Source organism: Silene latifolia, chromosome Y (assembly GCF_048544455.1).
Source record: "Silene latifolia isolate original U9 population chromosome Y, ASM4854445v1, whole genome shotgun sequence".
NCBI lineage: Eukaryota > Viridiplantae > Streptophyta > Magnoliopsida > Caryophyllales > Caryophyllaceae > Silene > Silene latifolia.
In genome coordinates, this window is record NC_133538.1 from 17,296,428 (window position 1) to 17,368,516 (window position 72,089).

The following is a 72,089-nucleotide window of genomic DNA, read 5'->3' on the forward strand; positions in this document are numbered from 1 at the left end:
TGAATGTTGTAAACGAGGTAGTTAAACATTCTCTTTATGCATAAGTGATTGCAAAACCGTGCAACAGTTCCTGTGACTGTTGCACCACGGTTTCTGGTACTAACGCATGGAGAATTTTCCGAAAAATTCATAAGTGTTTAAAATCCTTCAAAAGGTTTTATTGTTTTCTAAAAGATACCATTTTCCAAATCTGAAGAACAATTGAGAACATAAAGGATATTCTTCCAAGCTAAATTAAAGATGTCAATCCTATTAATGCAAGTGGATTTTCATGCTAAAAATGTGTTTTTTGCTTTTTCCATTTTGGGCGACATTGTGAGTTCCCATAAAACTTATGGGAAACACTCTTTGCTTTGCAAAAATGCAGCTGCCTTGAGCCTTGCAACCTGATTGTTTCTCTTTATTTTAAATGAAAATGCATATTACAAACCTATGGATATTAGATTAAAGAAGTGTTACGATCCTTCTCTTACACACTTCCTTTCTCTATAAATAGCCACTTCATTTATCATTTATTGTATGACTTTGAAAGAGCATTCATTGTAAACACTTTGCAAATCCTTTTAGCATTTAAAGCTTTGTTCTTCAATCATTTGCAAAACCGTTTTCTGTTTTTCAAAAGTCTTCAATTGTTTTTCAAAGCTGTAAAATCTCCAAGTATCAGTTCGCTTCACTGTTGCATAGAATATGTTCAATGATTCTCGTGTTTAGGTCTTAATTGCAATCTTCGTGTTCTTAAGTGAACCACTGAGATTCTGACTCTGTAAACCGTTGAGATAGAACCTTAAGTCTTGAAGCGGAGTAGCTTTGAGCAAGAAAAAGTCTTGAAGCGGAGTAGCTTTAAGCAATTGCAACCGGAGTAGGTTGGCGAGTTATTTTCCTTGTAATGGTTTAGTTAAGTTTGAGTAAATTTATAAACAAGACGGTTGGACGTAGGCTCCGGAGTAGGAGCTGAACCAATTTTTAAACATCGTATTGTTTGTTCATTTACTTTCATGTTTTCTTATCATTTCACTTTCATACGTTAATCTCGCTGCCAGTGTTGTGCAACAGTCTCTCATACTGTTGCATAGACCTGCTGTACCGTTTGTGAACTTATAATCCATTAAATTTCTCAAACTCGTACTCAACAGATCTTACTTGTGTTAGCCTTTAACCAAGTAAAAGAGAAAAAATTTAAAAGGTACACCTAATTCACCTCCTCCCTCTCTTAGGTGTTAATCGTTCTTAACTCTTCAAGTTCAGGTCAATTCAATTCAGCTCTATGTCGTTCAGTTCAGTTCAGTTTGGCTCTTCTCTTCACAAATTAATTTTTATTTCAATTCAGTTCAGTTCAGTTTAATTTATTTTAGTTCAGTTCAAATAGTTTCAATTCAAATGAATATGGTCTTAATAAAAGTTAACTTTATTTTTGTCCGTCTATTTCATTACCACCATTAATTAATTGACCTATTTTAGTCCGCACTATACTCAGTTGTCTATAGAGATAACACATTAACACATACGATAGAAATATCTAAAAAAACATGTGGAATTGCTAATATAAGAGTACGTTTACATCATCACAAATGCTGCAAAAATGGTCCAATTATTTATCACATTTACCATCTTTAGCTATCATAGTGATAATAGCTAACCACTAGTTGGAAAATAACATTAGCTTCTCATCAAAAGGTCGGTGGGAATTCAAGTACATACAAAAACAAAATGAAAACATCAACAAGTAACTAATCATATGATATTAACAAATTTATTTACATTCATAAATTATCATAACAATTATAAATATTGAAACACTTAGGCCTCATTTGGTTGCCCACCAAATTCATGAGAATTCTAAAATCCCATGAATTGTGGTTTTTGCAGGTTGTTTGGTTACTCCATTTTTTTGTAAAATTGGGAAGTTTCAAACTCCAAGGAGTTTCCAACTTCTGCATGATGAGGGAATTTAACTACCTTCCCCCCCCCCCCCCTCATGGTCATTGAAAACTCCTAGGAGAATAGAACTCCAACATGGCAACCAAACGGATTCTAGCTATTCATGTGAATTTTGATGTTGAAATTAAACTCCCGTGCATTGCAAATTAACACATGCATTTGATTCTCGTATGAACCAAACGAGGCCTTACAGAGTAATTTAAAAAAATTCAAAACCAGGTCACAATACGAGTATTCAAAAATTTATTTACATTTAAAGTATTACACTTGAATTTAAATTGTATCATATTTCAAAACCATGGTTAATTCTATGCGGAAAAAATAAGTTTGATATATTTAAAACAAATATAATTTCAAAACGTACAAACATTTTATTTTTATTTTGTAATTTGTCAAAAAGTACAAACATCTATGAATGTAATTTGTCCATTGATGATGTTTAAACTCAAATCTATTGCACATGTGCACAAATTATTATTAGATGAAATTTCATTATATAACTTTTAATTCATTAAATAAAATCACATAGGAAAAAATTACCAGGTTTTGTTTAAGACGGTCTTAAGTTAAAGACTTCTCACAATCCTTTTTTTTTTTTTTAACATTATTTAAATCGGTTGTGATTACGTCTTAACTTAAAACCGTCCGAAAAAAAATTTGTGAGAAAAAATAGATTATGGGTTAATATTAAAAGAATCCCCTATTTACTAAAAGAATAGGTGAAACTCCCACTTTTCCTGCCTAAAAGATATTTCTTAGAATAGTGCGTGGTATTTTTAACATATATTGTAGGTGTGGGCATGATAAGTTATAAATGGACATAATCTTTTGTATTTAAATATTTATATCATTTAATATTTCACATTCCGCACAAATTTATCTCCGGTCTTTTTAGGATAAGCAAATTCTTTTTTGAAAGAACCTAATGATAAAAATATATTGACTTTTTATGTTAAGAAGTTGCGGCTAAAAAATATGGTATTATTAAATATTTGTTAAAAATTCATTAACTTTTTATGAATTAACTTTTTATGATAAAAAGTTGCAGCTAAAAAATATGTTATTAGTAAATATTTGTAAATTAACATCATTAATTTCACGGTAAAAAAACAAAAAAAATACTTATTTAATTAATTCTTACGATCTAAATTTTTATTTATTTCTCCAATAAAAATACATTAAGGAGAAACATGAAAAATAAGTGAATTATCAATTTAACTTCTATAAATAATACACTAGAAAGTAAAACTGTATAAATATCGTGCATATATTGTACGAAGTTTATATTAGTAACTCTATAAATACCGCGTATTCATTGCGCGGGATCTAAACTAGTTAGAGATTAAATCTAAATAAAATGAAAAGTTAATCCAACTGTAACTCAACAACATATTTGAAGTTTAATTAACACCAAAATTTATAATAAAGTCGTTTTTTATTTCGCTTAATTTATAAAAGTAATCAACAAATTTGTCTGATCTATTTTGAGCTAATTATTAGCATATTTGTCAAATCAACTTTGAGAGTGAGCAGTTAATGTATTATACAACCGGTTGTATATACAACTTATTCAGTATTGTGGAGCTTTGTTATAAAGTTGTCGAGCTCTATTAACAAAACTATCGAGTTATGATACAAAGTTGTTGAGCTTAACAAAATAATTATTAAGCTCAATAACTTCGTAAAAAAGCTCAATAACTTGTAAAATAACTCAACAATTTTGTGTGAGAGCTCGATAACTTTGACGCGGTTGTACATAGCTCTTATACAACTAGTTGTAGGATAATATTTGTGGAGAGTGAGAGAGTTGCACTTTGATTTGTTCGTCTAAAATCATCAAGGGGACGTGGTAAAAGGATCACTAGGGTCAAGTTCGAGGTGAGTCATCAGTTTGACTCATGTCAGTTTTGGATTAATAATTATCATTAAATTGAGACGGATAGTGTCCGTCTAGAATAAGACAGATTGATCATTAAATTATTTTAGATCGAGTTATTTTTGGGTAATGGTGGATTTAATGAGGGAAGGTCGGGTAAATACTTTTTCTTAGCTAAAAAAACAGATTATTCAATTTATTTTAGTCTAGATTGATATTTGCGAAAAGGATGATTCGATCCATTTTTTTAGTATGAATAACAATTATCCTATGTTATATTATTCAACTAGTTCTCTTACCTGTGCGTTGCACGGATATTAAAATAATGTGTGATAAATTTCACAATAAAACGAAATATAGACATACAGTACATTGTTCATGTCTAAGATTTTATGTATGCCGCATGACCAACAAATAATTCCCGTTGATATAAGAATAAAAGAGTGTTTGATTAATAAAATACTTTTTTTTAGGAAAATAAAACCAATATGAAATTTAAATATATGATACTTGGACTGATAGTTTTTAGAAATTGTTCATTAATACCTGTTTGTTTTTCAATTCGTCAAGGCAAACAATAATATCTACTCTGCATAATCAACTCAATGATGCAACAAATCTCTTTCTTTCGAATAACAACCATAATTTAATCATTGTTGGATCAAATTATAATATGTAAAAACATTTAGAGGTAATTAGAATGTTATATCTCCCGATCAAACTATAGAAGTACGTTTGAATGTGAAGCAAATTCTACGCAATACTACATGGCTAGGGCTGCTTATGATCCCCCCCCCCCCCCTTCTCTCTATAGCAATAGTCTTGGCCTTTTGAAACAAAATATTTCACGCAGACCCCTATTTTTCTTCCCTATTCACACTACAAGGATAACACTGAATAGTGACGGACGAATCCGTCACTATATAGCATTTCCCGTCACAAAAAGCGGGTTTGTGACGGATTACCCGTCACAAACCGGCGTCACTGTATATGGTCACAAAAAGCGGGTTTGTGACGGCATTTCCGTCACAAATTCATCTGGGACGGATTTGTAACGGATTATCCGTCACACATTTTATCTGAAGTGCCACGTGTAGCCCGTCACAAAAATAGTAGTTTGTGACGGCTAATCCGTCACAAGTTTCTGAATTTGTGACGGATAATCCGTCACATATTTTGTCACAATATTCTTATTTGTGACGGATTATCCGTTGCAAATGGAAGTTTTGTGACGGAAAGTCCGTCACAAATAGAGGAAACTTGTGACGGATTTGTGACGGCTAATCCGTCACATACTGAAGCAGCATTTTTAAAAAACCAGGAGGTTTGCTGCTGGCCACAATGCACGTAGCATTGTTTCAGTAAAACCTACAATATACCACAACCCCGTCGACTGCAAAGCGGAAATTTATGTCAAGTCGACCGCAAAGCGGGAACCAATCAACAATACGTTTTAACTAACACCAACACCGAATCATAGAGATAAAGGTCGTCTTTTATAATAAAATCTAACATAATTAAGTTAGTGGTTTACATAAACTTCATCAAATCTACCAAGGTTCAATATTTGATTTTTATTTAAGAAACTAAGAGTTTACCTAATCGAGGTGACGTGCTGACTACCAAATGGATAACCGTCATCCGTGAAATCGTCTCTACGAAATGGAGGCGGGCCACCTGAGCACGTTGGGGGGGGGGGGGGGCGAAGGGGAGTCCATCCAAACTGGTCGTACAAGAACGCCTCCATGCTATCTCCTTTGTGGTTTTAGGTCGTCATCTCTCTATCCATCCTACCGATTTGCTCTCACAATTGTGAATTTTCCATTGTGACTCGAGAAAGCAAACTAGGTGAGTAAGAAGAAACCGAGTGACGGGCAATCCTATTAGCGGGAGGATCATACAACTCTGGTGCCGTTGATCCCATACCCCACACGCGTATCTTCTCATTATAGCCTCCACTGGCAGTATAGTAGGACTCGTTCGGATCTGGTTCCACTCCCTCGGACATTGGCTGGTTCATAAGTCGACGGTAACCAACCTGAAAAAGTAATAAGTAGGAAAAAAGTGTTAGTTAAAATTTAAATTGAATAATACCTTACTAATTTATAAAATAACATAAGAAGGCTAATTAAATCGATTTTTTCTAATTAAAGAAACTTACATCGGTCTCTTCTGCTCGAGGGTTAATCCAGTTGCCATGCTTATCTTTCTTGAACTTTTCCATGAGCTTGTACGGTGTGGCTTCAGCACCCTGAAAAAATTATATGAAAAAAATATTACTCCGTATTATAGATCGATAATCGTTAATTCTTTGTTATGAGAAAACTAAGTTATGATATACACTAAAAATAAATACTTAAATGAAATAAGAAATTTTATAAATTTGGGAACTCAAATGTACTTACCAATTCCTTAAAAGCCAAAACTGCATTCTTCCTTCCGAGAGTGTGGGTTGCTAATGCTTTCCCATCTTTCGATCCCGACCTTCTATTTACCTTATTTATTTCCGAAGTTTAGTAAATTCGGGATTCTCTATTGGTATTTTCATCAATTTCTCCCAATTTGTGACGGTAAGCCACTCCGGCTTTTTCTTTGCGGTGACGGCATGGGCGATACACTGGATAATACGCCTCTTGATCCGGCTCTCCCACTCAGTCCTAAGGGGATATCCTGGTTCGTCGGCCCGAACACTACCCTGAAATTAAAAAAAATGAATTGTTATTAGTAGATAAATAAATTTAATTATATTATTAAAGAATAAAAATATTATTAAAGAATTAAATTATTATTAGAATAAAAATATTATTAAATAATTAACCTCAAAATATTGCCACATCCTCTCTCGCTGCTCATGAGTCATCTCACTCCAATTGGTGACGTACTCCACGTACGTATGAGTGAGTGACTTGGTCAAATATTCGCGGATCGGCTTGTCCTCCCACCTTGAAATAAATGACATATATTAGATCAGGTGATTTAAAATGAAATTATTAAAGGAAAAATTGCAAAATATTACCTATTATAGTTAATATTTTTCAATATATCACATATTATACTTATATTTTTAAAGTATAATATATAGGATTTTGAAAAATATGGACTATAATGGGTAGTATTTTGAAATGCGTCATTATTTAAATAATATACAAGAAAGTCAATAAAAAATAAAAAGGGAAAGCATTACTTACCAGGATCCTATGGCAGGATTCTGTGATAGAACAACTCGCATGTTCTCTGGTTGCTGCTGCTGCTGCTGGTGCTGGTGTAGATGGCGGCGGCAGTCTTGACAGGTGACGGTGGCTGATGGGGTGAACAATGGTGGTGGTCGATATTTTGGGGTAAATAATTAGGGAAATTGATTTGGGGAAAATGAGAAAGGTAAAGGGGTCGCGGCTTTGTTTTCTCAGAAAAAGGTAACTTGTGACGGAATAGCCGTCACAAATTCCGTCTCAATCCCGTGTTTTTGAATTTTTGTGACGGAATATCCGTCACAAGTTTATACTTTTGTGACGGAATATCCGTCACAAGTTAATATTTATTCCGTCACATGTGTACTTTTTAGATTCCCTCTGCAAGAAGTGACGTGTGTCAGAAAAAGAAAATTTGTGACGGAATATCTGTCACAAATCCGTCCCATTCCCGTGTTTTAAATTGACTATATATGTGACGGATTTTCCGTCACAAGTTTACTTTTTCTTTGTAACGGAATATTCGTCCCATATAGTGGACTTGTGACGGAATATCCGTTGCAAATCCTTGTATTTGTGACGGACTTTTCGTCACAAGTTCCTCTTTTTGTGACGGGTAATCCGTCACAGCCTTTGGCGCCCTTGTTTTTGTCAACCCGCCAAATTCCTGTGACTGTATGTGACGGCTAGTCCGTCACAAATGTCAATCCGTCACAAAGCCGTCACAAGTCCGTCACAAACCCGTGTTTTGTGATGGGATTTTCATCCGTCTCTACTGTTCCGTCACTATGCCGTGTTATCCTTGTAGTGTCACACACATGATCTAAAACAATCTCATCCCTTGAAAGATCGATCGTTATCTCCGAAACTTATCTCAAATTTATCCAACCAAGTGAAAACCTAAACCCCTACTTCTAGAAAAATCCACCATCCAATGGAAACTAACTCTTGCTCTCGACAATGTTGTTTTTTTAGGAAAATAAAACCAATATGAAGTTTATATATATGATACGACTGAGAGTTTTTAGATTTTGTTCATTAATACCTGTTTGTTTTTCAATTCTTCAAGGAAAACAATAATATCTACTCTGCATAATCAACTCAATGATGCAACAAATATCCTTCTTTAGAATAACGACCTTAATTTAATCATTGTTGGGTCAAATGGTAGTTACGTAAAAACATTTACGGGTAGTCAGGTAGTTAAATGTTATATCTCTCGGAGTCTCGGTCAAATTATAGACGTACATTTGAATGTGCGTGAACCAAATTCCAACGCAATACTACATGGTTGGGCTTGCTTATGACACCCCCTATAATAATAGTCTTGCCCCCATCTTTTCATTTAAAACAAAATCCTTTACGCAGACTCCTATTTTTCTTTCCTATTCACACACATGATCTAAAACAATCTCATCCCTTGAAAGATCGATTCTTGTCTTTGAAACTTCTCTCAAATTTATCCAACCAAGTGAAAAACTAAACCCATACTTCTAGAAAAATCCACAATCCAATGGAATAACCCTTGCTCTCGACAATGTTGTTAGAATTAAGATTTTACTTTAATTTGGATTGATGGGTCAAGATTAAGTTTATCAGTATGATCTTTTGAGGTTTCTTATTATTATTCATGTTACCTATATGTTTTAATGCAAGCGATATTTTACTGATAAATAGCCTTATTTATTATCACTATCCTCATTAAACTCATCACCCTCCACAAATGCACTCTCCCTCCACCCCACTAATTTACCCGCGAAATAAAACATCAGCCACTGTGATTAGTTCTTAATACTTGAAACAACCTCCAATCAACTGCCACTATCACTACCTTTCTGCCATGTTTTATATCTAAGAAGTCATAAATCACATTCACCTTCATAAAACACCATTCTTTACTCCAGATGATATGGATCTTCGTCTCCCTTATCGAAGACAATTTATTTCTCCTTCAACAAAGAAAAGTTTAAGAAGCAATCTTCCCTCTTATCTCTCTCCCTTTCCCTTCCTAGTCTTTTTCTCGTCCCCTCCCCTACCTCCATTTCAGATACTTAAACAAAGTGTTTGGCTACTATATTTGTAAACTAAATAAATTTGAATATTATATATATACACGAACTTTGCTATTTATTTCATTTTGCATAAATAAATCTTACTACCTCCATCTCATTTTTATTGTCCTTTTTTCTTCAAATTTTATTATCTCATAATTATTATCCCCTTTCAAGATATAGTAAGGAAAAATTTTAGTCAACCAACTCGTCGCAATCAACCTCATTCCCGCTCAAAACAACCTTTAGCCTACTACTTAATCCCTTCGGTTCACACATAAAACAGTCTAAAATGCAAAGCTTTCATCTCTCTCTTGAAAAGTCCATCTAACTAACAGAAAACTAACCGTTACTTTCTGAACTTCGTCATTTTTACATCCCGTAAAGATTAAGTTGAACATGACAAAAAAACTTAAGTTTAGTTTGATAACGACAGATTGAACATTTTTTTTAGGATTTTCGGAGTTTTTACACTATTTAAATAAAAAATGTGCTATTTTGAGTGTTGATCATCGACATATTGAAATAGTAGATTGTGGTGTAGTTTTCTGTTTTACATTATGGCCTTTAATTAGTATATTATAAGAAAATAAAAATTGAGTTTTTTTATCTCCGACGAAATTAAAGATCAAACTTTATCTTTATCATATTTATAATTAATATTCTTCACTTAAAATATATAAATTTAAGCAAGTTCAAATAAGTTAGCTAAAAGCTATAAATCACAAATTGTACGAAATAGTATATCATTTTTTTTATTAATATGGATATTCTACATGGTACCCCTCAATTTTTCGACTTTCTACATGGTACCCCTACACTTTTTAAAACATACATGGTACCCCTAATTGTTGTCATTATCACTAAATCTACCCCTAAACTGTATTTTCCATCAATTAAACTCAGTTTTAGGCGTTAAGTGATTACTTGAACGCATAACCTATCTTGTCATTTATCATCCCATGACATAAGGACTCTATTAGGATAATAAATGACAAGTTTGGTTACGCGTCCAAGTCATTACCTAACGCCTAAAACGGAGTTTAATTGATGGAAAATAAAGTTTAGGGGTACACTTAGTGATAATGATAACAATTAGGGGTATCATGTATGTTTTAAAAAGTGTAGGGATACCATGTAGAAAGTCGAAAAATTGAGGGGTACCATGTAGAATATCCCTTATTAATATGAAATAAATGTCATAAACTTCATGAGAATATTAATGCGGTAGAAAACTATAGAAGAGTTGGCAAGACGTGACCCCCTTTTAGGTTTAAATTTTTTCATTTATTTTTATGTTTTTGCCTAAAGGTGGTTAAAGCATCGTATTATGCATGACGAATATGTCTCATCTTCCCCAATTTGTATCTCTCCCTAAATTATAGTGACGATGTGCTCAATTTACAAAAAAAAAAAAACATATATAGCATCAACAATAATTAGTTTGCTCTATGTATTTGAATAGTACCGTTTTTTATGCATGTAAATTTGTTAGAAGAAAAGTTTGAGAGAGACGTCTTCACTATGTTAGGGAAAGACTACTCTTACCCTTTTAGGTGTTTTTCATGACTTTTTTTTTAATGTTGATCGTTGCTTGAATTGAATCTTAACCTTATACATATTTCTATAATAAGTGTATCTAATTTACCTTCAAGCCTCATTCAAATCTATTTTATTACTCGTGGTACCATTTTTACTTTAAATTGTAAAGCAATTGCACAATAAAGTTTTTCAAAACATTTACTAATTTGTCATAACATGATATTTCGATTCGCAAATTAGCAGCAACTTTCTTTATCTTTTAATAGTCCTTGAAAAATAGATATCAAACTTTGTACTTATCAATAATTTGTGAATATCTTATTTAAATTTTGATTAATATAATTTTATATAATGACAAATGAATGTAAATAATATAATAATAAATTATCAATAGAAATTGAAGTGTATTGTGAGGGAAATAACTTTAAAATTAGTAGGAGAAATACATATGACATTTGAAAAATAAACTTCGTATTATGTATAATTAAATATGACAGAAATAACAAAAGACGTAGGGGCATATTTCAGCGTTCATTTTACTCTTTACATGAGTAAATTCCATGTAGTACGTATTATACATGCACATTTGTCACAACCCAGTTCGGCCTAGGGCCTTTTAGCCTCATAATACCTCATTTTTTTAATCGGAAGTTGTTATAAAATTGGATATTATAAATATATCAAAGATTTTTTTTCCTTCCAATTTAATAAAAAATGAACAAATACTAATGAATAATTTTTTAATATTAATAAATTGTAGATAATTAATTTATTTCCTGTTTCTAATAATAGAATTGTAAAATAATTAATTAATTCTCATTTCTAATAGAAAAATCATATTCCTAATTATAATAGAAAAAATTTAAATAATTATTATCTCCTAATTCTAATAGTATAATTATGAAAAAAAGCCTTAATAAATTGTTAATTTATTTCCTATTTCTATTAGGAAAATTGTAAAATAATTAATTAATTCTCATTTCTAATAAGAAAATTATATTCCTAATTATAATAGAAAAATTGTAAATGACTAAATATCTCCTAATTCTAATGCTAATAGTATAATTGGAAAAAAAGCCTCATTTAGTTATATATATTGATTGATTTGCAACGGTGAATTATTATGAAGTGGAATTCATCTGACTCGATAGTGTCATATTTTATCTTCATTTACAATAACTCTGAAACTATTAGTTTAACAATACATTACATTATTAAGAACCTGCCCTGGCAGGGAAATAACAGCTCGCAAAACAAAAAATAAGATTTTGTTTCTTTCTCTTGTTTCAAACAAATAAAAATTCTAGTAAGTCCTCCCTTTTCGAAGAAAAGGAGGATTCGGATCTGGACAAAATTGATGAGGGACGGAAAAGATCCGAGTGAATGGAAAGAACAAAACAAAGGATGAATTCCACCCCCGGGATCGATAAACCTTTTGGATCTTATTAAGCAAAGAGATAGTGTAAAGGATATTCTCGTCTCTTCCTCTATATCTCGTACATAACCTTTGTACCGTCTCTTTAGGAAATTATAATTATTTAGTTCGCTTTCCTTATTTCTTAGATTCGTTTCTTGTTCATAAAGTATAGAATAAATCTTGTATTCCTTAAGTCTTTGCCTCTGTTTCCCGTGGCTCTGACCTTACCCCGATCACAAGCTTGATCCCCGCTCCGCTCCATGTGTATTCCTAGGATATTCCAACACCCAATCTGCTTTCTACTGCCTTGAGCCCAAAACACTCGTGTCTATACTTTCCGACATGTTCGTTTTGTGGAAACCGAATTCCCAAATCACCAACTACTCGGCACCACACCCTCTGCCACTCTTTTCCCTGCCCAGTGGACCACCTTCCCGTCATCTCTGCCGGCACACCAGCCACCTCCACTAGTCCCACTCCAGTTACAACTGACACCACATCCCGTACACCTGCCACTCCCACTTCTACTTGTGGGATTTGTCTGTATGCATCCCTTTAACTTTAAGGATTATAACGAATTATTATGATGAAACTAGTCATAAAATAAATTGCATAAACAAAAGTAGAGAATGAAGAAACAACCTTCGGTCCTAGCAAAAACGGCCTAAGATCAATATCGCAATGATATTCACCTATCAGTTGCACCCAAGACGATATGAGATATGCCCTTTGCTTCTTGCTAGAATCGATCCCCGAATTTCAGTAAAAATATTAGGGTTTTTCGTTTTTGTGTTTTTAGATGAGAGGCAAGAATAGGTTAGAGAAAATTAGGTTAGAAAAAAATCTCCCCTCTCCCTTATAACCGTGTATTAGGGAGAATTAGGGTGTTTTTTTCTTTCCAAAATCTCGGCCCATACATCCAAAACAAGCATATCAGTCGATCGACTGACACACCCGGTCGATCGACCATGTATAAAATGTATTATTTATAAATTGTCATTTATATCATTCCGTATTAATAAGTCTACACACAACAGCTTGCAGTGGATTTATTAATGCCGGTCTGTGACAATATCGTATAATATATACTTTAACTTGCTGATTAAATATAACTGATTACATTTAATTATGAATTAACATATTAATTCGTCCAAACTTAACATTAATACATTAATGAAATATAACTTATTATATTCAATTTACGAATTGACCGTTAATTCGTCTCAGCTTATATTATTTAATCAACATTAAATAATCGTCTCATCAACACAGTGACTAATTGTTTAGTCATATAAGGCATCAATGTGATTACATTTACATAACCACATCTCTCAAATACATCCTTTAGGTGTGACATTTAGGGACCAGTTGATCACCGCCATCAGTATGATAATAACGTCAAACTTTCTAGCAAGCCAACCGTTATTAGGTAATCGTTAATCAACTGATAAAATACGAAGTATACCCTTGTGAACCTTTAAGAGATTTACAAATGTTATCACACTAATTTGTGGAGGACACAAGCTCTAACAAACTCCCACTTGTCCTAACAAGTTTATGTGCGATAACCGATTCTCATATCCTAAAATTTCTCCCACACAATGTAAAACAATTTGCAAAATTTGTATTCACAAAGGTCGTATTTTACAAGTGATCTGTATCAAGAGTGGTTTCCCCGACTAGAGAGTAACTTAACTGATAAACGAATCATCATTCGAGCATGGCCATGCATTTCAGTTACAACTCCTCGAGTGGCCCTGAGAAATAACTATAGCTGATAAAGGTTGGATATTTTCCTCAACTCGAATCCTGCAGATGTAAGCACAGTATGAAATGACCTAGAAAAAATCTACTTAGTCTCCAGTTACGGCAGACCGTGAGAAATAAACCAAAGTCACCCAAAAACTGCCTTAATCTTAAGAGACAGTCGATAGTCAAGAGAATAGACTCTAGGAACACAATGGATGTCCTATCCATGACCTGGAACCGAATGTTTTTAAACATTTAGGACTCCATTACGTTGTCTTTGTCCTACGACGTATTCGTTATAATCTCGCATCTGTGATCGATCAGTCAACCGTTTGACTTATGGCTCGTTGAACCCACCATCAATCGACTGCACAATATAATAGCCAGAGTTATCAGCTCATTAAGGCGATTACGGACCAAACAAAATATAATGTAATTCAGTTCACTTTGTGGTGTTCAATGTTGTCAGTACAATCCACATGAAAAACAAAATATTATAAAAACGATGAAATTATAAATAGTATATGAAAAAGATAATGTATCAAATCCATAATCAACTACTACAACTCAGGAACACGTTTAATTCCCATGGAAATAACGTGCCCTTCATGCTTATCAAAATTCAATGGTTTAGTGAGAGGGTCCGCGATGTTATCATCCGAAGCTATCTTGTCAATCACTATCTCTTCTTGCTCCACATAATCACGGATCAGGTGAGCTTTCCGATGTACATGTCTAGATTTGTTGCTAGACTTTGGCTCCTTAGCCTGGAAGATGGCACCTCTATTGTCACAATAGATGGTGATCGGGTCATTCGAACTAGGAACTATCGTAAGTCCTTGTAAGAATTGACGCATCCAAATCGCTTCCTTAGCTGCTTCCGAAGCGGCATAGTACTCGGATTCAGTTGTAGAATCTGCTACAACACTCTATTTGGAACTCTTCCAGCTGACCGCAGCACCATTAAGAGTGAAGACGAACCCGAACTGAGATTTTGAATCATCTCGATCCGTTTGGAAGCTAGCATCTGCGTAACCGATTGCGCATAGCTTAGTATCGCCTCCATAAGTCAATACCCTATCCTTAGTCCTCCGTAGGTACTTGAGGATGTTTTTAACAGCTATCCAGTGTGTTTCACCTGGATTCTTTTGGTACCGACTTGTCATACTCAATGCATATGCCACATCTGGACGTGTGCATATCATGGCATACATGATTGATCCTATTGCAGATGCATAAGGAACACGACTCATGCGCTCAATCCCTTCAGGCGTCGTGGGTGACTGAGACTTGCTCAACTGCATCCCAGACGTCATTGCAAGGTTCCCCTTTTTGGAGTTGGTCATGCTGAACTTCTCAAGAATCTTATCCAAATAAGACTCTTGATTAAGTGATAACGTCCGTCGTGATCTATCTCGGTAGATACGGATTCCCAAAATGAGTTGTGCCTTACCCAGATCTTTCATCTGGAAATGGTTTTTCAACCATTCTTTAACCGAAGATAAGAGAGGAATGTCATTCCCAATCAAGAGTATGTCATCAACATACAATATCAAGAATACAATCTTGCTCCCACTCGACTTGATATATAAGCATGGTTCCTCGACCGATCGAGTGAAACCATACTCTTTTATCACCTGGTCGAAACGATGATTCCAACTCCGAGAAGCTTGCTTAAGTCCATAAATGGAGCGCTTAAGCTTGCATACTTTCTTAGGATGTTCAGGATCTATGAAACCTTCGGGTTGCACCATGTACAACTCTTCCTCAAAATAACCGTTTAAGAAAGCGGTTTTCACATCCATTTGCCAAATTTCATAGTCATGAAATGCGGCAATCGCTAAGATTATCCGAATGGAACGTAGCATGACTACAGGTGCAAATATCTCATCATAATGCAATCCGTGCACTTGAGTGAAACCTTTTGCCACTAATCGTGCCTTATAGGTATCTGGTTGCGCGTCTATAGAACGCTTTATTTTGTAAAGCCATTTGCACTTTACAGGTTTTAACTTATTGGGTAAATTAACAAGATCCCATACGTCATTCTCATACATGGAGTCCATCTCGGATTGCATGGCTTCGAGTCATAGCTTTGAGTCGGAACAGGCCATAGCACCTTTATAGGTAGTGGGTTCATTACTCTCTAAGAGTTAAACGGCATTCTCCTCGACCATACCAATGTATCTGTCCGGAGGATGAGAGACTCTACCCGACCTCCTAGGTTCCTCAGGAATATTAACCGTATCATCAGTTGGAGGAACAACTTCCTCCATCTGTTCCTCGGTTGTTGGTTCTGGAATCTCCAACAGCTCAAAGGTTCTATTACTTGTCTTATTCTCGAGAAATTCTTTCTCTAAGAACGTCGCACTAGCCGCAACAAAAACTCGATGTTCGGTAGGCGAATAGAAGTAATGACCAAATGTTCCTTTTGGATAACCTATAAAGTATGTCTTGACCGATCGCGGGCCGAGCTTATCCTCGTGTCTCCACTTGACATAAGCCTCGCAGCCCCAAACCCGAATAAAGGACAAGTTGGAGACCGTTCCCTTCCACATTTCATATGGAGTCTTGTCGACAGCTTTAGTCGGACTTCGGTTAAGTATAAGAGCAAAATGACAAAGAGCAAAACCCCATAATGAATCAGGCACTACCGTGTGACTCATCATGGATCGAACCATATCAAGTAAGGTTCGATTTCTCCGTTCGGACACACCATTTAATTGAGGTGTTCCAGGTGGAGTTAACTGCAAAACGATTCCACAGTCTTTGAGGTGTTGATCAAACTCATTTGAAAGATATTCGCCACCCTGATCTGAATTGAGTGCTTTAACCTTTCTACCCAGTTGGTTCTCAACCTTGTTCTGGTATTCCTTGAATTTCTCAAAGGACTCACTTTTATGCTTCATCAAATAGACATATCCGTATCTACTCAAATCGTCCGTGAAAGTGATAAAATATCTATAGCCATCTCTAGCGGTAATTGACATAGGTCCACAAACATCAGTATGTATGAGTCCTAATAGGTCACTAGCGCGCATTCCAACACCTTTGAAGGAAATTCGAGTCATTTTGCCAATGAGACATGGTTCACACGTGCCATATGTAGAAAATTCGAATGCGGGAATGGTCCCATTATCGACGAGTTTCTTTACGCGTTTCTCATTTATGTGTCCCATTCGACAATGCCATAGATAGGTTTGATCTTTGTCACCAACCTTTAATTTCTTATTATTCACGTGTAATACTTCCGTGGTTTGATCTAAGATGTAAATTCCATTCATGGAAACTGCTTTGCCATAAATCATTTCATTGAAAGAGAAAATACAGCTATTATCCTTTATTAAAAATGAAAATCCGTCTTTATCAAGTACGGAAACTGAAATAATGTTCTTAGACAAACTGGGTACATAGTAACAGTTATTTAAAAATAACTCAAAACCACTAGGGAGTTGGATTACATATGTTCCCTTCGAGACAGCAGCAACTCTAGCTCCATTCCCGACTCGCAGGTCCACATCACCCTTTCCGAGAGGTGTGATGTTTCTTAGGCCCTGCAAATAATTACACAAATGAGAACCACAACCAGTATCAAGTACCCAAGTTCCGAATCTTGCATGGTTAATCTCAATCATATGAATATAAGATGACATACCAACAGGAACGACACGGCCTGCTTTTATGTCCTCACGGTACACGGGATAGTTCCTCCTCCAATGTCCAGTCTTGTGACAATAATGGCACTCAATGTCACCGCCCTTGCTCTTTGCCTTGCCCTGTGAGCCACTAGTCTCACCAGGTCCACTCTTACCGTTTCCTGGCTTCTTGAATTTTGGCTTACCTACAGTTAGGTCGCCTGGAGCTTTGCCCTTACCTTTACCCTTGTTGGAAATCGTGAGAACATCCTGCTTCATGCTCCCACTCAATTTTATATCCTTCTCGGTCTGTACGAGAAGGGAGTGTAGCTCATGAGGACTCTTTTTCAAGTCATTCATGTAGTAGTTCGCCCTGAAAAGGGCAAAACCATCGTGAAGATAATGAAGCATTCGATCAATGACAATGCTCTCACTGATTTTGCAATCAAGTGCCTCCAATTTCTCGACATTCTCAATCATGTTAAGAATGTGTGGGCTAACCGGTTGGCCCTTCTGGAGTTTCGCATCAAAGAAGCGACAGGTATACTCATAAGTAACGATTCTCGGTGCTTTTGAGAACTCGTTAGTGAGCATGGTGAAAATATTGTTCGCACCCTGGGCAATGAAGTGTCTCTGCAAATTGGTTTCCATTGCAAAGATGAGTACGTTATTTATCGCACCCGCTTCCATAACGAAATCACTATAAGCAAGTGACTCGTTAACTCCCGCATTGGGGCCTGGGTTTACCGGTATTGGCTCAGTTAAGTACTTGAGCTTACCGTCGGCAATGGCAGCATTCCGTAGTCTTGCCTCCCGATCCAAAGTTGGACCCATCATTCTTCGATCGCGTGTCTTGATTCATGTTGTCCATAAAAACTTTCAGCCAGGACTCGCGTCCAAGTGTGGCACTTGGCATTGGGATTTCGTTATTTCCAGCCATTTGTTGTAACAGTAAAATAAACGTGTTCTACACTGCGAAAAGAAGAATAAATAATAAGCATGTGCATCGATTTTAATTTAAGTCTAATGTAATATTGTTATAACGCGAAGACTCATGCATTTATACAATTGACCTTCCTCAAGAATTATATAAATGATCCCAAGACTCAATTATCTGTAAATTGATAAGCCAACCTTTTGGCTAATTCTACTGTTAGAATTCTTGGTCGATAAATTTCTGTAAATTCTATCTTTATTCCATCATAATCACGAGAAACTCTTCGGACTATAATGTTGAGATAAACTAAGTCAACACAAACTACTTACCCAACGTAAAAGGGGCCATATTATGCCTACCGACGAAGAAGGGATTCATAGTTGTTTGCCCTTATAAAGACTAATCTCAATTTCCGTTTTAGAGGAAGATCCCATCAACTTTATTTTAATTCATTTTAAGTGAACTAATATCTAGCATGCGTGAATGAATAAACTAAGTGATGGCTTAATAAACATGTGACATCTGTATGTCTATGAAAACTAACATACAACCTATATGTGTTAATTTTCATGCATTTTAGTAGGTGGTTTGGTTTTAGGCGGAATATGATGCATTAACTAGCATGTGAATGAAAAGCAATAAGAACGGTAAAACGTAAAACAAAATAAAGTCCTAGTGTGGCCTATCCTATCAAAATGAACATAAATACAACTTTGGAATCCATCCTTGGACCCGAGTAGCTTGTCTTGATGTTCCATCTTGATCCATGTAGCGGGAGTGAGCTCCAATCTCCATCTTTAGTCTTCTCAAAAATTACAATTTAAAAATTACATGATAAACCTATTTACATTCTAATTTCAAAACCGTAATAAATAAAGAAAACCAAAACGGAGATACGAGATCTCAAATTACATTAAAAATTATGTTCCCATCATTACGAAAACATAATTTGACTAAGGCCACACTAGGTATTACAAATTACAACCGATTGCAAAAATACGTAAATAAAACCATTCAACGATTCATTCAACTAAAAAAAACGCATCAACTAAAAAAAATTAAACATGCAAGACATAATTCTTTAATTATGTAGATTAATTTTATCCAAACCACCTATTTAATTGATCAAATTAAGTGACAATTCCTTAATTAATCACATTAATTTTAATCTTAATTCACATTAAACTTGTAATATGAATTTAATCCAATCATTATTTTAAACCTCTTTAAAATAATTAGGTATCTATGAATTATGAACCGCTTCACAATAATTAATTATACATTGTAAATTTAATGTATAATCTTTCTAGGCCAAAACAAACCAAGAAAAAAAAAAAAAATTTCTTTTGGTCTCGGCAAAACGAAGGAGAAAAAAAAACATAATTTTTTTTTTCCAGCTCGGCCGAAAAAACAGAAATCGAAAAAAAATTTCTTTCTTTCGGTAATTCTGCAAAAACCGAATCCAGTCCTTTTTTTTTTCTTTTTCTCGGCTGGATTAAAAAACAAAACACTAGCAGCCCTTTTCTTTATTCTCACGGCATTCTTGAAAAAAAAAACAGAAACATATTTTTTTTTCTTTTATGTACACGGCTGAAAAAAAACAAGAACCCTAATGCCCACCTTTTTTTTTTCTTGCGGCAAAAATGCCTTAAAACAAAAATTTAAGATGAACAAAATTGTTTATAGTTGCTATTAGAACAAGATTAGAATATGAATTAATGAAACATGATTAACCGTATATGCCAAAAACTATATAGCAAAAACAAATTTTTATATCATCAACATGACGATTCCCATTTACATTCTAACTTAATCTGCATTAAATCAAAACATCTACCAATTCTTCATATAATCATTCTAACTAATTAATACAACAATATGAAAAATTAAAATGGAAATTAAATCAACAAAAAAACGAAAACATCTTGGCTGACTAGTCGAGGCAGTCGGTCGACCATGACTACTGGTCGATCGACCACACCGTGAAACCAAATCAGCTACGGCTCAAAAAAAATTTACAGCCGAAACCCTAATTTTCCGAGACCAATTTTGTTTACATCCAATTTTATGAAAATCATCAAAATAAAATTCGTGGCCTTGGCTCTGATACCACTTGTGGGATTTATCTGTATGCATCCCTTTAATTTTAAGGATTATAATGAATTATTATGATGAAACTAGTCATAAAATAAATTGCATAAACAAAAGTAGAGAATGAAGAAACAACCTTCGGTCCTAGCAAAAACGGCCTAAGTACAATATCACAATGATATTCACCTATCAGTTGCACCCAAGACGATATGAGATATGCCCTTTGCTTCTTGTTAGAATCGATCCCCGAATTTCAGTAAAAATATTAGGGTTTTTCGTTTTTGTGTTTTTAGATGAGAGGCAAGAATAGGTTAGAGAAAATTAGGTTAGAAAAAAATCTCCCCTCTCCCTTATAACCGTGTATTAGGGAGAATTAGGGTGTTTTTTTCTTTCCAAAATCTCGGCCCATACATCCGAAACAGGAATATCAGTCGATCGACTGACACACCCGATCGATCGACCATGTATAAAATGTATTATTTATAAATTGTCATTTATATCATTCCGTATTAGTAAGTCTACACACAACAGCTTGCAGTGGATTTATTAATGCCGGTCTGTGACAATATCGTATAATATATACTTTAACTTGCTGATTAAATATAACTTATTACATTTAATTATGAATTAACATATTAATTCGTCCAAGCTTAACATTATTACATTAATTAAATATAACTTATTATATTCAATTTACGAATTGACCGTTAATTCTTCTCAGCTTATATTATTTAATCAGCATTAAATAATCGTCTCATCAACACAGTGACTAACTGTTTAGTCATATAAGGCATCAATGTGATTACATTTCCATAACCACATCTCTCAAACACATCCTTTAGGTGTGACCTTTAGGGACCAGTTGATCACCGCCATCAGTATGATAATAACGTCAAACTTTCTAGCAAGCCAACCGTTATTAGGTAATCGTTAATCAACTGATAAAATACGAAGTATACCCTTGTGAACCTTTAAGAGATTTACAAATGTTATCACACTAATTTGTGGAGGACACAAGCTCCAACACTACCCCTGTTTCTTCCCCTGCCTCTTCTCCCCGTGCCTTTGCCACCGATAACCTTACCTCCTCTCCCAGCTCCCCTTCGCCACCAACCCCTCCACCTCCTCCTCCTAAACGTCATGCTACTCGCCTTTCCCATAACATTGTTAAACCGAACCCCCTCTACTTCTCTCCCCCTCATAAATCTGCCCATACTACTTCCCTTCACACGCTTTACATCACTCCCGCCACAATAATTAAACAGGCCCTTGTCAACCCCCAATGGCATGAAGCCATGCTCGTTGAACATGAGGCCCTAACCCGAAATCAAAGTTGGACTCTTGTTCACCCTGACTCAACACGTAATGTTATAGGCTACAAGTGGATTTTTCGAATTAAATATAAAGGGTTTTAATCAGCGTCCTAGTATTGATTATTCTGAGACTTTTACTCCCATCATCAAACCTACTACGGTTCGTCTAATGCTCAGTATTGCTATCTCACATGGTTGGTCTCTTAGACAAATAGATATAAATAACGCATTTCTGTAAGGCCATTTGTCCGACGATGTCTACATGATTCAGCCTCCTGGATTTATTGACACGAATAATCCGACACATGTGTGCAAGTTATCTAAAGCCATATACGGTCTCAAGCCAACCTCCCGAGCGTGGTTCACTGAACTGCATAATTTTCTTATGTGTTATGGGTTTGTTAACTCTATCTCTGATTCTTCCTTATTTATTTTTAATAAAGATAACGTTCGTCTATTCGCTCTTGTTTATGTGGACGATATTATCGTCACTGGCTCGTCCATTGCTGCTATTAACGCATTTATTGAAGTTATTTCAAGTCGTTTTTCGCTCAAGGTTTTAGGACTTTTGTCGTATTTTATTGGTATTGAATTTACTCCGACGCAGCGTGGGTTACATCTCAATCAATCAAAATATATATCTGACATTTTGCTCCGGTACAATATGGCGGATTGTCGCCATGTATCTACTCTAATGTCCACGGATTTTCCTCTTCTCCGCCAACCAGATTTGCCAGTGCAAGATGAAGCGCAGTATCGTGCTCTAGTGGGTAGCCTTCAATATCTCTCGCTCACTAGGCCAGACATTTCCTTTACGGTCAACAGACTTGCTCAATTCCTCACGCATCTGACTGAGTCACATTGGACTGCTCTCAAACGGCTCCTCGGGTATCTTAAAGGTACTATTCACCTTGGTATTCATCTAAATTACTCCTCTTCGTTCGTTCTTCATGCTTATTGTGATGTTAACTGGGCGGGCGATAAAGACGACTATGTATCTAGCGGTGGTTATGTTGTTTTTCTTGGCTCCAATATCTTGGTCAGCGTGCTCTTTCTCGTTCATCAACTGAAGCGGAGTTCAAGGCTGTCTCCGACACCACGGCTGAACTTCTATGGCTACGTGCTCTTTTATCCGAGCTTGGGATGCCTATTAATACCCACGTTCCGACTGTCTACTGTGATAATTTGGGTGCCTCTCATTATTTCTCTAATCCGATATTCCACACGTGCATGAAGCATCTCGATCTGTCATTCCATTTCGTTCATGAACAGGTCCAACAAGGCTATCTTCGTGTTCAACACATAAATGGCTTTGATCAGATTGCTGATTTCTTAACAAGGCACTTCCTTGGTCACGCTTTGTCACGTTAACCTCCAAGACTGTTCTAACTCTTCGACCGACCGTCTTGCGGAAGCGTGTAAAGGATATTCCCGCCTCTTCCTCTATATCTCGTACATAATCTTTGTATCGTCTCTTTAGGAAATTGTAATTATTTTAGTTCTCTTTCCTTATTTCTTAGATTCGTTTCTTGTTCATAAAATATAGAATAGATCTTGTATTCTTAAGTCATTGTAATCGTATAAATACATATGAAATCAATAGTAGAAATTACAAATTCAATCCAAAATCTTAAAAATATGACTTTGCAGTGCGGGATAGAGCAGCTGGGGGTTGGGTGAGTGGATTATTAGCGGGGACTCGGCCTTGCCGGTAAAGAAAAATTCAGAAATTTTATTTAAAATTTTCGATTTTTTTTAAATTTACATTATATCATTACTTGTTCGTCCCCGGCTGAAATCCGATATATTGACATATATCAACATATGCTTTTAACTTAGAGACCATTATGGTTAGAACATTATTCAAAAGATATTCTTGTAGTTGTTTTAGCTATAAGCTTTCATAATTCATAAAATCACGTGCATGGACTAATATATTAAGTCGAATAATGAACCTCCTGTAAAACCTAACCATACTTGGTTACTGCATGATTACTCACTTTTAGCTTTCCTTTCTCTTCTTCTACTTCACTAATCACTTACATCACTAGAACAAATAATCTAACTACAAAAAAACATCAAAGATTATGATGGAAGATTATTATTGTACTCTAATCGGTATATCAATAGCTACTGTCATTATGTTATGGACATTGAATTTACTGAAATGGTCATGGTTCAAGCCCAAGGAACTCGAAACGAAATTGAGAGAACAGGGTTTCAAAGGCAACCCTTACAAATTCGTGTTTGGAGACTCGAAAGATGAAGCTAGGATGCGTCTTGAAGCTGCGTCGAAGCCAATGCCGACTTTCTCTAATGACTATCATCACAGGGTCAATCCCCTGTATGGCCATACTCTTAGTAAATACGGTAAATTTCCTTAAAAGTTCTTAATTTTTGGATAATATGGTCAATAATTTACATTTGTGTGGTCTCTGTATAATTTTCAATGACATAACCAATATTTAATTTTTACGAGTAATTTTGGGAGATGATTAAAAACACGACAATGTTACTTGGTAAATGATTTGCTATTTGCTAAAAAAAATTGAAATCATTTTAAAGAACAAAGACACGGAAAAAGTTTAGTCGAAAACTTAGAAAAGGGATCAACTAAAAGCTATTTCGGAAAAAAATACAAATTTTTGTTTAAGACGGTAGCACTTGAGTGTTTACAGTTAAGAATGGACAATTTATTTGGACAGGTGAGAAGATCCGGAAATGATCAAAAAGGTTTTGATGAAACCGAATGACTTCCAAAAGTTACAAATGCCTCCGGCATTAAAGCGGATATTTCATGGTTTGGCTCAATTGGAAGGCAAGGAATGGGTTCATCATCGGAATATTCTCAACCCTGCGTTTCGAATGGAAAAAATAAAGGTGGTTGAAGAAACTAAAGATACTGCAACAATGGTGGACTCGAGATGAACAAGTATTGATGATGAAGACGAAGAATAGAGAAGAATAGGAAAGCAAACTGTGTAACAATATTGTATAACTCTGAATCTTGAATTTGTTATTATTCAATTTTGTAATAATAAATTCTGTTACAATTTGTTGAGGCAATCCTCATATTTATAGCAACTGAATGACTTAATTACCAATGACTTGGTTAGTGTTTTGGTAAAAATTTACCGATTACGATTTAATTTTGTGAGTGATAGTGATTATTCTTAATGCCGATTATGGTCTAAATGCAATGACGAGAATAACAAAATAGAGACAAACAAAAAGAATAACACGGAGGATTTTTGGTGATGCGGAAAACCCGGTGTGGGAACAACCACGGGGGGAGTCGGAATCCCACCAACTTTGCACTATAATCGATATAAAATGCCCAAGTAAGGAAATACAAATGTTAAGTTGCTAGATAATTATCGTTGATTGTTGATGGATTTTTTGGGAATGAAGTGTTACTTGAGTTGAATGTTCCTCCCCTTGAGTGTTGATTACCTCGCCATTATATAGCCGCTGGAGTCAGAACTAGGGTTCTTCTGCTTCTGTTCCTGAATACCAGGTCAACTCCTAAAGAATAGAAAGTTGTTGGTTGACCTAGCAGATGACTTCTTTTGCACGTGTGCTTTTTTATGGACCAAAGTGTGTTTGTTTTCCTTTTAATCCCATGGTCCACATCTCGCCACTTCATCAATTCTATACTCTTCTCGTCCGCCAATCCTCGTGTGCCACGCGGCCAACCTTTTGCCATCCATTTCACCAGTGAAAAGTTGCCACGTCTTAGGTGTATAAAAGGTGATTTTTATCCATAACAATTGCCCCCAAATTTCCGTCTCAAATATTTTTTTTAGGCGGGAATTTCAGTTACCTTAGCCTTGATAACTTCCCTACCTCTCTCAACTGCCGTAATAACTCTCCCACTCTCCCACTAACTCTTCCTCTCTCTCCTTTATATCCCCTCGGTTTCCTCACTCCCTTCATCTTTCCCAACTTTTTTCATCATCACTCCCTCTTCCCTAACTTCCCCTCCATCAATCAGTAAAATTATTTCCGGTCGTTGCAGGTATTCCGTCTTCTTCCTTACTTCTCTTCTTTCTTTCTTTTCTTTCTTCGTATATAATGTCACAAAAATCTGATTCCTCGACCTCGGCCTCGGATCCGGTGATGCCACCTGATCTCTTCTCTCCTGGCGGTGTACTCTCCGCTAAGCACTCATGTGACTCCGATTTTACCCCGGAGGATCTTGCCTATAACAGGGAAACATTTGGTTTCTCCGATGATGTGGTGCTTCACATTCCAACCCCGGGCTAAAAAGCCGACTCAGTGAGGGCGGGGTGGATATGTTTATATGAATATGCTTTCCGTCTGGGTTTGAGGTTTCCTTTTCCTCCTCTGATACAAGAGTTTCTGAACTTGAATCACTTGGCTATTTGCCAAGTGGCTCCATATACTTGGCGGACCTTGCTTGCGATTGATGCTATGAATAACCGTTTTGGTTATGGGATTGGTCTTCCGGACCTTGCACACTGGTTTTCGGTCAGGTCCCTCAGTCGGGGTCAAGTGACCATTCGGGTTCGAGACGGGGAAAAGAATTGCATCATCTTCCCCGTGAAGCCGGATGACAGCAAGTGGTTTTCCCGCTTTATTTTCGTGAAAATTGACATTCTTCCTGCTCCTACTGACTACATTGTCAGTGTCTGGCGATCAACAGACGGTATTTGCATGCCCTTATTCCTGTGTATTTTTCTTTGATGCTTATATTTCCTTACTTGGTTTTTTGTGCAGATTTGTGCCCCTTGCCTTTGTCTCCTGACAGAACCGCATCTCTTTCAAAGCTATTCAGTCCACCTCCGGAAAATAGGACTTTCCCCAATCTGGTTCAGGATTCTGCTGCTGTGGTGAAGAAAACAGCTGCTGAGGAAAAAGATTCAATGTCGACTAGTGCGTTGTTCTTCCTTTTTTGACTAGGTTCTGTTTCTGGATATTTCATATATCTGGTTCGGACTTGATCTTTGCTACTTCCAGGTTCTGCAAAATCTAGAATTTCGCTGGACGATGTTCTGGCTCAGAAAGAAATGGAGCAGGTTGCGGTTGCCCCCAAGCCTGCTGAGAAAAGAAAGTCTACCCCTGCCCCTGGTTCTGGACCTCGTCCCAAGAGAAGGTCTCGCATCGTTAGCCGGGCCAAGGAGCAGACTCCTATCGAAGCTACTCCTCTAGCTGTGAGGCCTCCACTACCTGGACATGGGTCATCTGCTTCTGGGGGTCCCCCGGTCCCCAAGCCTATTCCTGCTTCTGTCCCAGCCAAGTCTGCTTCTGGCCCAATCCCAACGTCTGAAGCCATCCCTGCTTCCGGAGCTACCTCTCGCTTCGGGGCATCCCTACTGGGTCGCCTCTGGTTCCAAATCTGCTCCTGCTTCTGGGGTTATTGTCTTTACACTTCCAGACGATTTTGGAAAGGCTAGGTCTGCGAGTAACTTGGACTTAATGAACCAGATGCTTCTTCCAGCTCCTAGGTTTGCGTTGGATAGCAAACCTTTGCCTGACTTGGATCGTGCAGCTGAGCATTCTTTTGAGGTAAACGATCATTGGCTGCTGCCATTTTTTTTTTTAACACTTGGTTCTGGTGCACCAGTCCTTCCAGATGGCTCTGTATCTGCGGGAGAAGGTGTCTCTCTCCGGTAGCGAGAAAATGCGAAACTCCGTGTGGCGAAAGAAGTCAATGAGGATAGGCTTAAGACTCAGCCTGATCTAAACAAGTCCCAGAGTTTGCTGTTGGAGGAGGCCACTCAGAAGCAGAGTTTGCAGAACAGTCTTTCTATTGCTGAAGGGCGGATTTCTGGTGCTGAGAGGAAGGTTGTTGATGCTGAGAAGAAGGCTGCCGATGCTGAAAAGCGTGCCTCAGAAGCTGAGGGACGTACTTCTGAGGTGGACAAACGTGCTGCAGATGCTGAGAAACGTGCTTCAGATGCTGAGGCTCGTGTTGCTCAGATCCGGGAGGAGAAGGCTTCTAATGTGCAAGAGTTGAAAGAGACTTTGGTGAATGCTCTGTCCTATGCTACCTTGGAAACGAAGATCAAGTGTATAAAGACGTTTCAGAAGGGAGAGCATTTGGCCTGGGATTTAGGAGCTGAAGAGGGGAAGCTTGCTGCTGCTTTCCCTGATGGTCTGAATCTGTATGTGCTGGTTGGCTTAGTGGAACCTGGTGCTGCTTCCGTTGATAATCCAGGTGCTGAGGATGAGGTGAATTCACCCGCTCGACACTCGGGCAGTACATACAGTCGTGGAGCATATTAACATAGATTAGTTTTTCCCTGCACCTGAAAGACTTTTGCCATGCTTAGTTAGTTTTTGGCCCTACGGGGCATGACATCTTTATTTTGAATGGTTTATGTATTTTTGTCTGTTCGGTGCCGGCGTACTTTGCTTTTTGCAACTTAAGTATTTTCTAGTGGTTATCTCTTTGTGTCGTACCGTTTCCGGTGCTTTGATTTGTGCATGCACGTCGTTTGTTTGGCCATCGTTTGTTAGATTGCTTTGGCTAAGGGGTCTAGTATGCCCACTCGTCCAGAGGAGCCAGGCTTGCGTGGGTGCTAATGCATCGCGGGAGGCTGGTTGTCCCGGTTGTACGTGCTTAGCCACGGACACACGCCTTCTGTAATGAATACAGGCTCTGCTAGGTTAGTTTGCATTTTATTTACTTGGCCTATTTGAAGAAATAAAAGGAGTTCTATATTTAAATCATTCAAAGTGGTTTTACAACTTAAAATTTGTTAGAATTAAGATACGAACAAGGCTGTTTTAGAACCAGAAAACGTTCAGAATCAGAGGGTGTTCAGATCCAGAAAGAAAATATTTAGGAATAGGAAAATACTTTAGAAGTAGGAAAATATTTTAGAGCCAGAAAAATATTTGGAGATATCGAAATACTTAGAGACAGAAAAATATTCAGAGCCAGAAAATAAGTAAGGCAATATCTAGAACCTGGCTGAGCTGTATCTGGTAGGCTGAGCACCCCATTGTTGACCATGCTGGCGATGTAAGTGAAATATTTTTTCAAGTGGGTGATATTCCAGGATCTGGGAACCATTTGCCCTTCCAAAGTCATGAGTCGGTAGGCTCCATTTCCAACTGTGCTTTCTACTTGGTATGACCCCTCCCAGTTGTAGGCAAATTTCCCTGCTTGCTGGTTCTTGGTATTCTGGAAGACTTTCCTCAGGACCAGATCTCCCACCTGCAGAGTTCTTACTTTTACGTTCTTGTTGTAGCTTCTAGCCACAGTCTGTCGGTAGGAAGTCATCCTGATCTGGGCGCTGGTTCTGAGTTCATCTATCGTGTCCAGACTGCTTGCCATTTCCACCTGGTTCCGGTCTTCTGTGATGCATCCATATCTGTGGGTTGGGACCCTGACTTCGGATGGGATGACTGCTTCTGCTCCGAACACCAGGCTGAAGGGGGTTTGCCCCGTTGCAACCTTTGGTGTGGTTCTGTTAGCCCAGAGAACCAGAGGTAGCTCTTCTGCCCATTTGCCCCCAATCTCCTCTAGTTTCTTTTTCAAGTTTTCAATGATAATCTTATTGCTGGATTCAGCTTGTCCATTTGACTGGGGATTCCTAGGAGTAGATTTCTGCAACGAGATATTCCACCTAGCACAAAAAGCTTCCGTCTTATTTCCAATGAATTGGGACCCATTATCACATATAATTTCAGATGGAATGTCAAACCTGCATATGATATTGCGTTTAATGAAAGATATCGCACGGGTTTTACGTAACTGGGAGAATGACTCTGCTTCTATCCATTTGGAGAAGTAATCCGTCATGGCGAGCATATAGACTTTGTTTCCTGGTGCTCTGGGTAATGGCCCTACTATGTCCATTCCCCACTTTATGAAGGGCCATGGTGAGATAACCTGGTGCAGAGGCTCTGCAGGCTGGTGGCTAACGTGGGCATGCCTCTGGCAAGCGTCGCATCTTTTTGCGAACTCCATGGCATCCTTGCGCATTGAGGGCCGTATCCCCGCCTCGCGTGCCTTGTTGGACAGGCTCCTACCCCCTGCATGGTTTCCGCATTCTCCACTGTGGAGAGCATGCAAAACAGCCTGAGACTCTTCCCGATCCAGGCATCTGAGGTAGGGTCCAGCGAGTGATTTCCTGAATAGAACACCATCAATTAGTATGAATCTGGATGCTCTCATTTTAAAGCTCCTTACCTCCTTTTTATCTGCTGGTAGGACATCATTCTGCAACCAGTCTAAGTAGGGTTTCCTCCAATCTGGAGTATTTTCTTCACTGCTGGTGCTGCACACCTTTTCTGCTTCCTACTGAGATTTTAGTGTTGCTGGCTCCAGCACGTGGACAATTGGTATCGTGGAGATAGTTCCTGTCTTGAAGGTTGCCCCCAGGGTGGCTAGTGCGTCTGCTTCTGCATTCTGCTCCCTGGGGATTTGCTTGATGTTGAATGTGACAAATCTGATTTTCAGCTCCTTTGCTACGTCTAGATATGTCATCATCCTGGGATCCCTGGCCTCATAGCAGTCATTTACATGGTTAACTATAAGCTTAGAATCACTGCAAACCTGAAGGTGTCTGATTTTCAGATCCAGAGCCAGCTTCAGACCCAGGATTAGTGCCTCATATTCTGCTTCGTTTTTTGTTGCTTTGAATTCACATCGTACGGCCTGGACTATGAGGTCTCCCTGGAGTGATTTGAGGACCATTCCTACTCCTGCTCCTTTGGCGTTGGAGGCTCCGTCTACATGTAGCTCCCATACTTGCTCTCCTTTGTCTTCTTCCAGATTCAGGATGTCCTGTTCGGCCTGGGTCTAGAGTGTTGGGCAGAAGTCAGACACAAAGTCTGCCAGAGCCTAAGACTTTATGGCCGTACGGGGTTCAAACTTCAAATCGTACCCGCTCAAATGCACGGACCATTTAGCCATTCTTCCTGACAATTCTGGTTTTCTCATGATAGTTTTAAGAGGATAATTAGTTATCACAGAAATTGTATGAGACTCGAAGTAAGGACGCAATTTATAGGATGCAATAACTAGTGCAAGGACGAGTTTTTCTAGTGACGTGTACCTAGTCTCTGCCGGAAGCAGAGACTTACTGATGTAGTATACCGGATGTTGTGATCCGTTCTGCTCTCGTACTAGCACCGCACCGATCGCCGCTTGGATCGATGATACGAATGAACAGTGGTTCCCCTGCCTCTGGTTTCGACAGGAGAGGTGGGGTGCTGAGATAACGCTTCAGCTCCTGAAATGCTTTCTCGTGATCGTCCGTCCACTCAAATCTTTGGCATTTTCTGAGTATATCATAGAATAGCCTGCATCTGTCTGAGGATCTGGATATGAATCTGTTTAAGGCTGCCACTCTTCCAGTCAGGCTCTGGACGTCTTTCGGTTTCTGGGTGACTCCAGCTGCAGAATTGCTTTGATTTATTCGGTGCTGGCCTCTATCCCCCTCTGGGTCACCATGTACCCCAAGAACTTTCCACTGGATACTCTAAAGGTACACTTCGTAGGATTCAGCTTCATTTGGTATTTCCTGAGGGTATTGAAATTTACGCGGTCTGCTAGTGGTCTTTGTGAAGCTCTTGATTTGACGACCATATCGTCTATGTATACTTCCATAGTTTGGCCTATTTGTTCTTTAAACATCATGTTTACCAGCCTCTGATAGGTAGATCCTTCATTTTTCAGTCCAAAAGGCATGACATTATAACAATAGATACCTCTCTCGGATCTGAACGTTGTCTTTTCCTGGTCGCTGGGGTGCATCTTTATCTGGTTATATCCGCTCCAGGCATCCAGGAACGTCAGCATCTCGTGGCCCGCAGTAGCATCCACCATGTCATCTATGTGTGGTAGAGGGAATGGATCCTTTGGGCAAGCTTTGTTTAAATCCGTGAAATCGACGCAGACCCTCCACTTGCCATTCTTCTTTGGAACCAACACCACATTAGACAACCACTCCGGGTACTTTACTTCACGAATCTTTCCCCGCAGCGGGTGTTATCTAATTCTTGATTTATGACCTGGTTTCTTTGGAAAAAATTTTCTTCTTTTTCTCACGCACAAGTTTATGGCTTGGATCCACACTTAGCTTGTGAGTTATCACACTTGGGTCTATCCCTATCATATCATCATGTGACCAAGCAAAGCAATCTATGTTAGTTCTCAAAAACCGAACGAGTTCTTCACGAATTTTACCTGAACATTCATATCCAATGAGAACAGTTCGTTCTGGATGCAGCGCGTCCAGGATGACTTCTTCAAACTCTGCCTGCTGAGGCTCAATGTACTCGTCCTGGATGCGCTGGCTCTGTAATTGCTATGCGGGCGAACCGGTTGTTGGCTTCAGAGCCACCTTGTAGCAATCCTTAACTTCTTCCTGGTCCCCACGTATTTCTTGCACCCCCCCCCCCCCCCCAAGGTGTTGGAAACTTCAGGTATTGGTGGTACGTTGAGGGAATTGCTTTCATCTCGTGGATCCAGGGCCTGCCAAGGATTACATTGTAAGTAGAGGGCCATCAATAACCAGATACCTTACCTGTTTGTTTACACCCCCGGCGTAGGTTGGGATGATGATTTCTCCTAGGGAGTGCTTTGTTTCGCCGCTGAAACCAACCAAGGGAATTGCCTTCTTTGCTAGATCTTTCTCGGTGAATCCCATTCCTTTGAGTGTTTCCATCATGATCAAGTTGACGGAGCTTCCGGTATCCACCAGGATCTTTTTCACCTTGCAATTTCCTATGGGAAGCGTGATGATTAGAGCATCGTGGTGTCTTTGTTCCGGGAGCAGATCCTGCGTCTGTTTCAAAAGGTGACCGACGGCGGGTTCGTGGTTAACCTGCAGGAGCTTTACGTCTGTCTCCTTTAGTTATGGTTGCGTGCCTCTTAGCTGCTGAATAGATCAACCCACATAGCTCCGATCCACCTGTAATAACATTCACAGTTCTAGAGCAATGAGGAGGAGAGGATGGCAGAACCTGATCCGCTGAATTTACTCTGGTTGTGTTTCTGGGTAGGAGGTGATCTAGGTTTCCTTGGTCATAGTGAAATTTGACTTCCTTTCTGAGGGAGTGGCATTCATCGGTGTTGTGGGTGTTGCTGCCGTGGAACTCACACTTTTGCTTGTGTCTCTCGCGCGTGGGGTTTCCTTCGGAAGTTTTGGCCATCGACTCTGCGTCCCAGCTCCTTCAGGGCTTTGAATAGTCCTGCAAGATTGGTAGTGAAACCATACTCACTTACTTTTGGAGGCAGATCTGCTTCGCCCTTCCCTTCAGAATTTCCAGAAACTTTATTCACGCTCCTGCTGTAGGGTTTGGGTCTTTCGCTCTTCTTTTCTCTTTGAGCCTTTCGATATCTGGGTCCAATCATAAGTGCCTCTTACGGGTGCAGAGTCTTCTTCCAGCCTCATGACAGCAATTGCCTTCGATTGCACCTCCTCAAAGGTAGTGCATGGATGCATGGTTAGTTCCTTGTATAGCTGTGAGTCCTGGTGCAGTCCTCGGCGGAAGGCTTGTATAGCGGTTGCTATATCGCACCTCGGAATTGACACCTTCTCTTTGTTGAACCGATTTAAGTAATCACGGGTAGATTCCTCAAACCCTTGCACTATCCGGTAGAGGTCACTGGTCTACTTCTTCTCTTTTTTATGTCTTTGAATCTTGGTTGAAGGCATTGACTAGGTCGGCGAAGCTGGATATGCTTTTATTAGGTAGACCAGCGAACCACTATAGGGCTGCTCCTGACAGTGTTGATCCGAAACCCTTGCAAATACAAGCTTCCTTTAGAGATCCAGTTGCGGTTATCACCATCATTTTCTGCTTGTAGTGGTTGATATGGTCAAGTGGATCTGTGGTTCCGTCATAGAGTGTCATAGCTGGCGGCACACATCCTTTAGGGACACCGATTAGGGCTATATCATCCACGAAAGGTGAGTCTGCGTAGCTATCTCTCGGCCGCTTTCTCCGGCCGGACGGACTCGCCCGGTATCCTATACATTAGCTCCTTCACTCCTGGTATTGTTGCTCCAAATGAATTACCCGCTCCCGCAAGAGGGTTAGAAACAAGTGAAAGGAACCAAGCGGTGTACCTCCTAGCCAGGGTACTCGAAAAGTTGGCCTGGTGTTTGGGTGACCGATTCACCGGTGTTGCACCGATTATGGATCCAGTGCCCATCCTGGTGTCTCGTAATCCTTCGATCCAGGCTCCACCGGTAAACTCGGTTACGAGGATGGAATTGCTTTGCGCATTGGGGACAGTCCGATTGCCATCCTGGTGTCTCGGTGTGCGGGGTACCTCGAGAAGGGTGGAAGGTCGATCCGAAGGGGTGCTAAACAAAGCGTTACCCGTTGTCCGCTGCGGACTAGGTGGACTATCAAATGATAGGCATCCCAATCCTCTGGGCTCGATTGGTTCGATGGGTGCTTTTCCTGCCAGATCCAGTCTGGTGACTAATTCTGATGGGATTGATCGACCCGACCCTCCGCCGCTGGTTCTGGTAGGAGCCTCTGGCGCTGATGCTGGCTTGGTCTGGACTGCTGTTACGATCTGAGCAATCACGTTTTGGTTGTCCTTCCTCAGATCCTCAACGGCCCGACGCAGAGTGTCCATCCCCTGAATCATCACCTGCATCGGATCGAGCGCTGGAGATCCTCTGCTTCGGAGAACTTCTGCGCCTGAGCTTTCCTGGGTCGGACTTGGATATCTTGCTTCACCTCTCGCCGAGGCCGCTTTCCCTCTTGGATTTGGGTCGATGGGTGCACTGCTGCCTTCGGAATCTGTGGTGGCTTCTGAGGCTGAGGCATGGCTCTGGTCGACATGCTGACGGGGATCGTCTGGCTGGACGCCGGGATGCATCAACCGACCACTGCGGATGCGTAAGTCTGCTCCGGAGATAGGGCTGACGTGCTCTGGCTGCTGAAGGGGCTCTGGCTGGTTCCAGACATGGTGACGGCTGGTTCGGTCTGGCGAGTTTTTGCTATAGAAAATGATCACTATGCCCCACGGTGGGCGCCAAACTGTTTTGGTAAAAATTTACCGATTACGATTTAATTTTGTGAGTGATAGTGATTATTCTTAATGCCGATTATGGTCTAAATGCAATGACGAGAATAACAAAATAGAGACAAACAAAAAGAATAACACGGAGGATTTTTGGTGACGCGGAAACCCGGTGTGGGAACAACCACGGGGGGAGTCGGAATCCCACCAACTTTGCACTATAATCGATATAAAATGCCCAAGTAAGGAAATACAAATGTTATGTTGCTAGATAATTATCGTTGATTGTTGATGGATTTTTTGGGAATGAAGTGTTACTTGAGTTGAATGTTCCTCCCCTTGAGTGTTGATTACCTCGCCATTATATAGCCGCTGGAGTCAGAACTAGGGTTCTTCTGCTTCTGTTCCTGAATACCAGGTCAACTTCTAAAGAATAGGGAGTTGTTGGTTGACCTAGCAGATGACTTCTTTTGCACGTGTGCTTTTTTATGGGCCAAAGTGTGTTTGTTTTCCTTTTAATCCCATGGTCCACATCTCGCCACTTCATCAATTCTATACTCTTCTCGTCCGCCAATCCTCGTGTGCCACACGGCCAACCTTTTGCCATCCATTTCACCAGTGAAAAGTTGCCACGTCTTAGGTGTATAAAAGGTGATTTTTATCCATAACAGTTAGTTTAAGTCTGTTAACTCTAGTTAGTTATGACTAAATATCCTAACTAACTTTAAACCAACTACTATCACCAATATAGCCCCCCTTAAGCTGGATTGTCTTGAAACTTCAGTCCAAGCTTAGATGAAAGGAATGCATGCTGAACTGCCCCAAGAGGCTTGGTCATAATGTCAGCCAGTTGTAGACCTGTCCTTATATGCTTGGTAATCAGAAAACCTTGATCTTGCTTGTCACGAACAAAATGACAATCAATACTCAGGTGCTTGGTCCTTTCATGGAAAACAGGATTGGCTGTGATGTGCATTGCTGCCTTATTGTCACAGTAGAGATGTATAGGTTGATGTACTTTTATCTCCAAATCCTTTAACAAAGAAGCTAGCCATACTAACTCATAAGTTGTATATGACAGACTTCTGTATTCTGATTCTGCTCAGCTTTTGCTCACTGTCACTTGTTTCTTAGTTTTTCAAGAAACCAACGACTGAACCATCAGAACACAGTAACCACTGAGAGATTTACAAGAAAATGCACATTGTCCCCAATCTACATCACTGTATGCTGTGAGATGCAGATCTGGGTGTGCTTTATAAAACAAACCAGCATGGATAGTCCCTTTTAGATACTTAACTACATGTAAGGCAGCTTGTAAGTGTGGTGTCCTTGGCTGACTGACAAACTGCCTCAAATGCTGTATACTATAGGAGATATCAGGTCTGGACATATTCAAATACAAAAGTATACCTATGAGCCGTCTATACTGCTCAGGATTCTCAAGCAATTCACCCTGATCAGTTGATAATTTCAGGCCTTGTTGCATAGGAAACCTAGCAGGAGAACACTCCTCCATTTGCAAATCTTTTAGAATGTCCATGATGTACTTCCTCTGATTTATCATTAAACCATCAGCAGTCCTTGATATTTCCAGACCCAGAAAGTATCTCATTAGACCAAGATCTTTAATAGAATATGCAGCATGTAGCTGTTGCTTTATTGTCTCTATTTCTGTAGGTGAGGTACCAGTAAGCAACACATCATCTACATACACCAATGCAACTGTAAAAGAGTTATCAGTGTCACTCCTTTTTGTAAAAAGTGAATAATCATTCTTGGACTGAATATAGCCAAGATTTTGAAGAAATATGGTTAACTCCTTATTCCATTGCCAAGAAGCTTGCTTAAGTCCATATAAGAACCTCTTTAGCTTAAAAACTAGGCCTTGTCCTACCTCATAACCCTCTGGAGGCTTCATATAGACCTCTTCATCCAAAAACCCGAGCAAAAAAAAAGCATTGTTAATGTCCAATTCAAACAATGGCCATCTCTTTGCTGCAGCAATTGTCAATAAAGCTCTCACTGTTGTACACTTTTCAACAGGAGAAAAAGTATGTTTATAATTTTTGTCCTTGATTTGGTTGAAGCCCTTAGCAACTAACCTTGCTTTAAATCTTTCCACAGAACCATCTGGTTTATACTTGATCTTATAGACCCATTTGGGTCCAATAGCCTTGTGTCCTGCTGGTAAAGGAACAAGCTCCCAAGGTTTATTTGCTTCTAAAGCTTGTACCTCCTTTGACATAGCTTCTTGCCATCTGGGATCTTTCTCAGCTTGTTTAAAATGATAAGGCTCATGTTCTAGTACCACATTGTACATAGAGCTCACAAAATCTGGTGGACAATCTTGCAAGGACTCTAGAACTGTGGCCTGAAATACTGAAGCATGTACATGTCCAGTACTAGAATGTTGTCCTGGTAGATTAAATTGAATTCCTTTCAACCTTGATGTCAATTGAGTCTGTCTTGATGACTTTCTCACTGGTTCAGGTTGTTGAAGGTGATCTTGATGTGAAACAACATCATTATTAAGTGTTGATCCAGATGATATTACATTCTCAGAACTCTGAGAAATTGCTGTTGATGGAATAGGAACAATAACTATTGAAGAAGGTGGGTTAACCAGATCACAAGTTGTAATTTGTAACTCCTCATATGGCTTGTCCTTTGCAAATGGAAAAACCTTTTCTTTGAATACCACATCCCTACTAATAATCACTTTATGCAATTGCAAGTAATATAGCATGTAACCTTTGTGTTGATGTGGGTAACCAAGGAATACACATTCTCTTGCCCTACTTCCAAACTTATCAGTAAAAGTTGGAGGCATTCTAGCATAACGTAAAAAACCAAACACCCTCAACTGCTCATAAGAAGGTTCACATTGAAAGAGTAAAGCAAAAGGAGTATTATTTTGGATGACAGGTGTTGGCATTAGATTTATTAAATAAGTAGCAGTCAATAAGCAGTCACCCCAGAACTTTATAGGTAAGTTAGCATGAAATCTAAGTGCCCTTGCAGTCTCTAACAAGTGCCTATGCTTTATTTCTACCCTATCATTCTGTTGAGGGGTCCCTACTATGCTGGTCTGATATAATATTCCTTGATCCGTGAACAAAGAACCACAATGCTCTTGCAAAAACTCAGTCCCATTATCAGATCTTACAAACCTTATTTGTGCTTTAAACTGAGTTTTAACATAAGCTAAAAAATCTTTAATCAATTTAAAAACTTGGTCTTTAGTTTGAAATAGAATAGTCCAGGTATTCCTAGAATAGTCATCTAAAATGGTCAAAAAATATCTGGCACCAGACATTGATGGGGTTTTATAAGGTCCCCAAATGTCCATATGAACTAAGTCAAAATATTGAATAGCTCTACTAGTACTAAAAGGAAAAGGCAGCTTATGATGTTTTGCAAGAATACAAGAATGACAATTGAAATCTGCTTTCTTTATTATATCTTCATAAGCTGGTACATGTTTGAACTTATCAACAGACATATGACCCATTCTGAAATGAAACAAATCAACAGACTTATTTATAGCAGATGAAGAAGAAACTTGACTAGTAGCAGGAACATTCATAATCTGAAACTTTTTATTTACAATATGACTAATCTTATTTACTAATGCAGTGGAACTACTACTCAGTGGTTATTCAGTCTGAAATCTGTAAAGATCTCCAATTCTCCTCCCCTTAGCCACAATTTTATCATTTAAAAGGTCCTGAAAAACACATCCAAGTGAAGTAAACAACACAGACAAATTATTATGATCAAGCAATTTACTAATAGATAATAAATTTTGCCTGAAATCTGGAAGATAGAAAACATTATGCAGCTTAATATTATGAGTAAGATTAACAGTACCCTTCTTATGAACATACTTAATACTCCCATCAGGTAATACTACACTAACAGGCTTGGCAAAAATATGGATATCAGACAAAAGATCAATATTGTAAGTCATATGGTCTGATGCTCCAGAGTCAACAAGCCAGGTACTTGCATAATGAGATTTACATACTGTAAATACATGAGAATAAGGAGAGATCATACTTGCAAAATTGGCACTGGATAAAGCAGGTTGTTGATCAGAAATTTGTTTAAAAACCTGATCAACAACAGAAGTAATAAGACCATCCAAGACTTCAGAATTAAGAACAGGAGAAACAGCATTGATTTTGTTGCAGTCATTATGAGAAATTTTATCCAAGCAAGAATCCTCTAATGGTGACTCTGGCAAAAGATCTGCTGAATTAACACCTCTAGCAGGGACAGCAGACTTATTGTTGTTGTGAGCTTTGTCTTTCCCCTTACTTTTATCACCAGGAAACCCTCTAATCACAAAGCAATTGGCAGGATTGTGCCCGGTCTTGTTGCAATGAGGACATTTAGTCAAACCAAAGCAAGTAGCCCTAGTATGCCCATTCTTATTGGAATGATCACAATGCTTAACACTAGCAAATGCTTCACCAGTCTTTTGAAAACCAGTCATCTTCTGATCAGACTGCCTAAAACTGGCGTAAGCAGTAGATTCAGTCAGACTAGAAACAGTGTCAGTGATCTGTTTCTGTCTTTCAATCTTTTGTAACAAAGCCAGAACCTTATTGATTGAAGGCAAGGGCTCAAGTGATAAAATCTGAGTACGAATCCCATCATAGCTGCTATTAAGATTCATGAGAAACTGTATGGTTTTGGCATTGTTTTCCCTTTCAACTATTCTTTTGAGCAAAGTACAGGTACACAAATTCACCTTCCCACATGTGCAAACAGGTAAAGGATCAAGAGACTCAAGTGTTTCCCACAGATTTTTCATCTTGCTGTAATATTCAACAAGAGACATATTATCTTGGGAGACAGCCTCTAAATCTTTAGTCAATTGATAGACTTCCAGAGCATTAGACACACCAAAACTCTCAAGTAAATCATCCCAAAGATTTTTAGAGGAAACAACCTACTTGACGTTATCACGAAGACTCTTGTCTATAGAATTGGAAATCCATCTCATCACCATAAAATCGCACCTCTTCCATTGTTTATGACGCTTATCAGTACTAGGGGGCATGGAATAAGAACCATCAATAAACCCATCCTTGTGTTTTGCTGTTAAAGCCATAAGAACTTCCCTTTTCCATCCCAAAAAGTCCTGGCCAATAAACAAAGAAGAGGACAAAGTAGCAGAAGTTTGATCATTGGTAGACAAATACAAAGGATCATCATAATAATCGAAACTTGGAGAAGAATCAGATGCAATAGACTCAGGCATGATGAAAAATAAGAGAATGTATAGAAAAAGATCGAAAAATTGATCAAAAGATCAATCAAGAAGATAGTGCGGAAGCGTAAGAGTAATACCTCTACCCCTGAATTATTTATGCAGGAAATAGAAGAATAATACCCAGGAATGAAGTACTGTATATAGATTGTTATGGATAAAAAATGCCATTTATCATCCGTGACATGGCAGCGTATCATTGGCAGAAAAAAGTGACAAGGGATGCCAACGTGGTGCGCGGCAATTGGTAGAAGAGGGGAGAAAGGGATTGCTGAGGTGGCGTATTGTGGACCATGGGATGGAAAAGTAAACAAACACAAATTGTATAAGTTGAAAGCCCACGTGCAAAGGAAGGAAAGGACCAAGTCAACAACTACCCCCTATTCCTTAGGGAGTTGACCAGGAATTTAGCAACAGAAGCAGAAGCAGCTCAAAAACCCTAGGTCAGATTCTACAACTATGTAAAGGCGAGGAAGGTAGTATTCAAGGCATTCATCAGTACGGGCAACACTTCACTCCTAACAAACCCATACGCAACTGGCGATATCACTTTAGCAATATCATACTTGTATTTCCTTACTTTTTGACAAAAAATCCTCCGTGTCGTTCTTTTCGTTCGTCTCCCTTTCGTTGCTCTTATCATTGCATTCAAATCGTAATTGGCATTTAGAATATTCGCTATCACTCACATAATTAATTCATAACCGGTAAATTTTTACCAAAACAATTTGGCGCCCACCGTGGGGCATAGTGATCATTTTCTATAGCCAAACCTCACAAGACCGAACCAGCCGTCACCATGTCTGGAACCAGCCAGAACCCCTCCAGCAGCCAGAGCACGTAAACCCTGTCTTCTGGAGCAGGACTTACTTCTGCATCCGCAGGATCAGTCAGTGCATCCCCAACGTCCAGCTAGACAATCCCCGTCAGCATGTCGACCAGAGTCATGCCCCAGCCTCAGAAGCCACCGCAGATCCCAAAGGCAGCAGGTGCACCCAGTCAGTCCAAATCCAGTAGGGAAAGCAGCCCCAGCAGAGGTGAAGCCGTATCTAGAACCCAGACCCAGGAAGGCTCAGGCGTAGAAGTTCTCCGAAGCAGAGGATCACCAGCGCTTGATCCGATGCAGGTGATGATTCAGGGGATGGACACTCTGCGTCGGGCCGTTGAGGATCTGAGGAAGGACAACCAAAACCTGATTGCTGATATCGTGACAGCAGTTGATGCGTGTCAATTATATGATGTTTTACACCCTATTTTACACGCATTTTAGAGCTCATTTATGTGGTTTAAGGCTACTATTTGCCCCATTTCGTCTACTTTCGTATTTTGATGTAATATTGCAAATTTATGCGGAAATGAGTAGATATTGAGCCAAATCCGTCCCCGAGTATCTTGCATTGCATTTGACATGAATTATTTGCTCAAGGAACGAGCTTGGTGCGCATTTCGAGGCCCGAAAGACAAATCCACGAGAAGTTAGAAGTCAAGTATCAGCTACTTCAGTCGATCCACCATTTCCCTTAGTCGATCGACCAGACCACGACTTCCAGGAGCCACTGTTCAGAGCTTACCAGTCGATCGACCGGCTTCAGTGGTCGATCGACCAAGCCGCTAAACTGCGTGAATTAATAGAACGAGGAATAGCAAGCCCATAGTAGCTAGGTTTTGGAAATAAGAACTATGTTGTATTCTATATAACATATGCTAGGTTTTGAGAACAGGAGCCAGTTTTTTATCAAGTTTTTAATCTAGTTTTATTATCAGAAATTCTTTAGGGTTCTTTAGTTTATAATCTTTTCCATTCAATAAAAGTTACTTTGGCATTCGGGTTCTTAGATCTTTATTCTCTGCAATTCTGTTCGGTACTTTTCGGTTCTTATATTTAGTTTCATTGTTTTATTATCGTTCGTAGGATAGAATTGCTAGTTAGTATCCCAAAAGCCAATTATCGTTTATTGTTATTTGTTATTTAACTGTTTTAAGCATGAATTCAGAGTTTTATTAGTCAATTTCTTCGTTGTTTTTATCGTAGTCATGAGTAGCTAAATACCCTGTGCTAGGATGTAGGGAATCTGTAGTGTAGGCGGCATTAGAATAGGGAACCCTGAATCGCGCCACGCTCGATCGACCGCCTACCTTGGTCGATCGACTGGCCTCGTGAGGTTTTGCTTCATTTTAATTGCTTTAAATTCTATTTTTGACGAATCGAGTGCACGCGACTAGTTGAATGCTTAGTAATTGACTGACCCATTAGATCGAAAGATAGGGAAGGTTGCTAGACTACCAATTAAAATGACTAAACTATGCTAAGATCGAAAGATAGGTAAAGTTTAGAATATTAGTCACTTTTCAGGACGAGAGTCAGTACTAGTGATATTAGGGACCCGTAGCGAGATCGAAAGACGCTACTTGTTGAGAGTGGACCGAGAGGACCTCTTGTTTTCCCGCCTCATGTGTTTTTTTTAGACCTACCTAGTTTGCTGCCGTCGAAACTATAGTGAACCGACCATCCTTAGCACCCTTTTTAATATCTGTTTCGTCCATTTATTTAGTTTATTGTCTTTTATTGTTTTAGCTATAGACCAAATCAACTCAACCCCCACAATTGTTACCTTAGACTGAAATTAGACAACTAATAATTACATCTGCCTCTCTGTGGTTCGACCTTGTTACCACTAGCTTCTGTTAGTTTTAATAGGTATTATAAATTTTATTTTTGGTACTCACAACGACGGGTATCAAATTTTGGCGTCGTTGCTGGGGAGGCAATTGTTCTAATTTTTAGTTGTTTTATTTTAGTCTGCTTCTTAGTTTAAGGGACATTTGTTCCTTAAACTATTCTCATATTCTTTTTGTAGTTTCCTCTTATGCGCAGGTCACAGGGTGGTGAATTAGTACCGTTCAATCCTGAGATTGAGAAGACTTTGCGAGAGTTGAGATGATCATCTAGGATATTGCCGACAGAGGAAGAGCTGAGTACTCTGTCCAGTTACTACGAGAACGAGCTGTTCGAGGAGGATCCACCTTCATCTCCTATTTCTACTTCATCAGCTGAGACCGTCACTTCTCCAGATTTTCTAGAGATGGCTGAAGAAGCGACTATAGCAAGTCACTCTGAGCCAACAGCTGCAAATCTATACAAGGGGTTCGAATTACCGGGAGCTGATAGGAAATTCGAACCGAAGCCTTCTTATATCAACTTGGTTGAGAGAAACCGATTCGGGGGAGCTGCAAATGAAGATGCAGCCAAGCATATGGAGATATTTATCGATTATTGCTGCTCTATACCCCCGGCGACCGGTGTGATCCAGGACCAAGTGAAGGAGACAATGTTTATATTCTCACTCCGTGATGCTGCAAGGGAGTGGTACAGAGACCTGGACCGAGCTGCTAATGGGATCACTGACTGGAATTTGCTGGCCTTAGCGTTTTATAAGAAATATTTCTCTGCCTCGAAGACGAATGATATTAGAGCTTAGTTCACAAGCTTTAAACAGGGTCCGGATGAGAACTTCCATGAGGCGCGGGTCCATTTCAAGAAGCTGGTGCGAACCATTCTGCATCATGGGTTTGAGAAGTGGAGCTTATGCAATCAGTTCTACAATGGGCTCTATGAGGATCAGAGAGCTATCCTGGATGCGGTAGTTAGTGGCAGATTCCAGGAGAATATGGGGGAAACTAAGGGGTGGAAGATCATTGATGACTTGGCCACCCATAAAGCTGAGTATGGAAATTCCAGGGGAAATCAAAGGAGAGCTGCTGAATCTCCTTCTGTAGCTGCATTAGAGGCTCTCACGGCGAGATTTGATAAGTACGAGTTGGGAGGAGCTTCAAATGGAGGGATCTACCATGTGAATGCTATTTCAGACGGTCCTTTAGTCTGCAAAAGATGTGGAGCTAAGGGACATGTTTCAGACAACTGTCCTAATCCCTTTGAGTCCTGTGCTGCCTTTCAACATTATAGGCAGACAAACACTTACTATGAGCCGAATGTCCATCCGAATCTGAGGTGGAGCAGCCAAAATGTCTTGAATCCGACTCAACCTCCACAAAGAATAGCGGCAGCAGCAGAGTTATGTGCCCCCTCATAAGCAAAAAACGGTTCAAAAGCCTCCATATGTCCCTCAAAGCAGAATAAAGAATCCCAAAATTCTGAGTTTGCCGAATTGAAGAACTTGTTGCTGAAGGAGTCCCAAGCTAGAGAGGCCGGGATGAAGATGTTAGAGAGCCAAATTGCCCAATTGGCTAGCAAGAATACAACTCGAGCTCCGGGACATTTACCGACTCAAACTGATCAAAAGGAGACCTTAAATGCAATTACCTTGAGGAGTGGGTCTACCCTTGATGGGCCCGCTATGGTTGAGGATGTCGCTGAAAAAGATGAGGCGGAACCGAGTCAAAAGAAAGTTGTAACGATTAATAACAAGAAAAGACGATCACCAGGTATGTCAGTCGATCGACTGACATACCCGGTCGATCGACCAGTCCACGCAAAGAGACAGCTTCTGGAACTGTAGAACTCAGTCGATCGACTGAGCAACATGGTCGATCGACTGACCAAGCTGCTGAAAGTGATTCCTTTCGTCCTCCGATGCCCGATAACTTGAGGGACCACTTGTTTCGGGGTACTACTGCCTCGAAAATATTGAGGCCAGACCCGACTACTGATGGGTTCATTCCGATTCCGAAGTACGACCCTTTGTCGATTAATGGTTCACATTTGAGACGGTCTGAAGAAGGGTCAAGCTACAACAAGGAGAAGGTGGTGGATTTTCAGCCTAAATCCAATGATGCCGGCATGAGAGATTTAGAGGAGAGGGCTAAGTTGCTACTTTCAGCCTCCTATCCGGAGAGATTAGTGCCGACAAAGGAACAGGTATCATTTAATAAGTTTGAAAATGTTATCCGTAGCTTAAATGTACAAGTTCCTTTTCTTGAGTTAGTAAATCAAGTGCCTGCTTATATGAAATTCATGAAGCAACTCTTATCTAAAAAGAAGTCACTTGAAACTGTGCATACTGTCGCACTCACTGAGGAATCATGCTCTTATTTGACCCACACTGCACCCCTTAAGCTAGAAGACCCAGGTAGTTTTTCAGTCCCATGTAATATTGGCACCTTTCCTATTGAGAAAGCCTTATGTGACCTAGGAGCCAGTATTAGTGTAATGCCTTTGAGTCTTGGTAGGAAGTTAAAGTTGAATAGGTTTACAGTCACGAACATGACAAAGACATGGATGGCCGATCGTTCATGTCCACGACCAATAGGAGTCTTAGAGGACATTCCCGTGCAAATAGGGAAGTTCTTCTTTCCTGTTGACTTCGTGGTACTAGATATGCCCGAAGATGCCCACATTTCTATTATTCTAGGTAGACCATTCCTGTACACTGCTGGTGCAGTTATTGATGTTGGTTCACGTACTTTGACCATTAAGGTAGGGAAGCACTCCATTGTCTTTGCCCAGACAGCTAGGAAGAAAGACCCCATGTGGCCCGTCACTTGCAATACGGTTTCTGAAAAGAAATCTTATTTTATACTTCCTGATATGCCTATCTCTACCCCTACTCCAGTTGTGACACCTCCGCCCCAGACTGGGAGCGAAGTGGAGGAAGATTCTTCTGTTTTAGATATTGCAGGAGCTGGTTTGGGGAAGGAAGAGCCGCATGTCGCTCCAGCTGTGAAGGAGCCAATAGTTCAAAGAGGCGGTCTAGGATGTCTTAGCTATGGCACGGATTAGGAGCCCGAAGATGAGCCAGTCAAAGCAACGGAGTCTGATCTGGATTCTGACGAGTCCGAAGAGGTCATTGAATGGGAAGATGTCCGACATGTTGATCCGTTGAGTTCTGCGGATGCTGGAGCTGAGAAGAGTGCAGCTAAGAAGATGAGCACTATTAAGGCTACCTCTTGTAGCCAGAAGCCGACCAAGTGGGCCATTCCGTGGCCATTCTTGATCAACTATTAGTTGATTAAGACTTTTTCAAAAACTATACACTTTATTCCTTTCGTTGAACTTTTTATTGTTTTGTGTGCGCGAGACTTCGCATTTTAAGTTTGCTTAGGATTTTTAGTACTTTATACCGTTACTTTGGGTTTTGCAAAATTTTTGGCGCGGTATTATGTGCGTTTGCAGGTTTATAGACCATATTAGCTCAAGTTCTCGAGCTAATTCGAAGAAATCAGAAAATTACAGCAGTATTTCCAGTCGATCGACCGCCTACCCTGGTTGATCGACTGAGGTGCGACTTCCAGGAGCTCCTGTTCCTGTTCATTCAAGTCGATCGACTGCCTGCTATGGTCGATCGACCGTTGTCGCTGTTGTACCTGTTCACGACCTTTCCCCTGCTGTGTTTGGTCATTTTTGCGGAATTGAGGGAGTCTTTCCTCCTCTTTATTTTCCGACATAATTTTGTTTTCTTCAATTTCTTCATCTTATGCACATAATTACCGCTCCCACATTGCTTTCTTGGTTTTATGCGTGGTATTGTTGTCTTTTCAGGTACCTATTAGTAGTAGCATCAAGCTACTCTCTGAAACCTCCTAGCTCACGCTTGTTTGGGGAGGTTTTCTTTTGCTGCGCTTAAAGTCTTGTGAGTCTCCATGTCTTCACTTCATGTCTTGTTTACTTAATTTTCTCGCAAATTCCCGTTTTTCTTTTCTTCATTACATGATTTTGCACAATGGGGATTGCGATTTGGTTTGGGGAAGGGTTTTGCGTTGCATTTCATATGTTTTTGCATTCACGTTTACTTTTTGTCTTGCATTGTTGTTTAATTTCTCCATATTTACAGAAAATTCAAAAAAAAATTAAAAATTTCAACAAAATTCAAAAAATGCACGTTTATTTTAGCATATAGGTTGAGTCGGAACGGTAGTATTTCAATGATGACATTGCATTTGCATCTGTTTTATCGCCTAAGCCTTGATAATTGACATGTTATTAGTAGAATCAATTGCATAGTCTACGAGTTTTCGTTATAATTCTTGCTGGACTTTGAACTTGACTTCGATTTTTGGCAAACTACATCATTTTCTGAGATTTAGAGCCTATAACTGGTGACATCCATGACCAGTTTATCTAGGATTGTGAGTAGTTCTCCTTATGAGACATGTTACATAAATATGCATAAATATGAACTTAATCTGCTTAATACCTATGTGCATTCGGTTTGTGGTTTGTTGACACATGTGGTAGAGGTCCCCTTTTTCTCATCTTACCCATAAGCTCCACACTGCCAAAAATAGCCTTTTTGTCCCGTTTACTACATCCTACATTTAGCCTGCCCTTGTCAAGTTGGTTCTTTAATTTTTGGGATTGTTACTACGTTTTTGGTGGCATATGCTCATTTTGAGATGTTGTTGAGAAAATGGAAGAGGAAACAAAGGAACAAAGAAAAAAGAAGAGGAAAAATGATTCGAAAAAGAAAAAAGAGAGTGTTGTACTGTTTAATGCAGTCGATCAACTGCTCTACTTGGTCGATCGACCGATGCCCGAGAAGAAAAGAAATCAATTCGCATGATTCAAGTCTTTATTTAAATGGCGATTTTTGCTCCCATGTTTAATTTGTATCTTATGGAGAGTTGATTATTTCGGAGATTGTGAGTTTTGTGCTTGCTATAGCACCGTGTGGATTGGAGTTGAGCAAGAAGTGGATATTGTCATATGGTTTTGTTACGATACTAGCTTGATCACCTATACCCCCACATTCCCATAAATGTTTTGCCTTTCCTGCCCATTACCTCACATATCCCTTATTTACCTTGGCATGTGTCATGGTCATTTGTTCGGTTGGAATGCATATGTACGGTTGTAGAGGTTACTTTCATATTATATTGCATGCATGTTCTTATAGGTCGTAGTTAGGTGAGTGTCACTAACAAAATGAATTCTTTCTATCTTTCACATATATTCACCTGTATTTATTGAGTGATTTGAGCGACGCATGAGAGTCCAATTTGATAAGTCTCTATAGTTGACGGTTTAGCAGTTTTTGACGACTACATAACTCGTTTGCATGATTCACATTTCTAATTGATTGTTGGTTTTTGCATTAAATTGGTTTAGGCTTTACTTGTGCATTTCGCTCTGAGATTGAACTCGTTCCATTAGGTTTTAGGATCGAGTCTAGTTCTTGCTTGGGGACAAGCAAGGGTTTGGTTTGGGGAAGTTTGATGCGTGTCAATTATATGATGTTTTACACCCTATTTTACACGCATTTCAGAGCTCATTTATGTGGTTTAAGGCTACTATTTGCCCCACTTCGTCTACTTTCGTATTTTTATGTAATATTGCAGATTTATGCGGAAATGAGTAGATATTGAGCCAAATCCGTCCTCGAGTATCTTGCATTGCATTTGACATGAAGTATTTGCTCAAGGAATAAGCTTGGTGCGCATTTCGAGGCCCGAAAGACAAATCCACGAGAAGTTAGAAGTCAAGTATCAGCTACTTCAGTCGATCGACCATTTCCCTTAGTCAATCGACCAGACCACGACTTCCAGGAGCCATTGTTCAGAGCTTACCAGTCGATCGACCGGCTTCAGTGGTCGATCGACTAAGCCGCTAAACTGCGTGAATTAATAGAACGAGGAATAGCAAGCCCATAGTAGCTAGGTTTTGGAAATAAGAACTATGTTGTATTCTATATAACGTATGCTAGGTTTTGAGAACAGGAGCCAGTTTTTTATCAAGTTTTTAATCTAGTTTTATTATCAGAAATTCTTTAGGGTTCTTTAGTTTATAATCTTTTCCATTCAATAAAAGTTACTTTGGCATTCGGGTTCTTGGATCTTTATTCTCTGCAATTGCTCTCGGTACTTTTCTGTTCTTATATTTAGTTTCATTGTTTTATTATCGTTCGTAGGATAGAATTGCTAGTTAGTATCCCAAAAGCCAATTATCGTTTATTGTTATTTGTTATTTAACTGTTTTAAGCATGAATTCAGTAGTTTTATTAGTCAATTTTACTGTTATTTTTATCGTAGTCATGAGTAGCTAAATACCCTGTGCTAGGATGTAGGGAATCTGTAGTGTAGGCGGCATTAGAATAGGGAACCCTGAATCGTGCCACGGTCGATCGACCGCCTAACTTGGTCGATCGACTGGCCTCGTGAGGTTTTGCTTCATTTTAATTGCTTTAAATTCTATTTTTGACGAATCGAGTGCACGCGACTAGTTGAATGCTTAGTAATTGACTGACCCATTAGATCGAAAGATGGGGAAGGTTGCTAGACTACCAATTAAAATGACTAAACTATGCTAAGATCGAAAGATAGGTAAAGTTTAGAATATTAGTCACTTTTCAGGACGAGAGTCAGTACTAGTGATATTAGGGACCCGTAGCGAGATCGAAAGACGCTACTTGTTGAGAGTGGACCGAGAGGACCTCTTGTTTTCCCACCTCATGTGTTTGTTTTAGACCTACCTAGTTTGCTGCCGCCGAAACTACAGTGAACCGACCATCCTTAGCACCCTTTTTAATATCTGTTTCGTCCATTTATTTAGTTTATTGTCTTTTATTGTTTTAGCTATAGACCAAATCAACTCAACCCCCACAATTGTTATATTAGACTGAAATTAGACAACTAATAATTACATCTGCCTCTCTGTGGTTCGACCCTGTTACCACTAGCTTCTGTTAGTTTTAATAGGTATTATAAATTTTATTTTTGGTACTCACAACGACGGGTATCAGCAGTCCAAACCAAGCCAGCATCAGCGCCAGAGGCTCCTACCAGAACCAGCGCTGGAGGGTCGTGTCGATCAATTCCATCAGAACTAGTCACCGTGATCGACTGGCAGAATAGCACCCAAATAACCAATTGAGCCCGGAGGATTGGGATGCCTATCATTTGATAGTCCACCCATGCCGGCGCATAATAGGTAACGCTTGTTTAGCACCCCATCGATCTCGACCTTCCACCCTTTTCGTACCCCGCACACACCGACACCAGGATGGCAATCCGACTGTCCTCACGCAGCAATTCCATCCTGCAACCAGTTCACCAGTGGAGCCTGGATCGGAGGATTACAGCAGACACCAGGATGGCAGCCTGGATCCATAATCAGTGCAACACCAGTAACCAGTCACCCAGCACCAGGCCAATTTTATGGAGCACCCTGGCTAGGAGGTACACCTGCTGGTTCCTTTCCGCCTGTTTCTAACCCTCTTGCAGGAGCAGGTAATTCGCTGGAGCAGCAATACCAAGAGCTGAGGGAGTTAATGTATAGGTTACCAGGCGTAGCCCGTCCGCTGGAGAAAGCAGCCAGAGACAACTACACAGACTCACCTTTCGTGGATGATATAGCCTTAGTCGGTGTTCCTAAAGGATGTGTGCCACCAGCTATAACACTCTATGACGGAACCACAGATCCACTTGACCATATCAACCACTACAAGCAGAAAATGATGGTGATAACCGCAACTGGATCTCTAAAGGAAGCTTGTATGTGCAAGGGTTTCGGATCAACACTGTCAGGAGAAGCCCTGCAGTGGTTCGTCGGTCTACCTAATAAAAGCATATCCAGCTTCGCCGACCTAGTTAATGCCTTCAACCAGCAGTTCGCCAGCAGCAGAAAGCTGGAGAAGCAGACCAGTGACCTCTACCGGATAGTGCAAGGGTTTTAGGAATCTACCTGTGATTACTTGAACAGGTTCAACAAGGAGAAAGTATCAATTCCGAGGTGCGATATAGCAACCGCTATACAAGCCTTCCACAGAGGATTGCACCAGGATTCACAGCTATACAAAGACTTGACCATGCATCCATGCACTACTTTTATGGAGGTACAATCAAAGGCAATTGTTGTCATGAGGCTGGAGGAAGACGCTGCACCCGTAAGAGGCACTTACGATTCAGACCCAGTATCTAGAAAAGCTCCAGTAGAGAAAAAGAGTGAAAGACCCAAACCCTGCAGCAGGAGCGTGAATAAAGTATCTGAAAATTCTGAAGGAAAGAGCGAAGCAGATCTGCCTCCGAAAGTAAGTGAGTATGGTTTTACCACCAATCTTGCAGGACTATTCAAAGCCTTGAAGGAGCTGGGACGCAGAGTCAGATGGCCAAAACTTCCAGAAGGAAACCCCAGCAGCAGGGACACAGGCAAGAAGTGCGAGTTCCACGACAGCAACACCCACAACACCGATGAATGCCACTCCCTCAGAAAGGAAGTCAAATTCCACTATGACCAAGGAAACCTGGATCATCTCCTACCCAGAAACACAACCAGAGTAAACTCAGCAGATCAGGTTCATCCCTCCCCTCCTCCTCATTGCACTAGAACTGTGAATGTTATTACAGGTGGATCGGAGTTGTGTGGGCTGACCTATTCAGCAGCTAAGAGACATGCAACCAGAACTGAAGGAGACAGACCGGAAAACTCCTGCAGGATTAACCACCAGAATCTGCCATCAGTCATCTTTGACGAAACAGACGCAGGGTCTGCTCCAGAACAGCACCACGATGCTCTAATCATCACGCTTCCCATAGGAAATTGCAAGGTGAAGAAGATCCTGGTGGATACCGGAAGCTCCGTCAACTTGATCATGATGGAGACACTCAAAGGAACGAGATTCATCGAAAAAGATCTAGCAAAGAAGGCAATTCCCTTGGTTGGTTTCAGTGGCTAAACAAAGCACTCCCTAGGAGAAATCATCATCCCAACCTACGTCGGGGGTGTAAACAAACAGGTAAGGTATCTGGTTATTGATGGACCCTCTACTTACAATGTGATCCTTGGTAGGCCCTGGATCCACGAGATGAAAGCAATTCCCTCAACGTACCACCAATGCCTAAAGTTTCCAACACCTTGGGGGGTGCAAGAGATACGTGGGGACCAGGAAGAAGCTAAGGATTGCTACAAGGTGGCTCTGAAGCCAACAACCGGTTTGCCCGCATAGCAATTACAGAGCCAGCACATCCAGGACGAGTACATTGAGCCTCAGCAGGCAGAGCTGGACGAAGTCATCCTGCACGCGCTGCATCCAGAACGAGCTATTCTCATTGGATCCGAATGTACAGGTAAAATTCGTGAAGACCTCGTTCGGTTATTGAGAACTAACATGGACTGCTTTGCTTGGTCACATGATGATATGATAGGGATAGACCCAAGTGTGATAACTCACAAGCTAAGTGTGGATCCAAGCTATAAACCTGTGCAGCAGAAAAGAAGAAAATTTGCTTCTGAAAGGAACCAGGTCATAAACAAAGAGGTAGATAACCTGCTTGCTGCAGGAAAAATTCGAAAGGTAAAGTATCCAGAATGGTTGTCTAATGTGGTGGTGGTTCCGAAGAAGAATGGCAAGTGGAGGGTCTGCGTCGATTTTACGGATTTAAATAAAGCTTGCCCAAAGGATCCATTTTCACTACCACACATAGATACCATGGTGGATGCCACTGCAGGGCACGAGATGCTGACATTCCTGGATGCCTGGAGCGGATATAACTAGATAAAGATGCACCCCAGTGACCAGGAAAAGACAGTGATACCGCCGTTTAGTACCAAAATTAAATTTATAATTCCAAACTAAAACTATAGCTAGTGATAGTAAGGGTCGAACCACAGAGAGACAAGGTTGATTTTGTTTGCTAATTATCAGTCTATAAAAGTAACAATTAATTGGGGGTTTTGAAATTGGTTGGCTAAAAGGCTAATTGCAAAAATGAATATTCTTAACAAGATAAAGAGAGGATCGGGAATTTTGGTTCACCATGGCAAGTAACAGGTCAGTCAAGCAGCAGAGATCTCACAACACGGTCTCAGGGAAAATAAGCTAATCTTGCGATCAAAGCTCAAATAACCTCACGGTCTATAAATTCCCTAGAATTCATCAAAGTTTTCACTCAAGAGAAATTCTAAATCTAGCGATAAATCAATTTACCAATCTTTCGACCTAGCAAAGAAGTCCATCAAAAGATACAAGACCAATACGGAAGAACTCATGCTACACAACTATCCTAATTTAATACCATGGTTCACCTCATTCCCAATCAAAGGATTACCTACTCATAATCATGACTACACTAATTGCGAAATTAATAAATAAGGACAAATTCAACATGATGAAATCTAACTAGAACAAAGGAGAGAAATTCAATCACTGAAATTAATTGATGAGACAAGAATTAAATTAACAAGCAAAAATAAGAAAAAGAAGAATTGCATAAAAGGCTTACTAATTGAATATCAAGAACAAAGCATTCGAATCAAAGGTTTCCGTCTCAAGCTAGATCTGAAAACTAAGTTTTTCCAGAATGAAAAGCATAACCTAAAAGTTGCTGCGTTCAACTGATAAAAGATACCGAAAGTTAATTACAAGTTGGGCTTTTAAAAGTCTAACACGGAAAATTAAACATCAGCTCGAAATCAGGTCGATCGACTGGTCTGCACGGTCGATCGACTGAACATGCGGAACAGTAGCTTCTGTCTAAGCTCCGTGGTCAATCGACCGAAGTCTTAGTCGATCGACCGAAAGTCTTTGTGCGATGGCTCCTTGATGCTTCCAAACAACTCTTCACTCCTTGCACGCATCCCAAGGTGAGTGAATGAACTCTCCTTCCTCTTGGCTTCCCGAACTCGCTCCGGAGGACAACTTGGCTTGATTTAGCCTACTTCCACGCATTCCTACAATAAATCATAGAAAATGCAAAGTAAACCGTTTCGGGAGAAATAGTAGCTTTAAGCTACTAATTATGCATGGAAATACGTGCCAAAACCACAGATAAAGTGTATAGAATATGCACGTATCAAATCTCCCCAAACCAAACCTTGCTTGTCCCCAAGCAAGCACTATGACCCGTATAAAAACTAAATGGAAAGGAGAACATTTCAGAGCTAACTACAAGTCAATGCCAAACCATTTAATGCCCCAAGTCAACTACTGCAAAGCTTAAATCAAGCGAACAAATTTATGCATATCATAGAATTAGATCGGGCGTTCGACCTTGCAAGACTCACACAATCGGACTCTCCCGGATCACTCTTCTCTCAAAGAAAGCAAATGGTAAGAAAATATGTAAAAGAGAGGGAAGATAAGTATAGTCTCTCACCTAGATCACGACCGACAAAACATGTATGCTTGACTAGCATGAATAATGATTCCATTTACCGTACATACGCATAACCACCGTCAAGGACTATCACATGCCGAACTATTGCAAAATTTGGAAATGTGAGGCTAAGTGGGAAAGAAGAGGCAAAACAATTATGGGAAAGTGAAGGTAAGAGCCAAGCTAGTACCTAACGAACCATCAGAAACCGAATCCCGTTCTTCCAACTCAACAAAAAGAACATGCCTTTATTTACTAGGCAACACACAAATCCAAACGGACGCCTCCAAATCAAGAGGTAAACACATGAGGCGTGTTTTATTTCAAACCAAGACTTATTAATTTCAAGACTCTCTCTTTTTTTTTCATTTTTTCTATTCCTGTTTCTTTCCTTTTTTTTTTTTTTTTTTTTTCAAAATCAACCGGTGGTCGATCGACCAATGAGGGTCACGATCGACCACCCCGCATACTTCGAACATTCTGCCAGGTAAACAACTTCTCTTTTTTTTTCATTTTTTTTTTTTTGAATTTTTTTTCTTTCTTCCTGTTTTCAGTCAAGTAAATCCTTCACTTCTCAAAAATACCCGCTCCAACATTCAAGAGCGAACCAAAACGACTTAAATCAACAAATTCCTCTACTACTTCCTAGCTTGGCACAATGGTAGGCTAATTATGGGATGTAGTTGAGGGCAACTGGCAATTTTGGCTTATAGTGGAGTTAGTGGGGTAAAATGAGAAAGGGGAGGATGCAAAAGTTCTCTAAACATGCAATACCGACCACAAACCAATGCGTATAGGCAATAAGAAATCAAAACTCATACACGTGCAAAACATGAAATGAAGGGAGTAACTACTCTCAAACCTAAATTAACCTGGTCATAAATGTCACCATTCATGTGCTCTATATCTCGAAAAGTATAAGTAGCTTGCCAAAAGTAATGAGTCAAGTCTAATTGCCCGAAATGGATTCCATAACGAAATTTGAGAGATCACTTTTAATTCTCGCTAAGCGGTATGAAAAGGCAAGGAACGGCATATTTGACTAGTAGAGCAAAATCATCATTAAAAACTCAAATCCGACTCAACTACATGCAAAAGTAAACGTGATATTTTTGGTTTTTTTATGCATTTTTTCAATTTTTTTGTTTTTTTTTTTTTTTTTTTTTTTTTTTTTTTTTTGACAAATGCAAAGCAGTAATTAAACATGTGACTGAAATGCAATAGAAAACGAATGCAGATGCAAGACAAAAGGCATATGCAAATACCCTCCCCAAAACCAAAACGCACAATGTCCCCATTGTGCTCAACAAAGAAATCACCAAAGCAGAAGAATGGGAGAATAAAAGCATAAAAGGTAAAAGGAAGCGAAAAGAGAAAGAAAAATAACTCACAAAATACGACCTCCCCAAACCAGCCAAAAATGGGGAGGTCACCAGCATCTAATCTCCACCCTCGTAGAAGGGGTCACTGTCCCCGTCGGACCCCGACTCACTCTCCTCCTCCTCGGCGGGTGTAGCTCTCCTGGAAACGGAGGGAGTGGCTCTCCGGGAAGTGGAGGGACCAAGAGTGGTGGTGGTAGGAGGGGTCTCCTAGCGCCCCGAGGGTAGCCACCCTCAGGGGGAACAAAGTAAGAAGGGTGAGCCCAGTCACCCTTAGGAAGCATCCCCCCCCTAGCTAGCTCGTCGTAGACCGGGAACAAGGCGATGGCCGTGTCCAATCTGTGCTCGTTGAAGCTCCTGCACAAATCACCCAAGACACGTGACATTGCCCTCTGGTCCATGACCGGAGGGACAACTAAAGGAGTAGGTGGTCGAAAAATAGCCGCACCAAAGAGGGGTGGTAGTGGAGGTAGGGGTGCACGTGAAGAGGAGGCACGAGCCCTCCTCGAAGTGCCAGCAGAAGGCGTGGCCGCCACCAAAGGAAGCCTGTAACTAGGCAAAGGCGGCCTAGCAGTCCCCTCAACAGTGGTGAGGGGCAGGACAGGAGGGTAACCGGTGACGGGGATGCGGTCACAGATGAAAGAATCAATCTTCCACCGCATCTGTCTATCGACCCAATAGACACCTTGCGCGTAACGGAGGTCCATGAAGCGCAGGTCAGGGTGAATGGGGTCCTCCTGTCGAGGGAAAAGTAAAACAAGGCGGTTGGCGATGCGTGTCACCAAACCGCCACAGGCAATGGTGGTCAAGTTGCCCTCACTTACACGATCAAAGTGAGCGGCGGTCAAGTAGGCAATGTTATAGATGCGGACTCTCCGACGCTCAACGTTCAGATAACCCGCCAAAATTGAAAGCTCAATATTATTCACATTATTAGACTCTTTACGGCCAAAAATGGTATTACCCATTAGCCGTAGAAAATAACGAAGAGGGGGCAAGTGGACGGAAGTGCCCGTCCTCCTCGACCCGTAAGTGTCACCAATACAAGACCACATGGCCCGGTGAGTGTCAGAGGGGTCCGAGGTTCTACCCTCGGAGTGAAGACCCAAAAAACCCGCAAAATCAGCAAGTGTCAGAGAATAATTAACATTAAAAAGTCGAAAGGAAATGCAGGGTTTGGTCTCATCAGCCTCAAAGGCTTCGGAATCAAAAGCGTAAGAGGAAAAGAATTCAAGGGTCATAACATAATATGTGAACTCAGACATGTCCACCAGACCTATCATACCCGTCCCATTTAGCAGGGACACGACCGACTCATAACAGCCTAGTTTCTCCAAAGTTTCTTTATGGAGAAACCGGGTAACTGTGACCTTTACAGACGAAACAAAGAAAGAGAATTTAGCGCGCTGAATAGGTTTTTCAAAGATAACCTGCGGATAGTCAGGTAGACTATCCGTAGTAGATTCTATCATCAGAGGCGGTCCGCGTGGCCGCTTAGCAGGCCGTTGGCTCGACTGCCCTTCCTGCATTGGCTCCTTCCCTTTTGTCATTCTTGTTCCTGCAAAAGGATCAAATTAGCACAATCAACCAACTTAAATTCCAATTTCTAGAGACCCGAATCAAAATCAGATGATCCGCGCAAATTAGGGTTTCGAAATTTTTGGGGAAAACAGAAATAACCATCTTCTAATTGCTAATTAGAGTCGAAAATCAAAGGGGAAAGCCTAGAATAAGCAATTAAAGTACATAAAAGACCAAGAATCACACCCTAAAATCGTTTTCCCCAAATCGATTTTTGTCATCTCAAGGGCACATTACTCGAAAATTTCACATGGAACTTCAGCAAAACTCGAATAAATAGCATAAAGATAGGATTAGACACATACCTTGATGATTTCTTTGAAGATTAAAACGAGAAAGGCAGAGAACGAGATGGATTTGCAGTTGAAAACGCGAAGAAGGGAGAGGAAATAGGGTTTGGTCTTTTTGTGATTTTGGGAAAATGAAAGAATAAGAGAATAAGGATGAAAACTTCCCTTATTAGCTGCCTCTGAACTCATGGGACTGGTCGATCGACTATGTGACCCGATCGATCGACCATTTCCCTATACACACGGTGGCCTCTGTTCTCCTCGCTTCGATCGATCGATCAACATCCTAGTCGATCGATTGTTTGAGTGGCAATTGAATTAAATTCGTCAAAATTCATTTTGCCATCAAAACTTCCCCGTCTTTCTCTCGCAAAAATCCAAGAAACCACTTACGCACTTTGCATAAAATAAATTCCTGCAGAAATTATCAAAGGCGTACAATTTTCCCAAACCAAGAAATTGTAAATGCATGAAAATAAAGGAAACAAAACAAGAAAAAAATAAAAAGCAAATTGAAAGAAAGAACAAAACGGAAATCCTAAATTACAAAATAACTACAACCTGGGTTTCCTCCCGATTAAGCGGGTTTAAGAGGTCCCGCACGACCTTGTTACCTCACTTCTCATCATCTCGACAAAATGGATCGAAGTACAAAACCTCGACCTTCCCAACATATGCATCTGATCCATGGTAGTGCTTCACATATTGGCCATTTACCTTGAACCTTTCTCCGGTAGGTCTCCAATTCAACAAATCCGAACTTTGTGACAGCTGTGACCGTATAGGGACCGGTCCACCGGATTTCACTTACCAGAAACAAACGGATACGAGCGTTAAAAAGAAGTACCTTATCGCCAATATGGAACTCGCGCTTTATGATTCTCTTGTCGTGCCAACGCTTTGATTTCTCCTTGTAGATCCTTGCATTGTCATAGGCCAAGAGCCCTAAATTCCTCTAGCTCATTCAATTGTGTCATGCGTTTCTCACGAGAGAGGTTAGGATCCAAATTCAAATCACAAATAGCCCACCAAGACTTACGCTCTAACTCAACAGGTAAATGACATGTCTTACCATAAATCAATCGGTACGGTGACATCCCGATTGGCGTTTTGAACGCAGTTCTATAAGCCCATAAGACATCAGCTAACTTTAGACTCCAGTCTTTCCGTGATTTAGAAACAACTTTGGCTAAGACTTCTTTCAATTCTCTGTTAGAAACCTCAACCTGACCACTAGTTTGGGGATGATACCCCAAACCTCTACGATGTTGGACACCGAATTTAGTCAATAAAGCACTAAGTTGTTTCTCTTTAAAATGCATTCCCCCATCGCTAATGACAACCCGAGGGACACCAAAACGGAGGAAAATAATCTTTTTAAACAATTTAATCACGGCTTTTGCATCGCAATGGGGAGTAGCAATAGCTTCCACCCACTTGGATACATAATCTACTGACTACGAGGATATATTTATTACCTTGACTTCTCGGAAAAGGTCCTTGATAATCAATGCCCCGGACATCGAAAATCTCGACCTCAAGAATGCCTACTGTGGCATCTCATGTCTCTTGAAATATTCCCGATCTTTGACAAGCATCGCATTCAAGAACAAAAAATGCGACAATCTGCATGCAAAGTTGGCCAATAGAAACCAGATTGGAGTACCTTAGCTACGGTCCTGGACGGACCATGGTGACCACCATAAGCGGAAGAGTGGCAAGCCTCTAGGATATCCTTCACCTCCCACTGAGGTACGCATCTCCGGATGAGACCGTCTGCGCATTCCTTGAAAACATAAGGATCATCCCAAAAGTATTGTCTAGCATCATAGGCAAACCGCTTCTTCTTCGCCATGAAAGCTCGGGTGGTATCCTACCCACAAAGAAAGTTAGCAAAATCAAGAAACCACGGAGGTGGATAAGAACCTGAAGTAGTAATAGCTAACAAACTCTCATCGGAAAAGAATCATTAATAGGCAAAGAATCCTCCCTTTCATCACCGCAGACGAGATAAGTGGTCACCACTACCACATTCTCTGCTCCTTTCTTATCTCTGATCTCCAAATCAAACTCCTGCAAAAGGAGTATCCACCTCAAAAGCCTTGGCTTTTCATCTTTCTTAATAAAGAGAGTCTTCAACGCCGCATGGTCGTGTAAACAATAACCTTAGAACCTAATAAATAAGACCGAAATTTGTCTAAGGCAAAAACAACAGCTAGAAACTCTTTCTCAGTGGTAAAATAGTTGACTTGAGTCTCATCCAGAGTTCGGCTCGCATAGTATATGGCATTCAAAGCTTTATTCTTTCGTTGTCCCAGAACTGCACCGATCGCATAATCGCCGGCATCACACATGATCTCAAATGGGAGGTCCCAATCAGTGGTGAATGATTGGCGCGAAAATTAGGGCCTCCTTTAACTCGTTAAAAGCGACATGGCACTCATCAAGAAATTCAAAGACAAACATCCTTAAGAAGCAATTGTGTAAGTGGTTTAGCAATTTTTGAAAAATCCTTAATGAAACGCCGGTAGAAACCAAATGACCTAGGAAACTCCTCACTCCCTTAACATTCACGGGAGGAGGTAATTGCTCAATCACCTGCACCTTTGCCTTGTCAACATGTATACCTTTATCAAAAATCAGATGCCCTAACACAACTCCCTCATTGACCATAAACTGACACTTTTCCCAGTTTAAAACAAGATTAACATCTATACAACGTTGCATGACTTTATCAAGGTTAGCTAAACAACGATCAAAGTCACTGCCATAAACTGAGAAATCATCCATGAATACTTCCATAATATTCTCTATATAATCAGAAAAAATCCCCATCATGCACCTCTGAAAGGTAGCAGAGGCATTACACAATCCGAAAGGCATTCTACGATAAGCAAAAACACCCCGTGGACAGGTAAAAGTAGTCTTACTCGATCGTCCCGGATGAATAGGGATCTGAAAGAACCACAATATCCGTCTAGAAAACAGAAAAATTTGTTAGAAGCAAGTCTTTCAGTCATTTGGTCAACAAAAGGGAGGGGGAAATGGTCTTTCTTAGTGGCGGCATTTAACTGTCTATAATCAATGCACATCCGCCACCCTGTCACTACTCGAGTTGGTATTAATTCATTTTTATCATTTTTAACCACGGTAGTCCCTCCTTTCTTCGGGACCACCTGAACCGGGCTAACCCACTTGGAGTTGCCAACTGTATAAATAATACCTGCATCAAGTAGTTTCATCACCTCGGCCATGACAACTTCCTCGTCTTCGGGTTCAACTTGCGTTGACCACATGTCTGTAAGGCTTGTGACCCTCTTCCAGCTCTATCCTATGCATACAAACATCGGGGCTGATGTCCTTAATGTCATCCAAAGAGTAACCCAAAGCCTTCCCTTTTTCTTAAGTACACACATCAAAGCGGACAGTGGTCATCGTTAAGCTTAGAGCTAACAATAGCCGGGTCTTGCTCCCGTATCATCTAGAAAAACATACTTAAGATTAGGGGAAGTGGCTTACGCTCTGGCACCTTTACCTCTACAAAGATAGACAGAATCGCTTCAATGGTGTAGCAAGTGTTCACCAAGTTATCGTTGGCCAGGCTCAAAAGCATCTCATCTTCTTCTTCATTGAGCTCGTAGCTCTCCATTGAGGCAACCAAAGCATCTGGCTCCTCGGCATTCTCCACTGTATTACCTGCACACTCATCTGAATGAGTTAGATCAGCTAAGGGATCCTTGGCTAAGGATTCCTTCCAACTACAAGTAACAATCCTGTCAACAACATCAATAGAACAACACGTATCCTCATCGACGGGTTCGGTTGCCTTGTGAGCAAGATCAACTCAATGGTGTCATCCCCTACCTCTAAGGTGATGGTTCTGCGTTTGACATCTATCACAAATTTCCCAATGTATGTAAGAACGGTCTGCCTAAAATAATAGGTATCTGACTATCCTCTGCAATGTCCAAAACAACGAAATCTACAGGAATAAAAAACTTACCCACTCGAACGGGTACATCCTCTAGAACACCTATAGGTCTCTGAGTCGATCTATTTGCCATTTGAACGGTAATATCGGTCACCTTAAGTCTACCAATGTTTAACCTTTCGCAAAACATGAATACGGCATGACACTAACGCTGGCCCCTAAGTCACAAAGGGCCTTTCCAATTACGTGGTTACCTATAGTGCAAGGAATTGAAAAACTACCCGGGTCCTTTAATTTAGGTGGCACATTAACTTGTGAAAGAACATTACATTCCTCCACAAACGCAACATTACCATCATCACGAAAATTTCTCTTACGATTCAAAATATCTTTCATAAATTTAGCGTAAGAGGGTACCAGGTAATTAAATCGTGAAAGGAATCTGTTACCTCGAGATTCTGGACCATCTCCGAAACTTACCAAACTTACGCTCCACTTGGTAGCCTTCAAACGCTCCGGATACGGGATCGCACACACCGGCCGTAGGATCGGTAACCTTCGGCTTCCGTAGGTTTAAAACCCCCGTCAAATCATCAATGAGTGATGAATCTTGCAAACTAGTTGACGGATTTGCATCCCGCTGCTCGGAGATCCAACGATCGACTAGTATGGGTAGTCGATCGACCAAGTAAACTGGGCGTGAAACAGTTCTGTCCCGTTATCGTCATCGGTATCTCGATCGATCGACCGAGGGTGTTGGTCGATCGATCGGATGTGCTAGGTATGAATAGTTTCGATCGAAACTATTTTGTCGACAATTGATCGATCGATCGGGAATGTCGGTCAATCGACGAATCACTCGGCATTCGACTCGTTTTGCATCGAATTCAAATGAGCTTCTTCATCATTTCCCGAGTCTTCCTTTTGCTCGTCGGGGCTTTCATAAGAAAGGCCACTTCTGAGATTTATGGCATTGATCGTCTCAACCGGCCCTTCACATTTAATTGAAGAATTAGCGGCTTGCTTAGCCTCCATATTCTCCAATTGTTTCACAAAATTCTGTGAGGACTCAATCCCTATTTGCTTCCATATTCGCCACTTGAACCAAAAGGAGTTGGACCATCTCTCTTAACTTCTCGATCTCATCTGAGTTTTGAATAGGAACTTCGACTTTTCCTTTGGAAGCTTCAGAAGTCTCGATTTTCTCGAGACGGGTAGAAATGGAAGTTATAAGTGACACAACAAAGATCATGTCTTCACTTTGCTTTCGTGACTTACCACGTGAACTTCCAAACTCGGCTTTATGGACTGCCATCTCCTCAATGGTGTTCCAACCTTTACTTTGACCGGTATTATTTTGGAACCTACCATTAGCTGCATCCAAAATGACTTTGTAATCATCATATAGAGCATTGTAAAATAGATTGCAAAGATACCATTGCTTTGGAAGCCATGATGAGGGACAAATTCGGACCAAACTTTTGAAACGTCCCCATGCTTCACAAAAATCTTCGTCGGCTCCTTGCTGAAAACTCGTGATTTTACTCTTCAAGGCATCGATCTTGAAGGCGGGAAGTACTTCTTGTAGAAGGCTAGTGCTAAAGATGTCCAATCGGTGACTCAGCTACTCTATCGAGGTAGCGATACCAATCTCGCGCCGAATCCTTCAAGGAGTATAAGAACATGAACCCCTTTACTTCATCTTGAGTTACCCCCTCCGGTATAGGTATTGAACAAAATAGTCCGTGAAAATTTCCATATGTTTCAAGGGGTCTTCATCCGTAGACCCGCGGAACGATTCCGTTCCACTAAATCAATATAAGAGGAACGAAACTCGAATTTACCGGTAGAAGGGGTAGGTAACTGTTGCCCCTTTGGAAGGTGGTGCTCCTTTGGCTGAAAATTATCATATATCGTAGCCATAATTTCCACAGTGAGAGTACTCAAGTCTTCCTCTCAAAAACCTGTCTTCTAACCGTGCAAAAGCAAAACTAGAAGCAAAGGTAAGCAACGGCCTCAAAGAACAAAAGTTCCTTGAGACAAGAAAAATAAACTAAAATAAAGCAAACAGAATTACACCGTCTCCCCGGCAACGGCGCCCAAATTTGATACCGTCGTTTAGTACCAAAATTAAATTTATAATTCCAAACTAAAACTATAGCTAGTGATAGTAAGGGTCGAACCACAGAGAGACAAGGTTGATTTTGTTTGCTAATTATCGATCTATAAAAGTAACAATTAATTGGGGGTTTTGAAATTGGTTGGCTAAAAGGCTAATTGCAAAAATGAATATTCTTAACAAGATAAAGAGAGGATCGGGAATTTCGGTTCACCATGGCAAGTAACAGGTCAGTCAAGCAGCAGAGATCTCACAACACGGTCTCAGGGAAAATAAGCTAATCTTGCGATCAAAGCTCAAATAACCTCACGGTCTATAAATTCCCTAGAATTCATCAAAGTTTTCACTCAAGAGAAATTCTAAATCTAGCGATAAATCAATTTACCAATCTTTCGACCTAGCAAAGATGTCCATCAAAAGATACAAGACCAATACGGAAGAACTCATGCTACACAACTATCCTAATTTAATACCATGGTTCACCTCATTCCCAATCAAAGGATTACCTACTCATAATCATGACTACACTAATTGCGAAATTAATAAATAAGGACAAATTCAACATGATGAAATCTAACTAGAACAAAGGAGAGAAATTCAATCACTGAAATTAATTGATGAGACAAGAATTAAATTAACAAGCAAAAATAAGAAAAAGAAGAATTGCATAAAAGGCTTACTAATTGAATATCAAGAACAAAGCATTTGAATCAAAGGTTTCCGTCTCAAGCTAGATCTGAAAACTAAGTTTTTCCAGAATGAAAAGCATAACCTAAAAGTTGTTGCGTTCAACTGATAAAAGATACCGAAAGTTAATTACAAGTTGGGCTTTTAAAAGTCTAACACGGAAAATTAAACATCAGCTCGAAATCAGGTCGATCGACCGTCCGCACGGTCGATCGATCAACATGCGAAACAAAAGAGCTTCGTCTAAGCTCCGAGTCGATCGACTGAAAGTCTTAGTCGATCGACTGAAAGTGCTGTGCAGTGGCTCCTTGATGCTTCCGAACAACTCTTCACTCCTTGCACGCATCCCAAGGTGAGTGAATGAACTCTCCTTCCTCTTGGCTTCCCCGAACTCGCTCCGTGGAGGACAACTTGGCTTGATTTAGCCTACTTCCACGCATTCCTACAATAAATCATAGAAAATGCAAAGTAAACCGTTTCGGGAGAAATAGTAGCTTTAAGCTACTAATTATGCATGGAAATACGTGCCAAAACCACAGATAAAGTGTATAGAATATGCACGTATCAAACAGCATTCAGATCCGAGCGAGGTATCTTCTGTTATAATGTCATGCCTTTTGGACTGAAAAATGCAGGATCTACCTATCAGAGGCTGGTAAACATGATGTTTAAAGAGCAAATAGGCCAAACTATGGAAGTATACATAGACGATATGGTCGTCAAATCGAAGCAGTTTTCACAAAGACCACCAAAGACTGGCGTAAACTTTCAATACCCTTAGAAAATACCAAATGAAGCTGAATCCTACGAAGTGTACCTTTGGAGTATCCAGTGGAAAATCAGAGCAATTCTGCAGCTGGAGTCACCACTGAAACCAAAAGACGTCCAGCGCCTGACTGGAAGCGTGGCAGCCTTGAACAGATTCATATCCAGATCCTTGGACAGATGCAGACTATTTTATGATGTACTCAGAAAGAGCCAAAGATTTGAGTGGACGGATGATCACGAGAAAGCATTTCAGGAGCTGAAGCGTTATCTCAGCACCCCACCTCTCCTGTCGAAGCCAGAGCCAGGAGAACCACTATTCCTTTATCTCGTCGATCCAAGAATGCGGCAGATCGATTCGATTAGTACGAGAGCAGGAAGGATCACAGCATCCAGTATATTACATCAGTAAGTCTCTGCTTCCAGCAGAGACCAGGTACACATCACTAGAAAAACTTGTCCTTGCACTAGTTACTGCATCCCATAAATTGTCCACATGCTGGAGCCAGCAACATTAAAATCTCAGCAGGAAGCAGAAGTGGTGTGCAACACCAGCAATGCAGAAAACACTCCAGACTGGAGAAAACCATACATAGACTGGCTGCAGAATGAAACCTTGCCAGCAGATAAAAATGAGGTGAGGAGCTTCAGAATGAGAGCATCCAGATTCATACTAATCGATGATGTTTTATTCAGGAAATCCCTCGCTGGACCCTACCTCAGATGCCTGGATCGGGAAGAGTCTCAGGCTGTATTGCATGCTCTCCACAAAGGGAGAATGTGGAAACCATGCGGCCGGCGGAGCCTGTCCAACAAGGCACCGAGGCGGGATACTTCGGCCCACAATGCGCAAAGATGCCATGGAATTCGCAAAAAGATGTGACGCTTGTCAGAGGCACGCCCACGTTAGCCACCAGCCAGTAGAGCCTCTGCACCAGGTTATCTCACCATGGCCCTTCATGAAGTGGGGAATGGACATAGTGGGACTACTGCCCAGAGCACCAGGAAACAAAGTCTATATGCTCGCCATGACGGGCTACTTCTCAAAATGGATAGAAGCAGAGTCGTTCTCCCAGGTTACAGAAACCCAGGTTATATCTTTCATTAAACGCAATATCATATGCAGGTTTGGCATTCCATCTGAGATTATATGTGATAATGGGTCCCAATTCATTGGAAATAAGACAGAAGCTTTTTGTGCTAGGTGGAATATCTCGTTGCGAAATCTACTCCCAGGAACCCCGTCTAACGGACAAGTCAATCCAAAGAATAAGATTATCATTGAAAACTTGAAAAAGAAACTGGAGGAGATTGGGGGCAAATGGGCAGAAGAGCTACCTCTGGTTCTCTGGGCTGACAGAACCACACCAAAGGTTGCAACGGGATAAACCCCCTTCAGCCTGGTGTTCGGAGCAGAAGTAGTCATCCCATCCGAAGTTAGGGTCCTAACCCACAGATATGGATGCATAATAGAAGATAGGAATCAAGTAGAAATGACAAGCAATCTGGACATGGTAGATGAACTCAGAACCAGCGCCCAGATCAGGATGGCTTCCTACCAACAGACCGTGGCTAGAAGCTATAACAAGAATGTAAAGGTAAGAACCCTGCAGGTGGGAGATCTGGTCCCGAGGAAAGTCTTCCGAGAATACCAAGAACCAAAAGGGAAAATTCGCCTACAACTGGGAGGGGCCATACCAAGTAGAGAGCACAGTTGGAAATGGAGCTTACCGACTCATGACTTTGGAAGGGCAAATGGTTCCCAGATCCTGGAATATCACCCACTTGAAAAAATATTTCACTTAAGTCACCAGCATGGTCAACAACTGGGTACTCACCTACCGGATACTGACTCGGCCCGGTTCTAGATATTGCCTTACATATTTTCTGGCCCTGGATATTTTCTGTCTCTAAGTATTTTTATGTCTCCAAATATTTTTCTGGCTCTAAAACATTTTCCTACTTCTAAAGTATTTTTCTATTCCTAAATATTTTTATGGATCTGAATACCCTCTGATTCTGAATGTTTTTCTGGTTCTAAACGTTATTTCTGAATTCAACATTTCTGGTTCTAAAACAGCCTTGTTCGTATTTTAATTCTAACAAATTTTAAGTTGTAAAACCACTTTGAATGTTTTAAGTATAGAACTCCTTTTATTTTTTCAAATAAGCCAAGTGAATAAAATGCAAACTAATCTGGCAGAACCTGTACTCATTACAGAAGGCGTGTGTCCGTGGCTAAGCACGTACAACCGGGACAACCGGCCTCCCGCGATGCATTAGCACCCATGCAAGCCTGGCTCCTCTGGACGAGTGGGCGTACTAGACCCCTTAGCCAGCAATCTAACAGCGATGGCCAAACAAATGACGTGCATGCACAAATCAAAGCACCAGAAACGGTACGACGCAAAGAAATATCCACTAGAAAATACTTAAGTTGCAAAAGCAAAATACGTCTGGCACCAGAACCAGACCAAAACACATAAACTGTTCAAAATAAAATGTTATGCCCCGTAGGGCCAGAAACTAACTAAACATGGCAAAAGTCTTGCAGATGCAGAGAAAAGCTAATCTATGTCAATATGCTCCACAGCTTCAGAAGCAGCTGCTTGAGTGTCAGGAGCAGGAGAATTCACCTCTTCCTCAGCATCCGGACCATCAGCGGAAGCAGCACCAGGCTCCACTAAGCCAGCCAGTACATCCAGATTCAGACCGTCAGGGAAAGCAGCAGCAAGCTTTTCCTCTTCAGCTCCTAAGTCCCAAGCCGAATGCTCTCCCTTCTGGAATGACTTTATACACTTGATCTTCATTTCTAAAGCAACATAGGACAGAGCATTCACCAAAGTCTCTTTCAAATCCTGCACATCAGAAGCCTTCTCTTCCTGGATCTGGGCAACACGAGCCTCCGCGTCAGAAGCACGGTTCTCAGCCTCTGAGACACGTTTCTCCACCTCTGAGGTACGTCTCTCAGCTTCTGAGGCACACTTTTCAAGATCGCTGACCTTCTTCTCGGCATCGACGACCTTCTTCTCAAAGACCATAAATCCGCCCTTCAAGCAGAAGACTGCTTCAGAACTCGCTTCGAAAGCGATCCTCCAAAGAAAGAAACTGCGGGACTTGTCCAGATCAGCCTGAATCTTAAGCCTACCCTCATTGGCTTCTTTCGTCAGCTTCTGAAATTTGGCATTTTCCGCTTCCAGAAGAGGAACTTTCCTCCTCAGAAACAAGGACATTTGAAAAGACTGCCAAACCAGAAGGAAAAAAAAAAAAAAAAAAAAAAAAAAAAAAAAAAAGAAGAGAGAAAAGGGAAGATTTTTTTGAGGCAGTCAACATGTGTTACCTCAAAAGAATGCTCAGCTGCACGGTCCAACAAATCACGCAAAGCCCTTGTACCCAAGTGCACTCGGGGCGAAACAAAGAATCGGTCCATCGTGCCCAAATTACGCAGCAGATTTGGCCTTGCCAAAATCGTCTGGAAGTGTAAGGACAATAGCCCCAGAAGCAGGAGCAGATTTGGAACCAGAGGCACCCCAGAAGCAGGGGCAGCTCCAGAAGTAGGGATGGCTTCAGACGTTGGGATCGTACCAGAAGCAGACGTGGCTGGGACAGAAGCAGGAATAGGTTTGGGAACCGGAGGATCCCCAGAAGCAGATGGCCCATGCCCAGGCAGTGGAGGCCTCACCGCTAAAGGAGTAGCTTCGATAGGAAACTGCTCCTTAGCCCGGCCCACAGCAGCAGATCTTCTCTTAGGACGAGGACCGGAACCAGGGGCAGGGGTACACTTTCTCTTCTCAGCAGGCTTGGGAGCATCTGCGACACACTCCTTCTCTTTCTGAGCCAGGACGTCATCCAGCGAGATTCTAGATTTTGCAGAGCCTAGAAGCAGCAAAGATCAAGTCAAAACCAGAAGTATCAAATATCCAGAAACAGAACCTAGTCAAAAAAGGAAGAACAACGCACTAGTCGACATTGAATCTTTTTTCTCAGCAGCTGTTTTCTTCACCACAGCAGCAGAATCCTGAACCAGATTGGGGAAAGTCCTATTCTCTGGAGGTGGACTGAATAACTTGGAAAGAGACGCGGTTTTGTAAGGGGACAAAGGCAAGGGGCACAAATCTGCACAAGAAACCAAGTAAGGAAATATAAGCATCAAAGAAAAATACACAGGAATAAGGGCATGCAAGTACCGTCTGTTGACCGCCAGACACTGACAATGTAGTCAGTAGGAGCAGGAAGAGTGTAAATTTTCACGAAAATAAAGCGGGAAAACCACTTGCTGTCATCCGACTTCACGGGGAAGATAATGTAATTCTTTTCCCCGTCTCGAACCCGAATGGTCACTTGACCCCGACTGAGGGACCTGACCGAAAACAAGTGTGCAAGGTCCGGGAGACCAATCCCATAACCGAAACGGTTATTCATAGCATTAATCGCAAGCAAAGTCCGCCAAGTATATGGAGCCACTTGGCATATAGCCAAGAGATTCAAGTTCAGAAACTCTTGAATCAGAGGAGGAAAAGGAAACCTTAAACCCAGACGGAAAGCATATTCATATAGACATATCCACCCCGCCCTCACAGAGTCGGCTTTTTGGCCCTGGGTTGGAATGTGAAATACCACATCATCGGAGAAACCGAATGTTTCCCTGATATGAGCAAGATCCTCCGGAGTAAAATCGGAGTCACATGAGTGCTTGGCGGAGAGTGCACCGCCAGAAGGGAAGAGATCAGGTGGCATCACCGGATCCGAGGCCGAGGTCGAAGAAGCATATTTTTGTGATATTGTATGCAAAGAAAGAAAAAGAAAGCAAAGCAAGGAGATGAAGTACCTGTAGCGGCCGAAAAGGAGGAAGTATTGAGGAGATTAATGGAGAAAAGTAGAGAGAGAGGGAATAATAATGAGGAGGGATAGGAAAAGAAAGGGGATACCGAGGGATTTATTAAAGAGGGAGGTTGAGGAGTTATGGTGAGGAGAGAGTTCTTGGGGAAGTGGGAAAGTGGCGGCAGTTTGTCTCAAGTGGGGAGTTGTAATCGTCAGGTATAACGCCCGGTTTCACGTTCTCGCATCGCAAATGAAATTCCCGCCTAAAAATATTTGAGACGGAAATTTGGGGGCAATTGTTATGGATAAAAAATGCCATTTATCATCCGTGACATGGCAGCGTATCATTGGCAGGAAAAAGTGACAAGGGATGCCAACGTGGCGCGCGGCAATTAGTAGAAGAGGGGAGAAAGGGATTGCTGAGGTGGCGTATTGTGGACCATGGGATGGAAAAGTAAACAAACACAAATTGTATAAGTTGAAAGCCCACGTGCAAAGGAAGGAAAGGACCAAGTCAACAACTACCCCCTATTCCTTAGGGAGTTGACCAGGAATTTAGCAACAGAAGTAGAAGCAGCTCAAAAATCCCAGGTCAGATTCTACAACTATATACAGGCGAGGAAGGTAGCACTCAAGGCATTCATCAGTACGGGCAACACTTCACTCCTAAAAAACCCATACGCAACTGGCGATATCACTCTAGCAATATCATACTTGTATTTCCTTACTTGTTGACAAAAAATCTCGATTATAGTGCGAAATTGGCGGGATTCCGACTCCCCCCGCGGTTGTTCCCACACCGGGTTTTCCGCGTCACAAAAAAATCCTCCGTGTCGTTCTTTTCGTTCGTCTCCCTTTCGTTGCTCTTATCATTGCATTCAAATCGTAATTGGCATTTAGAATATTCGCTATCACTCACATAATTAATTCATAACCGGTAAATTTTTACCAAAACACTGATACCATGAAGAAACTAAAGATACTGCAACAATGGTGGACTCGAGATGAACAAGTATCGATGATGAAGACGGAGAATAGAGAAGAATAGGAAAGCAAACTGTGTAACAATATTGTATAACTCTGAGTCTTGAATTTGTTATTATTCAATTTTGTAATAATAAATTCTGTTACAATTTGTTGAGGCAATCCTCATATTTATAGCAACTTAGTGACTTAACTACCAATGACTTGGTTAGTTTAAGTCTGTTAACTCTAGTTAGTTATGACTAAATATCCTAACCAACTTTTAACCAACTACTATCACCAATAGTGGTTTTTATCACAATAACATTATGCCTTGTTTTTATTGAATGCTGAAAATGTACGGAACACAGAGCATGTATTTGGAAACTCGGAGTTAATTTCATTTTTACGAACTCAATTCCGACTCTAATTCTCAATCCCAAGTTAAGTAGCAATCTTCACAAAAATGAGGGTGGCCACATGAGTTTTGCTGAAAAACATAATCCATGTTAATTAATTTAAGTTATATGTTGAATGTAGTTAATGGTTCCCGCCTTTGTTGCAAGCTCGATTGAAAATTTGAAATGCTTGATACATGGGGGAAGATTTGTGAAAAGAAGGGTTCATGCGAGGTTAACTTGTGGCCGTATCTGCGTGAGCTCTCCGCTGATGCTATATCTCGAGCAGCTTTTGGAAGTAGCTACCAGGAGGGACGTAGGATATTCGAACTCTTGACTAAACAACTTGAACTTGCTCTTCCTATTTTTCGCTCAGTGCATTTCCCTGGATCGAGGTAGTTATCCTGCGTGTGTTAGACACTTAGACCGTCTAGCTTGTATTAGAGTTATTGACAATTTCCGTTGACTTTTTGTGAAGATTTGTCCCAACAAAGAAGAGCTGGTTATTAGTGAAGATCCAAAGTGAAATAAGATCTTTATTAAAAGATATAATTTGTGAGAGGCAGGAGTATGTAAGGACAGGTGAAGTGGTCAAAGATGATTTGTTGGGCTTGCTACTTGAGTCGTATAACATTGGAAACGACAATCAGAACGGAAAAATAAGCATAAGTCTTGAGGAAGTCGTAGACGAATGCAAGATGTTCTACTTAGTAGGCCAAGGAACCACCTCCACGCTGCTTGTTTGGACCGTACTCTTACTCAGCAAGCACCAAGACTGGCAGGAACTAGCTCGTGAAGAAGCTTTCACAACATTTGGGAAGAGCATCCCGGATTTTCCCCGACTGAATAACTTGAAAACGATAAATACTCCATGGTTTATTTTTGTTGATTAGATTCAAATTAAATATATATGTATATGTATATAGTCTAGTACTCCCTCCATTATTTTATATATGACGTTTTCGTTTTACGAGGTAAGCCTTTGACTTTCAATTATATAAAAATATACTCTAGAAAAAATTATGAAAATTATATCATTAGATTCGTCATAAAATTTGCTTTCAAAAGAGTATACATTTCATATTATTAACTTATATATTTTGAGAGATATTGAAGAGAGAAATGAGTGT

At 40.3% G+C, this 72,089-nt stretch overlaps 2 protein-coding genes and 1 non-coding gene across 3 annotated transcripts; 2 read left to right on the plus strand and 1 right to left on the minus strand.

Moving 5' to 3' along the window:
* Positions 1–38,359: 38,359 nt before the first annotated feature.
* LOC141627659 (uncharacterized) lies at positions 38,360–39,973 on the minus strand. Its single transcript, XM_074440889.1, has 2 exons — positions 39,732–39,973; positions 38,360–39,527 (listed from the first exon to the last, which is right to left on the minus strand). The coding sequence occupies exons 1-2, from the start codon at positions 39,971–39,973 to the stop codon at positions 38,360–38,362; spliced, it is 1,410 nt and encodes a 469-aa protein (XP_074296990.1).
* A 22,680-nt stretch (positions 39,974–62,653) lies between these two features.
* On the plus strand, positions 62,654–62,763 carry LOC141635519 (small nucleolar RNA R71). Its single transcript, XR_012540201.1, has one exon. It is a non-coding gene; the product is annotated as a small nucleolar RNA R71 (small nucleolar RNA).
* Positions 62,764–71,145: 8,382 nt separating this feature from the next.
* LOC141627660 (cytochrome P450 72A225-like) lies at positions 71,146–71,852 on the plus strand. The gene is made up of 2 exons (XM_074440891.1): positions 71,146–71,354; positions 71,438–71,852. Exons 1-2 carry the CDS (start codon positions 71,146–71,148, stop codon positions 71,850–71,852), a joined length of 624 nt encoding a protein of 207 aa, XP_074296992.1.
* The last annotated feature ends 237 nt before the right edge of the window (positions 71,853–72,089 follow it).

Bases quoted from the DNA above. Each gene is read 5' to 3' on its own strand.
- LOC141627660 (XM_074440891.1), top strand. From the start codon at position 71,146: ATGCTTGATACATGGGGGAAGATTTGTGAAAAGAAGGGTTCATGCGAG. The intron at 71,355-71,437 runs GTAGTTATCCTG...CTTTTTGTGAAG, and splicing joins GTGCATTTCCCTGGATCGAG to ATTTGTCCCAACAAAGAAGA.
- LOC141627659 (XM_074440889.1), bottom strand. From the start codon at position 39,973: ATGCCTGAGTCTATTGCATCTGATTCTTCTCCAAGTTTCGATTATTAT. The intron at 39,528-39,731 runs GTGCGATTTTAT...TGAATATTACAG, and splicing joins CGTCATAAACAATGGAAGAG to CAAGATGAAAAATCTGTGGG.